The following is a 72,089-nucleotide window of genomic DNA, read 5'->3' as shown; positions in this document are numbered from 1 at the left end:
CTTTATACTTTCCACTTTCACATCAAAATCCTAACCTTATAACATGAATGTCTTTGTACAAATTTCTCCATACTTTTTGCTATTGTTATAATTTTATTTAACTTTTGTATGGAGTATAAACACTCTCTAAATATTATTTTATTTTAAATGGGCAATTGTATTATGAAGAAATTACAAGAGAAAAATAATATTTTTAAACATATATCCATTTATCCATTTTCAGTGCTCTTTGTGAGTTTTGTACATCTAAGTTTTCACCTGATTTGATTTCCTTTAAGCTTAACAAACATTTTTGCAGGTTGTATGGTATGTATCACTGGTCAAAAATTCTCTCAGCTTTTGTTTATCTAAATGTTTTTTAAATTATTCATTCACATTTTTGTAGGGTATTTTTATTGAGTACAGAATTCTGGGCTGAGTTTTTTCCTTTCAATATTTTATAGGTGTTACTCATTTTTTCTCCTGCTTCCACATTATATTATTAGAAATTAGATATAATTTTATTTTAGTTTTTCTGTATGTAATGTGTTACCATGGTCTGTGACCTAGCTGCTTTCAAGATACCCTTATTTTTTTTTCAGCTGTTTGACTATTATTACCTAGGCATGGAATTCTTTAGCTATAGTTTATTGATTATGCTATTATAGTTGTCCCAGTTTTTTTCCCTTTGTCCTCCTCCACCCAGCACCACTCGCACTCCCTCAGGAAATCCTCACACCATTGTTCATGTCAATGGGCCATACATACAAATTCTTTGGCTACTCCATTTCCTATACTGTACTTTATATCCCCATGGTTTTACTGTAACTACCTATTGGTACTTCTTAATCCCCTCACCTCCTCACCCATTTCCCCATAATCTCCTACCATCTGGCAACCATCAAAACACTCTATGATTCTGTCTCTGTTCTTGTTTGCCTAGTTTGTTTTTTAGATTCAATTGTTTATAGATGCATATGCATTGCCATTTTATTGTTTATATTTTTTATTCTCTTCTTCTTCTTAAATAAGTCCTTTTAATATTTCATATAATAAGGGCTTGGTGATGATGAACTTCTTCAGTTCTTTTCTTGTCTAGGAAGTTCTTCATCTGCCCCTTGATTCGAAATGATATCTTTGCTGTATAGAGCAATCTTGGCTGTAGGTCCCTGCTTTTCCTCACTGAATATTTCATGACTTTTTGAGACAGCTAACAATTTTATGGGAACGCCCTTGTAGGTAACTAACTGCTTTTCTCTTGCTGTTTTTAAGATTCTCTCTACCTTTAACATTTGTACCTAGGCATAAAATTCTTGTTCATCTTTTGGGCTAGCTGAACTACTTGGATTTATAAGCTGAAAATTTTCATCAATTAATGTTAAGTATTGTGAGGTCTGGGGAGGGATAGATGGAAGAAATTTATAAATCTAATTCAAGACTATCTTTACCAGATTTTTAAGTCTACATTTTCTCAAAAATTTTCTATAGCACATCAAGATGTTTTAATACATTTTTTAGAAATTTAAAAATGCAAAACTACACAGACTGTATTTTGCATCTATTTTAAAAAAGGATTATTCACACCTTCCATGTCATATTAGAAAAGAACTGACTGCAAGCAGTATCCTATGAAGGTCCCTTTTTGCTTATTATTTAGTAACAAACAGAGATCATTTTTAAAACAAAATAAAAATTTCTAAGCTTGAGGGTTTAAATGTATTTAAAATTTAAGCCCATAGTGTAATACATATTTTGTTCTCAAACCAAACACAATATTATATTTTTAGATTAGTTAATGACTAACCATGCTTTTTATTCATCAGCTTGCAATAAATTTAAAAAGAACTGGTAAATTATTAAAAGGAAAGAGTCAACATTTGCCTCAATACAGCATAAGTATTAACAATTTTAGTAATAAACTCTTTAATATCTTACTGATCTAAAATAAAACCTTTAAACCTAAAACTCCTTCTTCTATACACTATAAATTCTCTCAGAGGGAATATAAGATTATATTATTATAAAGTAGTTCATAAGTTAAACAATACTGGGAATTCTAACATGTGAAACTAAGGGAACTTGGAAGTGACTCTGTAGTTCAGTCAGGGGAGGGGGTTAAGAAAAACTTCCTGGAGGAGGTAAGCACTGTGTTAGTTGGAGTTAGCCAGCACAAGAGGAGAAGAGAAGAGAGAGGGAATGTTATTTCAAGCAGAGATGATAGCATGAAAGAAATTGATAGTGAGGTAATATTTCTAGACCATAAAGAAAACTGATATAATGTGTTTAAAAAAATGGGACAAGAGAGGTTACTGGGAAAATATCATGGCTAGCCTTAAATGCCACACTTGACCTTCACAACATCATGGTAGGAGATTGAAGGACACACATCAGGAAAAGGGTAAAAAAATTCTGAGGTTTTTATGCATAACTCTGGAAATTTTGCAAAAGATGCATTGTGAAGAATGGATCTGAGGACATTATTTCTGGAGGTGGGAAGCTAAGGAGATGAGAGGTGCAGAGGTAGAGCTCATGAAATTCTGAGGTGATACTGTAATGGGGTAGGTCAGAGCATGGGTCCCTGGAAAGCAGGGAATCCCTACCATCCCCCCAAATCCTACAAAAAAGGCAAGAGGGACAGGGAGGAGTGGTTATAGAGCAGAAAGCACAGTGTTTGAGGCACACTGCATAACTAAGGCAGATAAACAGCCTGTGCTTTCCTGAAGGGAGGAGGTACAGAAGAAGCCTGCTGCCCAGGGTGAATTGTGAATATGACTATTAGAATGTGTGCTTGGCAAAGTGGCTTGTGATCTAGCTTGGGGTAGGGGGAGCTCATATAACACCTGTATGAGCTGCAAGGCCAGATGCCCCACTCAGGATGGACCGATTCATGTATGCCTGCAGATGACTGGGAATCTGTTGCCCTGAGTAAAGATGGCAGCCAAAAGAGGATCAAAGACACTGGGGAGCTGACAAAAATGGCAGACATTAATGCACCATGGGAAGACTGGATGTTTGGCCATGCAGGAAGTTCTAGGCCAAGCCTTTAAAATTGGAGCTGAGAAATATGAGATCTGCCTGTAGGGCTGTGTGTAGGTTGGCCTGCCTGTCTATCTGGAGGGTTGGAGGTCAGGAGGTCTGTTAGAAACATTCTCAGTGCCCCTTGCACACAGAAGATGGCAGCAGAGCTGGTGGTGCTGAGGGGCACCTGCCTGACCAAGTGCACAGACACAATCGTGAGCTGGTGGCTGGAGTAAAATCAGCTCTGCAGGAGAGAAACAGATGCTGCAAGAAGGACTCAGGTTGCTGCACGGAGACTCGTGAGAGATGTTTAGAGCTGAACTGTGGCTGGGAATGCTGAGCTACAGACTTCTGTATTTCTGAAGGAAAATACTTTTGAATGGCATGTTCTGAAACTGGTCTGGCTTAGCAGAGGGAGGCTGAGCTCTTCATTTTGGGGTGTTTTTAAAGAGAGCGGGACTTAATGGTAGAAGGATGCTCTCTCTCTCTCATGCACTTGGTACGGAGAAATCGTTCTCTTGATATGGGAGTTTGGAGCTTGGTGCAAACTCTGTCTCTCTGGTCTTTTGGCATTTGGACATTCTAGACCTCCTCCCCTTATGGATGGATGGGAGTGCTCGTGGGGCCAAAAGATGCCTGGCGCACCAGGAGCTTAGATGCTGCAGAGAATGGAAGCCCACTCCTGGAGGTAGGGTCTCACACAGGGACACGTGCCTCCCTGGGCTCCAGCAACTGGGACACCATGATCCAGTGTAGCACAGCTCATGGTTTCTGGACTGCTACATGGAGACTGAGGACAGGGTGCCCCAGACCCTGAAGGAGAGAGAGAGCTGCTATGAGGAAATGGTGACTCGGAAATCCACAAGTGCACATTCCACAGAGGATGGAGATTGTTTGTGTGACCAGCTTAAGATGGATAAGAAAATGGGGAAATTCTGGACATGGTTTTGACTTGTAGCCTTTTGGGAAACAAGGAAAGTTCTTGGTCTCATGGGAGAGAAGGGCTCTGAGCAGGAATGCTCTCATTCCCCCCAAGGTTGGAAACTTGTTAATAAAAACCTATTTCCTTCAACACAAATCTTGGAGTCATGTATAAGGGTGCCAAGAGGCCATTTTGCACATTAGAATACTATCTGCAAGAGTAAATGTTAGGTTAGAGGTGAAGTGATGTGAAAATGAATTAATGGAAGACCCCCTGGTTTCTTGCAACTGAGAAACACTTTTACAATAACTTATTTCTATGTATGTTTAGACCTAGGTCCTGTGGATAGTTAGATGTCACAAAGTGATGGCTAAAAACAGGAGAGTAGATGAGATGAACAGAGAGAACACTTGGGGAGAAGAGGAGAGGCAAATTTTAGGGGGACAGATGGTGGGTGCAGAGCACTGGAAGGAGGCAAAATGGTACTGGTCATGAATGTGAGGAGAACTGGTATGCTGGTGGCACAGAGAAAGGAGAATGACCACCACAATCGCTAATTTATATGGCCAGTGCTCTTGGAAGACATTACACATATTAACTCATTTAGTTTTCATAAGAAATCTAGTCATGCTCCACAGTTGAGAATACTAAGGCCGAGTGTATAAGTAAATTTCCCAGTGTCACACAGCTGCTAAGTAGGGGAGCTAGGATTCAAACTAAAGCAGTCTGGTCCTGGAGTGCTTGTTCTGAGGAAGAAGGGAGGGGTCCACACTAAAAGACAGCAGAGAAGTACGGTAAGAGATGCACTGAAACAGGGCTATTGGATTTTGCAATGAGGAGAAAATCATCAGTAGAGTAATTGTAGGATGAATAGATTAGAAGGGAGGGAGGAGAAAGAGGATATGACAAAATATGGATGAGGTGATGGCAGAGTTCTAAGTATTTATTTCATACGGTTGCAATCACAGCGTACACTTGCATTTGCATTCCACAAATGTTTGAGTGCTTACTATGATATAATGCTAAAGTAGATGATTGTGGCCCCTGACTTCTTAAAGCTTATGTGTTAGCACTCTTAACCTCACAATTTGTATTTCATTTATTTGTTTATTGCCTACTGCTCAAGAGGGAACAAATCATTGGATGTTACAGACATTGTCAAAGAAGGTGACATCTATTTTGAGGTCTGAGGGAGTGAAAGGAGCTTGCTATTTGAAAAGTTAAAAAAAAAAAACAACTTCCAAAATAAGTAAAGGGAAAGTCCCTAAATTCATCCCAAATGAGTTTAGCACTTTAAAAAAAATAGAGGGGGGGAGGAAACCAATACCACTGCAGCAGAGTGATTTAGCAGAAAAGAAAAATCGGAGGAGCCTGGGGAGTCAGAAGAGGAGACAGATTGCATGTGAATCTGCACCATATTCCAACTGCAACCCATGGTGATTAAAATGTGTTAGCACGGGAGTGATTTGATGGGGTTTAAATGTTTAAGGTATTCTTTAGGCTGCTGTATGAAAACTAATTAAGAGAGAGTGAAAATGAGAGGAAGAGATAGCTGAGGCTTGAGAGAATTTGGATCTAGTGTGGCAACAAAGATGGGAAGATAATATTTGAAAAAATGAAAGTTATAAAACTGGCAACATAATATAATAGAAATAAAAGCACATGTGTAAATTATTATACTAAATGTGTTTGGCTAGATTTTCCTTTCAAAGTTAAATAATCTGATGTTTGGGTCAGAAGCCAAATATGTCTCTTGTTCCTAAGACACATGTAATGTAAAGTGACAAAGAGGAACCGAAAACAGAGAGATGGTCAGAGTCACCAGGGTGTAAGAGATCAGAAATGGGGATGGAAATATCAGAGAAGTGGAATTTGAGCACAATGGTGTTCGCTGTGATGGAAGTTATAAGCTGACAGAAATTGTCATCAACAAGGAAAATACAGTTGTTATAACCTTTTTGTGGGGTTCAGACATGCTACCCCAAAGTATGGCACCTTGGCATATTGAATATCTTCAGCAAAGGAGTTTGAGGAAATGGCAGAAGGAGACAGTCACTTTGGCATCCCCACAACTACCTTCCCTGAAAGCAGGAGATAAAGGCCCCAAGTGAAATATTCTCCCTATACTGGGAGGAAGGGAGACATCCAACTACCAGGCACAAGGAATGTAGGGACAAGAAGGCTGTATAAACACACCTTGCTACTTCTTCATCATTTATTTACTATCCACAGACAAATTTGTCAATTTTTCACAAGTGTATTGTTTCTGTGTCTAAAAGGTATAAAAGCTTCCTTCTCTAGTCACTTCTTCAGGTTTTTGTGTCTTTGTGAAGGCTCCATGTTTATGTGAAAATTTAATATATTTTGCATGCTTTTCTTCTGTTAACTTTTGCTGGTTTAATTGTGAAACCCAAGGGTCTTAAGAAGGTCAAGGAAAACATTTTCTTCCCTTATAGCACCACACAGCATAACAATTTCACTGAGGAAAAACTTTGAAAATACAATAGGACCAGAAAAAAGAGCAATAGTCATGCAGCATTTTAGTGTATATTTTCAGAATTTGACAGATTTTTACAGATAAAAATATTTAAAATTAAAACAAACAGTTCTGGGTTATAGTTTCAAACTCTGGATCTTTACACAGTTCTGAAGAACACAGAGATATAAGCCCATGCCTGCTGTGTAACAAAGACACAGGGACTGTTGCATATGTCATTTTACATGTAAATGGGATGTGAATGTTCAAGCTCAGGAGAGCCAGCCGCAGAGGCCCTGGAAGAGCAGGAAGTCTGGTGGAGACCACACAGAGCAGTGGGAACCAGACAGAAATCACCCACAGAGGTAGGCCCCACTCTGAGAAGGGGAATGCAGACAATAGGTGAGGCCCGGACAGAACTGCCACCTGGGCATAGAAAAGAAGAGGTTTGAAAACGTGCAGACCCAAGCAACAGTTATGGGAACAAGTCTCAGAAGAGTGAAATGAATCACAAGACCATCCATGCAGAGAGAAAGCAATGGGAATACAGAGGTCCACATAAATTAAAATATGCCATAAAAAGCAGGAACAATAACAAAACAACCCCCCCAATCCACATGTTGAAGAAACTAAACTTCTGTATGCCAATAGAAGACAGTACTTTTCAACTAAGAAACTTTATAAGCCACCCAAAGTCACTCCCATAAAGGGAAAGAATGGTTTGATTAAAAACCTGAAACCTTTACAAAGAACCAAAAATCAAATAAAGAATGGAAGAAAGCTTTACCACAATGCTCTGTCATGAGTTAAATATTATACCAAATGATATCAGATACAAAAGGCTACTATGAATCAAAACTCAAAAGCTCAGCACAAAAATGAACAGCAACAGAAAAAAAGAAAGATGAGAGGACAGACTGGACTAATTAGAAGAAAAAAAAGGGGAAAAATACATTATCTTATCAGAAAAGAACACATATACAAATATCCAAGGGAGAATATACTCAACTAAAAATATAATGAAGGACATGGAGAAAACTCATAAAAATAGAAACATGAAAAAGAAAAGAAATGAAGAAACAGGTAAACAATATTAAAAGTAAAATGACAGGTATAGCTATAGAAAAAAAGACAATCTACCACAGAGTCCCTGAAGAAGAAAAACCAAACAAGGAACTAAACTAATATTTGAAATTATAATAAAACAATTCTGAGAATAAGAGACCTGAATGAAAATGCAAAAAGGGGCCACAGTGAACATGGAAGAACAAACATAAAACAACTGATTCGGAGACACATCCTAAAAAACAATGATTCAACTTGGAAGATAAAGAAAAATATTCTCTAGATCTTTGGGTAAAAAGATAAAGTCACTTTTTGGTAAGTTTGAAAAAACTATAAAAACAATAAATACACTTCAAAAGGTTTTAGAATTTCTCCCACCCCAAACAGAAGAAGTGGGATAACAATTTCCAAGAACTCAATGTAGAACCCAGTCAAAAACCGAACTGGTCCTGGAACCTGAAACAAAACACTCACTCTGAGGCTGAGTTGATGATGTAATTAAACTAGAAGCGGTCTGGGAGTTTCTAGATCTTTACTGAAATCTTGCTGCAGGCAAAGTACATAACCCCTCTGAGCCTCAGTTTTCATGTTCTTTGAAATGGAAGTAATGACAGGGATGAAAAATATGGATAAGAAGACATGATATTTATACATTGAAATGTCTGGCACATCATACCTGGTCACAAAGATGAAATTCTGCAGCATTAACGAATTTCTATAAAGAGTTATTTTCTTAGCATTCATATTTAAAACAGTATAGCCCATTTAAACAAAATAGAAAGCATCTTTTGTGCCTTAATGGGTTTGATGTAGCCTATAATATTAAAAACAACAACAGTGCCCTGACCGGGTTTCTTAGTGGTTGGAGCGTCATCCCACACACCAAATTGTTACAGATTTGATTCTCAGTCAAGGCACACACCTAGGTTCAATTCCTGGTTGGGACCAGTATGGGAGGCAATCGATCCATGTTTCTCTCTCACATCAATGTTTTTCTTTCTCTCTTCCTTCCTTTCTCTCTCTAAAATCAACAAATATATCATCCAGTGAGGATTAAAATTTAAAGAATTTAAAAAATAAAAAATAAAGAAAACATAAATCAACAAAATTGAGTTTTATTGATTATCATAAAGAATTCTGCAGTAACAAATCATGCCATGAAGATACATTTTATTTTCCATTTATAATATTTTTATCACTAAGCTATTTCCTTGCTTTTATTAATCTCTCCTGTAGCCTTGTTGCAAGTTTAAAATGTGATTTCTTTGAACTACATTTTGTAAAGAATTTTAATGGATTCCCAAAATACCACAATACCTAACATGAATTTGACATCTTACAAATCAAATGTTCAGAAAGATTGAATATTCTGGACTAGCCTTATAACGCCACTTGAAATTTATAATATTTTTCAAGAATGTTACCTTTTGATCCTGTGGCTTTACGTGCAGATTTTCAACTGCTTTCTCCCAAAATGGAGTCATGCCTTTTATCTCAGAAAAGATATAAAATAAGTTTTCTTTTATAAACTAGTTTGTTTCCTCGGAAGCACTTTATATCTGTATCTTTTCATACATAATTTATAATGTGGGATTTTCTTTGTAACAGGCTTTCGAAGCACCTGGAAAATTATTTCAACCTTTTTGACATTTCTGTCTCCTGCAAATAGGAAATGGAATATGATTTCAGGCGTTTCTCTGTTGGCAAGTAAACACAGTATGACTATTTGTTTTGGAAAGATAAGTTAAACAAGCCCCAGGAGAACTAGAAATGTAGTTTAGTTTCTTCCACCAACCATCTGTTGTATTTACTTCCAGAAAAATGCAGAGAGGCAGTATATTTTGGCTATTAAAGGACTGTGGGCCACCTGGTAGTCCATCACTATAAAATCTCAGACCCTCTACTCTATGTTCACTGTCTTCATGAGTGTGGTGAGAGGTAAACGACAGAATAAAAGTCATCTGTACTTTTGTAGTCCACACACTTTTTGTAGACCATTCCCTGAAAGGGGACAGAAAGAAAAATTAGTGCATAGGTTGTTTTCTAGGATAAACACACTTGTAAGAGGACATAGGATTGAGAGAGGGCAGAGTCAAGTCTGTGATGCAGTTACCACAACAGTGAAAGACCTCTGCAGACCTGAGGGGCAGATGATTCAACTGAGCTGCCCCTGTGGGGTGGAGTGCCAGGCCTTTCTTCCCCTTCAGATCTCAGTGGCAGGAAGCCAGCTGCCCTGGTCTGGGTGTGACCTTAGGAGAAGAAACTATCAGCCGTTGAAGGTGAGTGAGGACAGCAGAGGTGGACTCCCAGAAGCTGGGGCAAGAAGTCCCCTATTTCTGAAGGGGATCTGGGTATAGTACCACAGATTCCACCAAAATGCTACAAAGAAGGGTACTACATGCTGAGAAACACGTACTTAGGAGAGATTAGCAAAAAGGCTTTCAATTAAGTCAACACAATTTAATGCAATGTAGTCTGTGCATTATACTGGGGACTCGGGTTATTCAAAAATAATTAAATCTTTTCCTTGTCCTTAGCTAACCACCAACTTGGGGAAGGTGGAGACAGGAATCGATGACTGCACTGCAAAACTGACTTGCTAAGTGGCATTAAAGAACTCAAGTGATCTCAGAATGTTTTAGAGAGAAAGTGGTTAAAAGAGCAGGAACAACAAGGAAGGATGTGGGTGGCATTTGACACAGAATTCACTGGAACAAAGGATGAAAGACTTCCAGGCAGAGGGGTTAAAGCTGGGTTACCAGTGGGCTCTTAGTAACTGCTTATAGATGAGAACCTAAGAAATCCTTTAAAAGATGAACAATGCATGTTTTTATTGTAGAACTAATGTCATAGCCATTGAGGTGGAGGGAAATTTTTCTGCTCTTAAAAATCTATCACTAGTGAAACATAAGAAGCATCTGCCCGCACACCAGAAATCATATATCACAGTCCCTTTCCATCTTTCATGAAAATAAAACACTAACCTAAGTCTTCAATACAGTAGAAGCTTCTGTGGAATTTAGATTTACTAGAATATGAGTAAATAAATGTACAATGTACATTTAGGGATAGCAATGTACTATTCCCACAATGTACATGCGGGGATAGTAACATATCCCCACATTGACACCCCCACCTGCATCAGAACCACAAGAAGAAAAGGATCTATTTCCCGATGTGGGCCTCTGTTTCTCCACTTCCTAGGGGAGCCTCGAGCAATAGTCGGAGGGCAGATTCCTCTGGTAACCTACTTCCCACTTGCAGTGCTCAGAGGCACCAATTCACAGTTGCCTCTGGCTCACCTCCCAACTGCCTGGTCTTGCCTCTATTGTGCAAGCTAATTACACCTTAGGATCTGCAGTGGGCAGGACATTTGTTCTCAGGCTATAGGTTTCACCCTGTGGGCAATGGCACTCTATTGTTATGTTTATTGTGCTGTTCTCCAATAGTTTCTTTTGGACCTTGTTGTGTTACTGAACAAATAGTAAGTTTATGGCCAAAACACCTCTACAATTCTCCCATAGCATTATCTCAGTGCTATGCCTTAGTAGGTTTGGAAGAAAAATCTGTTGATTGTCACTGGGCACCTCCTGCAAATAGAACATTACCAGATGTCTCCACAGGTAGGTATAATAATACAATATACCACATTTAAAATACCAGGATGCAATGTTACTATTCCCTACACACTGGTGGTCACTACCATTTGTTAGATGCCACACTGTCCTCAGAGCTTGAGCCCACCTGGAAAATGATGAAGATATTTAGGCTGCTTGCAGGGTAGTGAGGGTGAGCTGTGGTGGCTGGTACATGAGAAGGTTTTGTGGGAGCAAATATATGTTCTTTTTAAATTTCTTTTCCTGTCAACCTTATTTTCACTCTGTTAAGAGTTTGTGGAAGAACAGCTTAAGATCACTCAGTGGTTGTTCCTACCCACTCAGTGGCCTGCTTAGTGGGGGCTGCAGACCCATCTTCATCTGCGCGCTGCCGGCTTCAGTGGGATAGTGCTAGACAGACTCCGAGAGCACCTGTGCCTTCTGACTAGTCTGCAACCGCAGGTTGCGCAGCAGTGAACTCTGGAACTGCAGCTGTCCATTCCCCCGGAAATGTCTCCTTGGTCACAGCCTTTTTGGCAGCTGCCTGCTCTTCCTTCTCAACCTCTTCAGGATCTCTGCAGAAGTAGAGATAAGGCAGGACCTCCCAGGAGTGTTCGCTGGAGATGGTGCCACGCATGCGCAGAACTTCCCTGGCCAGCATCCACCACATCAGACCCACTGAGTGAGCCCCCTTGTTGCAAGGAATAGCAATGTCCCCATAGCACACAGGACAGTCTGTGTGACACAGTGCAGTGGTAGGCAGGTTGCCATAAGATGGCTCTGAGACAGGCTGGTGGTCAGCCCTGGGATCGGTAACCACTGGAAGCCTCAGCTCCAGGAAGCCTGTCTGGACCTGGGCAGTGAACATTCCAGGAGTGAAGCACTTGGCGGTAGAACAGCTGCAAGGGCATCAGCAAGCTTCAGCACAGCTGGCTGGCCAGTGTTCTTGGATGATGTGACACTGACAGCAGCTGGGTTTTCGATGGCGACAATGGCATGAACTGCCGGTAGAGGCTTCTCCCAGGTTCTCTTCAGGTTTGTGATGCGGATGCCATCACTTTCCCTCTTGTACTGTGCCATGTGGAAGTCAAGCTTGGTGCCTCCTGAGTGGGTTCCTGCTGCAAGGAATTAGAGGACATTCTCCTCCTTCATTTGCGGGACATCAAGGGCTTTGGACATTGTGAGAGTTTCCCTGTAAGTTACATGGGAACGGAGAACACCACCATACTGGCCCCTTTGTAGCTAATGCAGAAAAACAAATGTACTTTTTAAGGAAGACTTTTCTTAAATTGTGCTTATGATTGCAATGTAACTTTTCTCATTTGCCCCACAAAACCTTTAGTAAAATATAAAACACTGAGCTGTTAACGGTGGAGTTTGATTTCCTTTTGGGAGAAGTGAGGAAGAGCTAGGTGCTTTATTGCGGGCATAGGAGAGGTCCTCAGGGAACTAATCATATCTGAGTTGTGTTTTCCAGAATAGTTGCTGCAGGCCTACACCTGGTAATGTGCTGTAAATTTACTTCAGTCCACGCTCTTTGGGCTGTTTCCCCATGAAAGCGGGAGTTTGGGGGTGCAAGCATTGTGATCTAACTTGAGGATGAAAACTAGGCTTCTTTGTACATACATTCTGGGTGCCAGCCTCACATCAGGCTTTTTTGTTATTATTGTTTTCTTCATCTCTGTTTCTATATTTACATTTTTCTCATCAACTTATAATCAGTTGCCTTAAAATCATTCCTGATGGAGTTAGTTAGAAGAAGATAAAAAAAGGAAGAGGAAAAAGAATAAAAGATGCTTCTCAACACAGTGAGCCAGGGTAAAGCTAACGAATTTTTCCTTGGATTTAACCCATGACCTTAGATTTTTTACATCACTCTCTTTCCAAAATAAACATCACTTCCAAAATATCAAATGTTTAAACTATGGGGACACAGAAGAACTTTTCCACCACTGTTGCCACTGCCGTCATTTTGGTCATATTTAATAAGAAACAAATGCACTAAATGTCTGTTTCATAGCTGCGTATGTGCATTTTAAAAAGAAAGAAAGAAAGATGAAGAGATGAGAGATAAAAGAAGAAAGAAAATAAAAAAATGGAATCTGTGAGCTCAGTCAATTTCTCCCAATTTAACTTCCACAAACTCCTCTTAAATATTAAATATTTAATCAGTGATTCATGAAGAGGAGGTCAATCAGAATTAACCTTTGTGTCTGTGTGTCTCTGAGTGCATGTTCCAAGCTTGAGACTCTCTTCCTTCCGCCATTCATCCAGAACATGGAGGCACTTCACCTTGACTGAGCTTCACTGCCTTGGCAGCCCTTGCAGAAGGAAGCCTGTTGCTTCCCACAGGAATGTTAGCACTTAATTAAAATCTAGAACCATTTGTGTCCATCAAGTCAAATCATTCAGCAATAAAGTAGATATAGTTAATTTTTCTGGGTGGAGATCATATACCGAATGGGTTCAAATTGCATGCCTCTAAAAATGCTTTGAATTGCACATGATAGGTCTCCATTAAATATTACCAGCCTGGAGGAATTTGTGTTCTCCCTTTGTGGATGCTTGGGCCAGAAAAATAAAGTGAAACTCCAGTCAAAATGAAGCATGTTGATACGAATTCTCTTCTAAGTTTTCTTTTTCTCCACCTTAACCCTGGGCAAAGATGTAAATAAATCTTTTCTTCTCCCTGTGTCTATAGACTGAATTTTTCCTGTTGTGTTCTTGCACACGATATGGAGCCCTTAATAGGGGCCAGTGAAGGAACAGTCCCAACTCCCCCATCTTTGAGGCGCAGGCCTTGCAGTTAGTCCTTGTGTGACCAGTAAACCTGAACTTTGCCAGGCCTGGGAGGTTGCAAGGACTCACTTCCCGTCTATTGTTTTGATTTTCACCTTTTGGCATATTCCCCTTTTCTCAGTGATGACCAAGGATTTTGAAGGATCTTTAATCCAACAACATTTCTAAGCACTGGAGGAGATTTTAAGTAACCAAGTTTGCCATTTTCCTGGAAATCTTCTAGTGGTGCTGTTAAAATAGCTTTTTGCTGTATCAGTGGATGGATGAGTAAGATGTGACTGTAGAGCTGGCACTGCCTCCATTCACTTAGTCATTTTGGAGGAGCTTTTGCTTCTGAATCAGGAATGAAGCTTTCTAGGGACTAGGACTCTCTTCGCTTCTAAAGAAGACTCTGTCCATATATTGGCCGACTGAAATGTGTGGGAGGTGCCCAGGCTTCTCTTCATTATATCTAAGGAATACCATCGTATAAACATCAGTGATCATCTTACCACACCACTATCAATTAGATTTCCGCTAACTTTTGCGTGTGTTATTCAAATGCTTTAAAAATATAAGAAAAGTTGCTTGATTTGAATCATCTACTTACTATTTAGCAAAATTCATATCTAATATGACAAAAAAGTATAATGCTGAAAATGCAGGATCATGCAATGAAATATGAGAAGAAAGGTGACTTTGTCTAGTGACAGATAGAATGAGACTCCCAGATGCTCCCAGGCTGCTGACGGTCTGGATGCTGATGGAAGCACTGATCTTCATACCATGTGGGTGGGGCCACAGCCTATTCCACACCCCTTGCTTCCATCAGACATTAACTTGACCTCAGATTTTAAGCTTGATCTATAGCATAAATAAATAAATAAATCCCCAAACTGTTACTGTTTTGGGGAACTTTGAATTAAGCAATGGTTTTTGTTATTTTTACTCCTCTGTCTGATTTCTTATTGATGAAACAATGATGTAGTTCAAATTCAGAAAGTCCTTCTGGGAAGAAAATGGTCAGATCAATAATCAGTTGTAGTAGCCTTAGAATTCATTGCTTACTTACATTTTTTTTTTTAAATTTAGTTTTTTGAACTGCAGAGATAAGTGGCATTTCTCTCAATATAAAGTACATTTCAATTAATCTTTTTGGCTCACTCTTATTTGACCACAGGCAAAAGCCAAACTGAATGAAAAACTATCTATCCCCTTTCATTTGAAAATTGAAATATTTGAGATTTAGCACCTAAAATAAAATGCCATGAAAAGCAATGTTAAAGACTGAATTCCTAGATGGTCAGAAGAGTTGTCTACCCATGCCTTGGCTGGCAAAAGGCTAACTTCCCTCAACATCTTCATGGGGAGCCAGGAAGAGGCCCATTGCTTAGAATGGCCCTCGCCACTTACTTTTATTTTCTGATGTTTTAAAAATCAGAAAGTAATATTCTTTCTTCAGACTTCAAGTGCCACATCCTGTCTTTTAGAAACAAATTAAATTTCTTACACCGAGTTGTGCATCCTGGCCTAGCCCTAGTGGTATTCCTGCAGAAATGGACATTTTGTAATAGATCAACATTATTAAACATTATTAAAATGTATCACATTGATTTTTTTGTCAGCAGGCTTTATCAAGTTGTACCTGAATGAACCTATCTTCTGTATTATTTTTAATGAAGTGAGCACATAACTTATACTTTTTGATGACTTCAAACTTCTTTGATATATGGAAATTAATATTATTTAATTATTATTGAAGTTATGATTAAAGTTAGTGACCCACCCTGTCACTAATGGGCTTTGGGTCCCATGCACTGCCCTTAGTGAGGTGGCCGCTGGGTAAGTGCACCTTCTTATGTTGCACAAATATCTCCCACAAATATCTCCCACACTTGCTTTATTCACCAGAATGTGTTTCTCTTCTGAGAGTCAAGGCTGCCCTTTGCTTCAGGAAGCAGAGGGCTTGCTCCTTGCTCTTAAGGGTCTCAGTCATCTAAGTTACTTCAGTTCCCACTTCACCTAGGTTCATGGCTTGAACGGGATCTATTTTAATAAACAACTGCATATTTGTTACTGAAAGTGGCAAAGTGAGGTAACTTTTTTTAATGTTCCTATTTCAGGCAATAGGGAAGCAACTTATAATACCTTGCCAAGTTTCCTTCCCTTCTTTTGGTAACTCTCTCTATGCTAAAAACAAAAATAATTTCCATGCATTATCCCTTTTTGGCACTTTTGTTTTGGAGATGACTGTGCACAAAAAAATAAAGGAATCAGAATGAGAAACTTTATCTTGCATTCCAAAAAAAGTGAAAATTAAAACGATAAAAATCAGTTGACACTTAAAACTCAAATTTAATGGCCTCTGAGCCAATCCATTTAATAGATCTTGTTCATGCCCACACTATGTGAGCAGCACTTGCATATCTTGGACACTTGGCATATGTAATCGAATACAGTCCTCTCCTGTCCCTGCTGGAATCAGCAGACTACGAGGAACAGGATAAGAGGTTAGCTAACTTACCCCTCAGCTTACAGCTTATAAGTGACATTGTAAGCTGTAATGTGAACCCTGGGCTCTGATGTCAGAATGCCTCCTCATGGCATAATGACACATTCTCTCTCCCAATGGCGGACACTAACATTTCTACTGCCCACACCCCCTTTGAAGCATTTGGAACCCAAGGGATCATGTGCCTGTATTTTAAGTTAGTGATTCAAATTGGTTATGATGAGCTCCCTAAAAGAAATTTGAAAAATATATACATTGCATATTTTAGGTTGGCATTTAAAATTCTTCATCATAAATTAACTATGAAGGTACAATTTCTTGAGTATTATAAATATTGATAATTTTAATGAAATTTTCACATTATCACTGAAATGCATGCATTGGGTTTAATTAACATAGTAATTTATATCAATCATCACCCATTTAAAACATACATGAATAAGTTCTTCAACTCTTGAAAATTTTACATTGTTACCTTTGTTCTTTTTTAGGTTAACTACAACTCTGCATATCTCACAGAAACTCTATTCTCATCTAATATATTTCTGTGCTGGAAAGTCTTTTCTTGGTCTTCCTGTCATTCATTTATGTTAAAAATTACATACATCAGTTAATTTTCTTATTTCCTTTGACCATAGGTCACAAAGGATTACATTTGTTCTATGTTGGCTTCTTATTACCATTATTTTATTACCGTAAGTGGTAGTAGTGGGGGGATAGTCATAAATACTAGTAGTAACTGTTGCTTTAAAAAATTAGTTCACATATATATAGATAAAAATTATGTATTGGTACACCAAGACAGGCTTCAGAGTAAATTCTAGTACCTTTAAAAAAGTATACATTGGTCCCAGGATATCTTATTCACATATATAGATAAATGGAGAAATGCATGGAATTATTATAGAAATATCACACTGGTTTTAGATTCCTTCTGGGTTCTATAATTATGTTCAGCAACTATTTTAAGGATTCTATGAGCTGGCAAGGCATTCTCCCCCTATTTATTTCTGTAGTAAAGTAAATATGTGGAAGACGGACTCATGGAGAGCAGGCTGACAGCTCTGGGGAGGGTTGTGGGGGTGGAGTGATGGAGCAAAATTAGGAAGAAAAGAAAATAAACAAATAAAGCAAATATATAGAAACCACATCACACAAAAAGAATGTGGCACCAGTCATTAGCCATCCACTCCCTTGGCCTCTAGGGTCTCTAATAAAAAGGTTCTAGAAGTGCTATTAAAAAGCCCTTACCCATTCCACCTTTCTTTGACTTACACTCTCCTTTTTAAACTGATATTTTCCAGAAATAGGTGGAAAATAATTATATTAATCCCAATACACATTTGTCAATGTTCAAATATATTTATTTGATTTAAAGGTAGTTCCATTGAAACTTGGTGCTACATCATTTATTTAGTTTTTTAAAATACACCATTGAACCAAACCAGAAAAATCCGAATTATGAAGAAAGTCAGATGAATCCTACTCACTTTCCCTCAGAAAGCCTAATTCATTTTAATTCGAATAAATGTGTTAATGTGCCTCTTTGTGACAAGGAAGTCACTTCCAAATCAGAATGTAAAGATAAACATATGTAATTGGGTAGAGAAAGATAGTTGGAGCACAGATCTTGGCCAGGTGCTTGGTGTAAGGCTAGATGTGAAAGCCTCTGGCACCTTCGCAGGCACTGCCCTTCAGTACTTCCCCTCATACTGCTCCCAACACTGCTCTCGGTTTAGTTCATCAGCACTACTCCTGGGTACTGCCAATCATACTTCCTGACAGTGCTGCCCCCTAGTAGTAGCCCTCAGTATTGCTCCTCAGTGCTATCCTTCAGTAATGTGCTTCAGTATGGCTTAACCGACTTTCTCTTTCCTTGGTCATCATGGCTTCTGCCCAGGAGGGATGCAGTCCTTATCAGAGATGATGTTGTTGAACCAGGGTGTTGTCACTCTCACCCCTCATTTTTTAGTATAGCATATCTGAAACTGAAACATTCCAAGACAGGTTAAAATAGTTCCTTTTTAAAGTTAAGCTTTCATTTGATCAGAAATATGTGTAAGTTAGGAAGAAAAGACATTGTTAGAATTGTCAGTTATTTAGAGATTTGATGGTTTGAATGTTTTGAACTGTTCCTTTGCACCCCAGAGAATTTTATACCCCAGGGGCAGTGAACCTTCTTAATCCAGGGCGGGAGTATGCCTTTCTTTTGTAAGTGGGCAGCCAAAAACTGCAAGAGAGAGAGGAACAGACAATGGCCTGCTAGCTCGACTGCAGGCAGACACATTTTAGGAAGGAGTACCCTGACAGGTGGTGCTACCAAAACTGACCACAAAAACTTTGAAAAGTATCTGTGTACCCCCAAGGGTGAATTTATCCCAGTTTGAAGATTGTTTTCCTAGGGTCCACGGTGAAGAAATATATGAATGTAATTCATCAGACAAGAACATTTGTGGAATTTATGAACTTTTAAAATTCATGGGAGGCATCATAACTTCAGGAAATCTGAGATAGCTCACATTAGAATGGAAAAAACTTTCCATAACAGACCTGCATGTATGAGAGCCCGTGCTTACTAAGAAGTATGGTGCAAATATCACAGGCTTTCGTGCTCTGAGAAAAGCCCTTTCTTAACCTTGCTTTTATTTTATTGAAACATCATGAAAGCAAATAACAGAAACATGTTCAATTCAGATATGTACCACAAAGCTTTCTTTTTGAGGATGCTGTTGTGAGGGAAAAAATGTTGTTGATCTTTAAGTGATTCAAACTATCACTGCTCCTCTGTGAAAATTTATTTATCAAATTTCTCTTTGGTAATGCAGCTGGAGGTGGCCTGGACATCCTTACCAGCACCAGGTAATGAGAGAAAAAAATCAAGTTGTTAAACCTTCCTCCAACCTCTAACTTCTCCTCTCTAACCTGTGAGGTTGGATATGAAGACATGCTTTGTGGAGATTTATAAGAATAAAGTCACATTTGCATGGTATTACTAGCCTTTCTGCCTTCGATATGATAAAGAATGCTTTAAAAATTTATTTTTTAATTCATACCAGTAGATGCTAAGGAATGCACTTTACTAAATTGACCTAAAAAAGAGCTACACATGAAATAATAATTCTGCTCACTAGATGGACATTGCATTAAAATTAAGCACAAAGCTATCATGTAGAATGTAGAAAGCACCATATCTATTTCAAGGGCAAGGTATTTTGATAGCTCAAATCATTCAGCAAATATTTATTGTGTACTTATCTAACACTCTGTTTTATATGTGTCATATATTTTAGAATTCAGAAGGACTTTTGAGACAATAATCTTCTGTCAGACAAGATCCCTGCAAATATCCCTGAGAGGTGAATATCCAAGTTCCATTTAGATATTTCTAGGGGTGGAGTGTACACTGACTCACCAGAAGTCTATTCCTGTGGCATCTCTCAATGATTTGTAACCTGTAATTTCCCCCAGAATAAGGTGTCTGTCTAAAACAGGGGTCTCAAACTCATTTTCATCAGGGTCCACATCAGCCTTGTGGTTGCCTTCAAAGGGCTGAAAGTAATTTTAGGACTGTATAAATGTAACTATTCCTTAACAGTTAAGCAAAAGCTTAGCACTGCTGCCTGGTAGAAACAACGTCCCAGGCTAGACGAAACAAGGTGGAGGGCCAGATTTGGCCTCTGGCCTTGTGTTTGCCACCTGTGGTCTAGATTCAATACTTCCTTCCAAACGTGATTTCCATCCATGAAAAATGTGGTGAGGTAATTAGTACTTAAAAAATAACATATTCTTGGCAAGGTGGCTCAGTTTTGGGGGGCATCATCCCATGAGGGAAAAGGTTGTGGGTTGAATCCCTGGTCAAGACATATATGTAGGTTGCAGGTTTGATCCCCAGGGTCAGGGTGTGTACAAGAGGCAACCTATTGATGTTTCTCACATCAACATCTCTCCCTCCCTCTTCCTCTCTCTTTCCCTCTCTCTCTCTCTCGCACACACACATCAGTAAGTATATCCTTGGATGAGGATTTTAAAAAATATAAATACACTTGCTTTTTCTCTCTCATCATCTCTTATTTATTTTCCAACTCATGCAATTTGGTTTTTGTCCCCACAATTTACCTAGAAATTGTAAGATGAGCCGCAGTGATCTGATTACCACATGTCCACATCACAGATCCGACAACTCTGTACAAATACCTTTCCTTAAACTTAAAACTTCCTTTAGCCAGCTGTCTCCCATCTCTTCTCTACTTTCTATAGCCAGGCTTCTTAAATTCTTCTCATCCATACAAATCATTCAATAAACTTACTTGTTTAAACAACAATGGACACTAATTATCTTAGCATGCTTGTGGGTCAGGAATTAGGAACAGTAGAGTCGGGTGGTTCTGTCTGAGGATCCCTCCAAAGTTTGTAGTCAAGCTCTCAGCAGGGCCATCATCATCTAATGGCTTGACAGGGGCTGGAAGATTTAATTCCAAGATGGTGCCTGCTCTTGCTGGCAAGTTGGTGGTGATTCTGTGTGAGGACAGGCCTTGGTTTCCAGCAAATGAAAACCCTGTGGGTTCTCCATAGAGCTGTTTGACTGTCTTTATGCCATGGTGGCTAGCTGCCCCCAGAACATGTGATTCAAGAAATTGGTGTGTTTTTTGAGTTTAAGGCCCCCTTTTATAAACTTATTTTACTTATTTACTTACTTATTTATTTATATTGTATTTTTCCATTCCAATTTATCCCCCTTGTGCCCTCTTCTACCTCCACCCACCCCCTTCCCCATCCCCCCCACAATCACCACCCTGTTGTGCACATCCATAAATCTTTTTCCTTTTTTGCTCCATCCCTCCACCTCCCTCACCAACCCCTCAGAGATGTCAGTGCGCATTCCATCTATGAGTCTGTCTCTACTTTGCTTGTTAGTTCAGTTTGTTCGTTAGATTCCACATATGAGTGAAATCATATGGTATTGTATTTCTATGACCTTTTTCACTTAGCATAATGTTCTCCAGATCTATCCATGCTGTTGCAATGGGTAATATTCTCTTTTGTTACAGCTGAGTAGTATTCTATTGTATAAATGTACCATAGTTGTTTTATCCACTCATCTATTGATGGACACTTGGGCTGGTTCCAAATCTTGGTGATTGTAAATAATGTTTCAATGAGCATAGGGGTGCTTATGTTCTTTCAAGTTAGTGTTTCAGGTTTCTTCAGATAAATTCCCAGAAGTAGAATCTCTGGGTAGGCAGTTCCATTTTTAATTTGTTGAGGTAGTTCCATGCTCTTTTCCACAGTGGCTGCATCAATCTGCATTCTTGCCAACAGTGCAGAAAGGTTCCCCTTTTTCCACATCCTCACCAGCACTTGTTGTTTATTGATTTATTGATGATGGCCATTCTGACCTGTGTGAAGTGATAGCTCATTGTGGTTTTAATTTGCATCTCTCTGATGATTGGTGACATTGTGCATCTTTTCATATGTCTATTGACCATCTGTGTGTCCTCTTTGGAGAAGTGTCTATTGAGGTCCTTTGCCCATTTTTTAATAGGATTGTTTGGGGGATTTTTTGGTATTGAGTTTCAAGGCCCTTTTTAATGTCTCCACAAGTCTTTATATCTCACTGTCTGTTCATTACCCCAGGCAAATTAAAATTTAAAAAATAGGATAACTTTAATTTGAAACAAAGGAAAATCTTTATTTAAAATTTATTAACACACTTAGCACAACTAAGGTAAAAATCCTATGTGTACAATGGGACTTTCTTAATTTTCTTTTGGTCAAATAAATTTCTCACACCTTCCCTCTCCACCCTTGCCAATGATATTGTTAAACTTGTTCTAGTTCATCCTATTTGGTGTTATTTGTTTCTTGGAAACTAATTCTTACAACTAATTCTGAAAACTAACCTGCTTAAATTCAGATTATTGAGTTAAGTGAGCTTACCCCTGGGATTTGTAAAATAATTATGTTGAATCTGAATGTTGCCTATAGTGATGGAAATGTGCTATCTATTAGGGACATTATGCTTAGGCAGGACAAGTACCTGCCTACATGAAGTTATTTCAGATGGGTACAGTCTGAAGAAAATTCCTGAAATCTTCTTAAAATGGAATTCCCTTACCAGCTCTGTGCTGAAAATCCCTGTTCTACTCTTTAGATGTGAAACTTCTCTGTTAATAGTGTTGCCTGAAACATAACACACCAGGTTCTTCATGTCACCTCTGGCTGATTTGTTGAGTTAGTAATTACAACTCAAAGTGTGTGAAGCTGTTGATCTTCTGCACAATGAATAAATGGGTAGGTTTTGATTAGAGGTGGGGGCATTTGAAATGGCTTAGCACTTAAAATGATGCTGAAGCCAAGGCAAACCACTAAAAATGAAGTGCTAAAATCAGAGGATACAAGAGCATTTGGGCAGTAAGAATAAAATAGGACCAAGGGAGGACTGTTGGGGTAGAGAGAATCCTGGGAGTTGTGTGTTTCCTATTGATGGATCCATAAGCAGATGACTTTCTGTTGTGTTTTGGGCACTCCTGACTCTCCTGGTTTTATGTCATAGGGGACAGTTTTGCCCTGACCTCTCTACACCCTTGTCTACTTCCCACAAGACCAAGGTTAGTGAGCAGTCCTGCTTATGAGTCTGGTTAGTATATGGAGAGGATATATTTGTTCTGGGATATATTTGTTCCAGGTAGTTGATTATCATTTTGTTTACTGTAATTTAGAAACAGAAGGAGTTACCATTTTTTAGGAAGAAAGAAATTAAGTGTCAGAAGTTGGCTGTTTTCTCCATATGCAATAGTGCTTTCTCTTTCCCATCTTTGCTCAAGAAATATAACCTGAGATGATGATTTGAGCACAACATAATTCATACCAATTTCCAATCTCACAACTGACTTTAAGAAAATATCTTCAATTATTTCTGGAAAACATTTAGCCCTGAAAGAAGATGATGATAATCTATTGTTCTTTCAGCAGCTAGTGGCTTTTGAATGGCCTCCATCACCAGCAGATATGGCAGGTTTAAATCAGCAATGTAAGCCTGTCTCATGTGATATACTGTCCAATATAAAAGCCAACACAGAAAAGCACCATGACCGCCACAAAAGGATGTTTATTCCAGGGCTGTACGCTCATGATAACTGAACTGACAAAATGTCTCCTCACTTTACATCAACAGACACTTGCTCGTAACTGAATCTCCTCAGATCTACCTGGGAGAATTCATTTTACAGATTCCAGGGCTCCATGTTAGAAGATTTTTAAAAGTAAAATTATTAAAAAGTAAATTAAAATTTTTTTAAAAAAGTAAAAATTATTAAAAATAATTAATAGGCATTCTTCAGTGTCATAGCTTGGTCTTTGAGTCTTTGGAGTGACAGAAGGGTGATTATGAATATGATGGAATTTGAGCTAATCTAAAAGGCAAAACAAACAAAACAGAAACAGACTCATAGAAACAGAGAACAAGCTGATGGTGGCCAGATGGAAGAGGGTAGGAAACCAGATGAAATTGATGAAGATATTAAGACATATAAATTGGTAGTTAAAAAATAGTGATGGGGATATAAAGTGAAGCATAGGGAATGTAGTCAGTAGTATTATAATAACTATGTATGGTGTCAGGTGGGTACGAGACTCACCAGGTGGATCACTTTGTAAGTTATATAGATATCTAACCACGGTGCTGTAGCCCTGAAACTAATATAATTAAATGTCAATTGGAATTAAAAAGTGATTTTTAAAAAATTAAGCTAAATTTTAATTTAGCTTAATTAAAAGGAACAATTATGATATACAAATGAGAGACCAAACTACTCTGAGTGGGGAGGATGACAAGACCAGAACCACAGAAGTGGATGCATGGGGCATGTAGGGAGAGAGCCGTGTCAAGGCCTGTTAGAAGGAACAGGAAGTCCAGTCCATAGCAATGTTGATGTTGGAAGACTCTTTGAGGAAAATCTTGAATGGAAGAATTAAGCTTCTGGGTTAAACTACTGTAATCTGTTACATGTGTTTGAGGAGTCAGAGGCTCCGAGACTTTACTCTGGTACCCTATGATGACTGTACCTGTGGGAGAGCTCTTATATGAGACCAAAAGCTTGGACTGAAACTTAGAGATAATGCACTAGGGCCATGGCCATGGGGAAGGAGGGTAGGGACTTACCACTAATAAATATATTTTCATTTCCCATCACAAAGTTCAAGACATTAATTTATATAGGAAAAAGTTAGTTGGGGGTAACTGCAGAGATGCACGCAAAGAACTGGAGACACCAGCTCAGGCCAGTGTTACCCCTGAGAGCCAACCTCGTGGCCTCTCTTTTGCTGTTTGAAGTTGCCAAGGTTTTACCTGCCTGTGGTTCTCCTAGATGTTCTGTGCATCTTTGCTTGGATGGTTTGTTTTAATCATAGACCTCAACTCGAGTGTCACTTTGTCAGGGAAGAACAGTTCCCCAATCCAAAGATCATGGATTTCCTTCTCCCTCCATTCTATATCCCTGTGGTTTTCAGCTAGGACTAATCTCCATGGTAATGCTTCATGTTATACAGTTTATTTGCTTATTTCTTCCTCTCCCTAATAGAACATGAGATCTAAAAGAATTAGTAATCTTTATTGTCTGTCCAGGACTTCATTTCTAGTACCTACATCAGAGCCTGGTATAAAATAAAAATTCAGTGAATCTTCATTACTGTTATTTTGTTCCTTTCTTATCATTGCCCATCCAGTGCTAAAGACCAAATAAAGAATATGTGAGTGGAGGATTATATGTTAGAGATGATTGTTTTCGAACCTCTCTAATACTGAATACAATGGTCTGTGCTTTTTAAACTAATGCATAGCGATATTGCCCAGTGGTTAAAAATCTTGTCTCAGATCCCACAAGGAAATTAAAATTACTACCCTCAAGTATACTCATTAGAAATTCTTCTACTCACTAAGTATTCAAACAACTGGTCATGCCATCTTGGATAAGTTGTTACTTCTCCTCAAGCCATGTCCTGCATCTTTACTTTTCTTCTGGCTTTAGTCTCCTCCATCCTCCCAGGAGTCCTAGGCAGTTTGCTGAGGGATGGGCTCTGCTATCTGCAGTGCTGGAGAGGGCAGAGCTCCGAGGTGCATGCAGCAAGAGGCTAGCAGGCCAACGTGTGTCCTAGCACAGGTGTTCCCTATCATAGCCACATGCTGAATATTCAGAAAGGTTTATATTATGAATAAAGCCTGCTCATTCCTAGGATAAGATTTTAGCCTATTTTGTTTGATCAGTCCTTTCTTTAATTGCTCATTGCTCATCTCCATAGTCCTAAATATTTCAGGGATTTTTTACCACTCTAAAATTGTGATAATATTGTCCCTTCCTAATGGACTTTCAGTCTTCCAAAAGAAAAACACTAGGGGAGCAGGATTTGTTTAAAGCGAGGTTAAGGAATTGACTTTCATGAGCTGGCTTCCTCCAAAGTTCCTCAAAGGCCAGTGATAAATATTGTTTCAATTAGCAGAAAGAGTTCTCAAGAACATCCAGTGAGTTTTTAAAAACTAGAAAACCTGTTCAAAAGGCCATATCAGACACTGTTGAACATGATTCTTTCTTATTAATGTGCTTCTTAGTGAATAGAGAGCTCAGCAACAGAGATAAAATTGTTGAAAACCAGATCATGTTACAGAGAATGCAAAGTTTGGAAGGAATTACAGAAAGATTCTAGAGTTTCCCCTGAAAGTGTGACATATTCTTTTCTCACACATTTTTTTTAGAAAAAAAATTCTCTAACCTCTATATTATTTCAAATTCTAAAGGTCAGGGTCTGCATATTTAAGGAAATGGAGAAGGAAATGGGTATAGGGGTGTTTATGTTCAATTACTATGCAAAACATGAGCTTTGATTTATTTTTACTTTGTGATGGCTTGCAGATATTCATATATCCTCTTTCATAGGATAAAAATTGTTTTTTCAAGGTCATTTCTTACGCAACGTATGAAGAGGATGTTTGAAGAAGAAAGAATAGGAAGAAATGTTGGAACATTCCTGGGACGGTTGCTAAACTGAATTCCTCACCAAAAATTTATGTCCTTTTTTAGTGGACTATGAACTCTGCAGAAGCGATGGAAAGCAATTTCAGAACACAACAGGAAATCTAAATAAATTAGTTTTTATTACAGATAGTAGGAGCTGTCTCTCCGCTGGGGGCAGATGGTGACTGACAGCCGGGCTTATTAAGCTCTATCAGAGCTTTTCAGTGGGATGTGAAGTCAGGGTTCAGAAAATATTTTCTCTGACAGCAAAGCTCATTTCCAGACCTTTCAAATTTTCTCTCAAATTAATAAAAAAAGAGAAAGTTTTGCTTCTGAGTTGTTTTTACTCTTTTAAATACTTCATTCAGGGCAGTATACCATGCCAGTAGGAACTAAATGAGGTTTGAGTGATGCTTCAGAGTGCTCCTCAGAAATTGTGTTTATCTTTTCTGAGAAGCCACTCTAAGGAGGTGAAACGCATATCCAGAGCATTCTAACATTTAGGCATAAAAAGGTACCAAAGGCTTAATGTTACTCTAAAAAGCATTTACAAACCAGATAATGGCAAATGACAGCCACTCCAACTAGAGCAAGTGGTTAATAATTCTGCTACAGCAAATATGTAATAGGTCATTTCTCTAGAAATCAGCCAGAGAAAAATTGATATTTAAGATTCCTGCTGGAACCCTCTAATGCTGCATTGACACTGAGAAGCAGCTTCCCCCTAGATTTTATCCTACGTAATCCCTCTATAGTTATAGGAAAAGTAATCATTTATACATACCCCATAATGATAGCTTGCTGAAAAACTAATTGTGCTCATTTAGGAGTGTATCGATGGATAATGATGAAATTGCTTTCAATTAAATGAATGTTGATATAGCAATGCTCCAATATGCACAAACCAATTTAGTAATATAATGGTGTTTCTTGACATTTAACATTCTTAAAGGCAGTAATTGTCTGCTCATGGTATCTCTCAACATAAGCAGCTCAATGCTAATTGCCTTTTTGTCCTAATTGATTTTTTCATCTAATAAAATGACAGCTATTACATTTAGAAGTGCGGTTACCTACACCTTATATTATTGACAGGCGTCCTTACCTCTACTATTTCCTATAAATGGCTTTTGCACTTCATACAGCTTTCCACATGCTTTAAGTGAGACTCATTTGCCCAGCAAGTATGCAATTGCTAACTTCCCTTGAAGTTGATGTCTTGATGATAAAATTATACAGATGTGATGTTACTTTTGGAAAGTGTGCCTCTCAAGATAGGCAGCTTTCAACACATTTTTAATGGTTTCAACCCCCAAAACAGCAATATAGAGACAAGAATGAAAATGGTTTTATCGGGAAAAAAATTTGGCAAACAAACAGAATGTGAAATCCTAGAGCCATAGACAAACCTCTGTAAGAAACTTGGGTCTCTTACACTTGACTTTCTACCTTTCTTGGAAATAACTGTGGAGAATTGTCAGAGGAACATCAATGTGGTAAGAGAGAAGAGCGATTTCAACATAAGGGCAATGAATATTAAGAGAGCATGGAACCAACTTGTGCAGATGTTGTAACTCTAATGCAGTAACAGATTGAGTACACAAGCTGTAAAGGAAAAGACCCTTCACCATGGTTTAGGTTCTTCACACAAATAAGTAATGTATTGTTATGCAGCCCTTCCACAATTGTCAGTTTATTTTTTATTATTTTTATTAATTCTCACTTGAGGATGTACTTATTCAGTTTAGAGAGAGAGGAATGTGGGAGAGAGAGGAAGAAAGAGAGATAGAAATAGAGAAACATTAGTGTGAGAGAAACCTTGATTGATTGCTTCCCTACATGTCCCAACTAGGGACTGAACCCACAACCCAGGTATATGCCCTGAATGGAAATCAGACCCATAACCTTTTGGTGTACAGACAATGCTCTAACCAACTGAGCACTCCAGCCAGGGCATCAGTTTAGTTTTGTTGGGGAGGGGGATTGTGTGTGTAGTGTGTCTTCTACCACACTCTCAGATGGAAGGATTAAGTGAAGCAGATTTAACAGTGTAAGGGAACAAGGATGAAATTGACCCTGCAGTATCAAGGGCTTTGATGACCAGTGAGATGCCTCTGGGTATTTACTGTGGTGATCCTGGACTCAACTTTCCAGATCCTTTAAAAAAAGCTGAGTGATGTTACTGATGCATAGACATGAGGTGTCAGCCAGCTAACTGTTAAGACCCTCACCTTTGGCGTTTGACGTGAGAAGGAGTAAAGGAACGTGGTTATATTGGGGAGGGGGTGTTGAGGCACATGTGGTGGGATGATGAGGAGAAAGCACTGTGAGAGGCTACTTAGTGGAGCCATAATGACTCCAACCTCAACACGATATGGCCCTGTCCCTGAGTTCCAGATTACTTAGTGGGCTCTTCCTTTGCTTTAACTTGGATAATTTCAAGAGGCAAAAGATGCAGGTGTCTCAGTTTACACACATGTTTTTGGAAAATGGGAAAGAGATATCACCTCTAAATTACCAAACAGGATTTTCACTAAATTCTCAAAATGCAATGGCAGAACAAAATATTATGTTCAAGCTCAGTCAACATTGTCATGATTAGAGGAGAAACATAATCACCCCTATGGGAAATCCATGTGTTTGTGATTTGGTGGATTTCTTCTAGAATGGAAAATTAGACAGCAATTAAGATTTCCTTGGTGATATTTGGAGGCTGTTTTGGAGGAGAATCTGAAGGCAGGGTGGTGCCATAAGGTCCAAAGTAGAGTCACATAGAGAGATATGGGAGCTAGGGGAGATGATCTGGAGACAGGGAAGGATGTCAGTATCTGGTCACTGAGTGTGGCAGATCAGAGGGTGCAGACATCCAGGGAAAGGGGGAAAGGAAAAGACTTTAATACATAGAAGGCCCCAAAGGAAAGCTATCATGGTGCATGATATCCCAGTCAAGATAATGTCTGAAGTTCAGCAGCACTTGGAATAGCAACATAATCTTAGTGTGATTGAAAAACAACAGATTATATGAAAATAGGGAGATGCTAGCTCTCTTTTCTATGATCTGCTCAAAAACTCCATGAGATGGTGTAACTCTATGTGACTCTTCTTTACAATCCTGTATCATGTCAAAGGCATGTTTTGACAAAAGTCAGCTTTAGCATATTTTTGAGGCTGAAGGCATGAGGAAGAGACTGGTGATGGACTTCTGGATCACCACCACTGAGGAAGGAGAAGAGGAGGTAGAATGAGCTTAACAGAAGCTGAGAAAAGAGCCACAGGAGATGGACAAAACCAGAGTAGAGGGATGTCTGGAAGGAAAAGTGCTCACCTGGGCAAGTGCTGTGAGTGATTAGTTAAACTGTGAATTATAAAGAAACTATGAGTTTAGGTATTTAAAACATCACTAGGGGGAGCAAATAGGTAGCATGTGAGATTATCCCAAAATCCATGTTGAAGTAGAGGAGAAAGCTAGAGTGAAAACCTATTGGTAAAGTTCAGCTGCAGGGACTTGGGGGCAGAAGAGTGGTTAATCATGTGGGTATGCTCTAATGAAACTACCAAGGAGAAGAGACAGAGACTGGTGACCCCAGCGATGACAGCTACAGCTAGTTCCCGGGGAAGTCTTTGCTTCTAAAATGAGCATATTTGTTCCCACAGGTTACAAAACAATAAACACACTTTACAGAAATAAGGAAAATAGTACCAATCTATGCATAACACCCTGAAATATGATTTTACATAACTATTTCATAATAAATGATATTGTTTTGCTTAAACAAACTGTGACACATAAATACAGTGGAATATTATTCAGTGATAAAACCAAATGAGCCATTGAGCCACAGATAGACACAAAAATTTAGGGAATCTTAAGTGCATATCGCTAAGTGGGGAAAAAAAAACAATCTGAAAAGGCTACATACTGCATGATTCCAGCTACATGATATTCTAAAAAAGGCAAAACTACAGCAACACTGAGATGACCAGTGGTTGCCAGGAGTTTATAGCAGCAGTGGGCTTAAGGGGAGGGATGAATAGATGGAGCCCAGGGAAACTATTTTTAGGGAAACCATTCAGTATGATACTGTAATGGTAGTAACTGTAATATACTGTAATAAAACTGTAATACATGTTTGTCAAAACCCAAAGAATGTACAACACAGAGAATGATCCCTGGTTCATCAGCTGTAACAAATGTACACAGTAATATAAGAGTTAATAATAGGAAAACTGTTAGGGGAGAGCATTTATGAGAACTCTCTCTACTTTCTGTGCAATTTTATTATAAATCTAAAATTGATTTAAAGTGTAAAGTATATTAAAATATGTTTTCAAAGTTGTTCTGAATAAATTAAAAATGACATAGTAAAAATTGAGTACCACCTAGGGTCATATAAACCAATTTTTTAAATTGTTATGTGTATGCTAATTTATTAATAAAGGGAAAATAAAAAACACATTTTTAATTTCTTTGAAATTTTAATATTATAGAATTTACTTCAATAAAAACTTTATTCTGATGAAAATCTTTATTTTTTGTTTGTCATGTCACTTTTTATGTTTGTTTGTTATTAAGGTTTTAATTATTATCTTCTGAAGAGAAACAATGAGAGAAAATCAGAGTCTTGCTTGCCTGTGAGGAAACATACTAGTTCACCTGTTAAAGAACTAACACTAGGTGTTTCTCAATTGGATTATGAGAAGAGAGATGTCATGTTAATCGCCTGAAGTAAATGAGCCCTGACAGACAGAGATGTCTTGTAATACGAATACAGAACATCTGAGTCAAATGATCGCTCTACATGCACATTCAAAAAGGGTTATAACTGGAACAGGTATTTCATCGAAGTCCAAGTTGCAATCAAAGCAGCTGCCAACCTATAAACAAAGGTGTCTGTGAAGGATACGTGAATGGCCAGCTTTGTCTCTAGTAAAGGGAAGAGACACAATCAGTGCCCTCCCCGCCAAAAGATCCTGGTATGTCTTCTGTCAAGAGGCAGCAACAACCAGTCCAAGGAAATAACACAAAGTGTATATCATGTTCCAGTGGAGCGATATTTGTTCTAAAATTTGTGGTGTCCAATGCAACTGTATTTTATGAATGGTGAGAAAGTGCAGCACAGTTATCTAATGTGGAATAGTAATGAAAACTGCAGCTTGTTAACCAACACTTCAGTCCCTGTCCTGAATGGCATTATGGCAGGAGAAAAAAGTTAGATTCTGTCAGGTTCTCACAGCACTGCCAGCATGTAGGTCTCAATTATTAGCTCCTTCTGGAGTTCACCATCTTGCCTTGCGAAGGGACACCCTCTCCCAGGACCGAGCCAGTGGAGGGCGCCTTTCCCATCAGCTGCTCTTCATTCAGCAGCCGATGGCTATGTCTTCTGAGGAGCCATCGTGAGCCCTCTGATTTATAAGGCATGTTTATATTTGGTTCTGGAGTTTGCTGTTGGCCAGACTGAGATAGTTTCCTCTAGTTTGTTCTTGTGGCACAGATGGAAATTAAAAAAGATATCATTATATTCATTTAATAAATTTCCTCTTTTTTAAAATGCAAGCTCAGCTTCAGTGGATACATCTCATAGAAATAGAGTAATATAAATATAAACAATATATATTGTGTAAATCACACAAGTTTTCATGAAAACACATGCAATGGAGCTGCTATGCCATCAATGTGTGGTTTGTGCTGAAAAAGCAGAGACCTCCCAGGTTCTTGGATACCTCCAGCATTCCCACATGGTTCTTATAAAGCGTCCTTTGAATGGAACTTTCCTCTGAGGTCCTTAGTTTAGCACATGAAATGCCAGACTGTTCTCTTTAAATCTTCAAAACTGAACAGTGACTGATTTAGAGTAGGAATAGAGCTAAAGACAGATATGCTTTTGAGGAGGACTTTGTCAAGATCTTAAGGCCAGTGGAATTCACAAACTCACACACCCCTTTCACATTAAGAAAATGAAGCTGGCATCCTGCAAAAACAAGAAAACAGAATTGGCATTTTTTAATGAATCACAGTCTATGACTCAGCAGTCGACTGTGGCTCTGTCAGCTCCAAATAGCAGGATTCTAATTTTGCAGCACCTGGGGATGGAATTTAAAAATTCTCTTCTAATTACAGAGTTCCCAGAGCTCTGTGGATAGAATCACCTTTGCTGTGGCACAGTTACACATCTGTGGTTGAGGTTCAAACAGGGCCATTGGGCTGAGGCCCTTCAGTGCCCTCTAAGCAGGGCAAAGGATGTGTAGTTCATTGAAATGCATGAAGGCTGATGCACTGAATAAACCATAGGAAATGCCAGATTACTGTGCAAAGACATCTAAATGTATACTAGCCTTGATCAAAGCTATCATTGATTAATCGGATAAGTGGTTGTAAAAATCCACACCAGTTTTCCAGCCTAATCATAAAACAAATAGTGATTTTGTTTTTCCTGGTGGAGACTGAAGAAAGCAAACATTGTCACAGCAGAAAGTCTACCCGCTTGACTTAAGCACTCTGTACCTGCGTCCATGTGCTCCATAGTACGTACAGAGTGTTATAATTGTTCTCTGTCTTTGATTTTACCACACTTTGAGCTCCTCAAAAGTAGTTACTGATCCAATGTCTATTATAATAATATCATTAATTGAGGACAGACATTTAGCAAATGTATCTCATTTAACCCTGAGTATTATTCACATTTTGCAGCTGGAGACATAAAGACTCAAAGAAGTAAAGTGACTTAAAGTGACATGTCAGGTTTTTAAGCATTAGCATGCTTCACACTCCCCTGAAGGGTCTGTTAAGATTCTGATTGCTGGGCTCCACTCCCAGACTTTCAATTGAGCAGATCTGAGGTAGCACTAGAAAAATTTGCATTTTTAGTAAGTTCCCAAGTAAGCCTGGTCCAGGATCACACTTTGAGGGCCCCTGGCCTAGAAAACATGTGGTCGATGTGATATTCTATCCTGAGTCTGGGTGACTTTCCATGACCCTGTGCTCACCCTCTGTGTGAAAGCAGGCCAATGCCTCAACATTCCTAAATTCTGACCCTCTCGTTTGTACCATATCAATAATGATTTTGAAAAGGTTGTGTTGAGGACTTTTTAAAACAGACCCACATATATGAGAATGATGCTTTACAAACACACTGTCAGCTCCCAAGCCAAGTGGAGCTCACAGTAGATGCTCAATAATTGATGGTTGAGTTGAAACAGATTTGGCTTTTTTTAATAGGGTAAATTTTATACTTTCGGTGGAACTATTTTTCATAGTTATTCATTTTGGAACATCAAATATCTCTGTTGTTATTTTGCATGTATGTATTGAAGGGCTTGAAAGAACACAACGAGTGCTTTCGCAGTCACTAATACTTTCTCCTGAATCAACTTTTAAGTGGGGCAGAATCACCTGCTATCTGCCTTTAAAAATGATGTGATAGGACTTGATTTTCCAACTGTAGTTCTCACAAAGCTCTGAAGTGGATTGAATTGTGACATTAGAGTCTTCTTCCAATGGCTTTCCAGACCTATTAGCTAGAAGTGTGAACAAACAGGTAGCCCATTCATAAACCTCATCTTCTTCATACAAACATGGCAGAAGCAGTCAGAAAACAGATTAATTAAACCATAGTAGAGCCCTCCCTTTATCATACACTGAACCATTTATTATTTCAAGTTTACAAACACCCACTCTTAATAGCTAGCATATATCAAATTAGTTACATGTCAATGGTACACAGTTATCACCAATTCATTTTATGTCTTTTCCATATTTATGACCTATGTCATCGCCTATGTCATGTTTCATTTATAAGGAAGGACCCATCTGGAAGGTGAGTGACCCATGGCTCCCCCTCTGCAGAGTTTAAACAGCTGCCTGCTAATATCCTCCACTAAGCAATTTGCTCAAAGGGTAGAAACGTCATTTCCATAAACATTTCTCCCAATGGAGCCATGGTATATATGAAGCCCAGGACAGAATCTTTCAGCCTTACCTTTTCAAAGCTCACCATTTATAAAATAGCAGAGATACCCTTAAGAAGAAGCAGATTGATCCTGGATAGCATACTTCTTGAGACTGCCAAAAGGGAAAGACTATTCCATTTCCCACTCAAATACGTGGACTTGGAAATAATGCTGATGAGTGAGTCCACTTAACATTTTTTTTTGTCTAAGAAGCCCAACCTCATATTTCTGATGCCAGTTGCAAGGAAACCATTGGCTCAGACTAATGGGAATGTAGGCACTTGTTCAAACATTTGGGCCTGGAGAAATAGAAATATTGAAAGATATATTCATGTGACATACATTATGTATTCTTCTCTTGTGTACAGTTTACAAAGTTAACTGTCAGGTGACTGAGCAAGGAATGCTATATTGTAGGCTGTGATAACATCTCTTTGAATTAGAACATGGCTTAACTCCTGAGCTACAAATTGTTGCTGGTTTTTTAATCCAAGAATGAATAGAACAAATGTGTGTGAAGAAAGACTGCCTTACAAGAGTAAGAGCAATGTTCAAGAATCTGCTCTAACATATAGGTACAAATCATTGAATTTCTGAATCAACCCAGGATGAGTAGCTTAGCTGACTTAGAGGATGTCTTGGAAGAGCTCTTGCGGCATCTTGGAAGTGAACTGTCTTCCATTCTAAAGAGGCAAAAACAGGAACCCAAGCAGCCTAGTACCTTCCCTGAGGTCCCAGAAGAGGTCAGTGCCTGAGCCATGAGTAAAACCTTGGCTCTCTAATTTAGGGACATTTCTCACAAAATCTTGCCATTCTGATGAGTGAAGACAGGAAAACTTCAGAAACAGAGGTGCCCCCCAAGGCAACAAAGCAAGCCTAGAAAAAATCCCAGCCCCTGCAGTGAAGAAGAAGCTGAGTTCAGCTTTTCACTGTTGCTGATGCAGGAAAAGAGCTAAAATGCAAACAGTGCCTTGCAGACCCTTTCCTGCTGAGTCAGGAAGTTCTTAGCTCAGCTGCCTCCAATTGCCTTCCCTCAGGTTCTCTGCGTGTTGCAACAAGACTCTCAAGTAGCACCACTGACTCTCTTTCCACTTCCATCCGGGAGGTCTTTAAGAATTGTCAAATAGAATCTGAAGAATGAAGGGCTGGGCATTAACAAGTGTCCTTTAGCACCCATGTTAGTAGCTCCCACTGCAGGAGGCTGCAAATCCCCTTGGAAGGGGCCATGAAATATATTGGTACAAACATTTTGCTCATTAAACGCCAGTGCACAAAGCCACATTCGAAGCTAAAGTGGGCCCAGGTGCTGGAGTGAGGACCAGGTGCTGGAGTGAGGACAAGGTGCTGGAGTGGGGACCAGATGCTGGAGTGGAGAGCACTTGCTGGAATGAGGAGTTATACTGTGGAGAGTCAGACATCATGCTTCTTCCCAGGGACATGCACACGCAGGCCAGTATTTTATCTCCTTGGTCCTAGCTCTGTGCACTCTCCTTGTTTTGTCCCTAGCTGACCTTTCATTTCCTCTTCCCTAGACCCCTCCCCTCCTCTTTTCCCACTTCCCCCTACCCTGTGTTTAGGGCCGCATCTCCGGGATGTTCCTTTACCCCTTTCCATAAACCCATCCTGCTTGTCCCTTGTGAGCTCCCGCTGGGTGCTCCCAGAGCTCCACTTACTAAATTGGCTGTAGGATTTGAAACAAATATGAACACATGTGATATGGACAGAAAAGTGCATTGAATGTAATATATAACCATGTGTTATCAGTGGTCATCTCTGGATTATTTGTTTTCTCTTTTCTGGTTTTCAACAATATTCAATTAAAAATTAAAAGAGCAATATTCTCAGCTACTTCTCTGAAACATTTCAGAAGACAAACACATAATTCTTGAAATTATTTTATCAGAATTTTATTGTTTCTCAGAAAAGAATATGACATTTTATCTGAAGGCTACTGCCCAATAGAGACATGTAAAATGTGAAGTCCCAGTCATTCAAAATGTTCTTTGGCAATATATTAGGAAAACTCAGTTTTTCTCTCCTGTTTAGGGAAAAACTCAGTCCTTCCTCCTTGTTTCTCCTGCTGTCTCCTTTTCCCTCACTCAGAACACTTCCCTTCAGACACTTCTGGTCACCGAATGTGTGGAAGTTTCTGCCCCACAATAAACAATTCTCTGAGACACCAGCTGGCTGTCGCACAACTGTAACTCACTTCTGACACTATCTACTCGACATTGCTCCCACCCCATTTCAGATGCTAATCTCAAGTGCTCAGTCCCGAGGTCACCCACAAATTGTTTGATTTGGCTACAAATCCAAAGTTTCCTTGAGCTTCTTGGGGCTCCATTAATTCACTACAGCAGCTCAGAGAAGTCAGAGAGATGTTTACTTGCTTCTACCAGTTTATTAAAGATATGATAAAAGTTGCAGATGAATAGCCAGAAAAGAGCTCCACAAGGCAAGTTTGGGGAGGGTCCCCAGCAAGTGCAGGAGCTCTGTCCCAGTGGAGTTGGGTGGGCTAAGTCACCCAGCTCAGTCACGCTCCAGGTGTGGATGTGCTCACCAACCTGGGAGCTCTCTGAACCCCAACTTTTGGGATTTTTATAGGAGCTTCTCCATGTAGAGATGATCAATCATTAACTCCATTTTCAGCCCTTCTACCTTCTCAAGTGAGTGGGAAGCAAGGCTGAAAATTCCAGGCTTCTAGTCATGGCTGTGACCAGCCCCCACCCACAAGCCATCCAGAAGATCACCCAGAGTCACCTCATTAGAACAAAAGGCACTCTCATCACCCAGGGGATTACAAAGGTTTCAGAAACTCTGTGCCAGGAAACAGGGGCAGACACAAATACATATTTTCTATTTTCTCAAAAGGTAAATATACCAAAAAATATTTAGCATATTGGGCAAATTTCAATTAAACTAGGTGTTTACACTAAATGTGCCTGAGACACAACACACTTTGCATTGAGTTTGACAGCTTCTGCTACATTTTCTAGAGTATGATAATTATTCAGCATATGATTTCCCCAATATTTTATTATGAAAAACTACAGAAAAATAAAAGAATTGTGTGAGAAACAACAATATATCTAAAGCCTAGAAAATTCTATATTTGCTTTATAAAATACCTTTGTACCTATATTTATCCATATTCCACTTTTTTAAAAATACAGTGTTTTTAAACTCCTTTATAACTTACAGTGATAAGTGTAAATCATGAGCCACAAGGCAAATGATTTGATAAATATGGACGATCAGGCAGGATAAGTTGGCTAGTAACATGCCTGAAAATATTAATCATTTCCTTTGTCTAATTGATGTCAACTGCTCAGTTTTTAATGCCTTCCCTTAACTTTCTCCTGATGTGTTTGATTTTTCCAAATCATCTTGAAATAAACACCTCTTCTTGCTTTGTCTGATCACAAGTAATGATTTATAAAAATAGCAGGTTTATGAAAACATGATTTATAAATTAAAATATGGAAAGATTTGCTTTCTGATTAAAAAGGAAAGGTTTATAAAATATAGAAAATTAATATTAATAGGTAATAGTTTATATGTAATTTAAGAAAAAAGTTTTTATTAAAACATAGCCATTGTTTTTGGTATCAGAACTTTTCTTTAAATAATAAACTTGAAAACTACACATGAACATATGAATTCGAGCCCTGATCCCTTTCTTGCCTCTAAACCATTCTCCATTCATTCTTCTTAAATATAGGTCGTTTTGTGTCATTTCCAGCTTGAAACTCATCCAGGTCTTTCCCTTGCAATTAGAATAAAATCCCAACCTGTTACCATGGCTGGGAATGTCCTCAGCAATCAGACACACATCCACTTCTGGTACTTCCTGGCCTCTTGTTTCTGTGCTCTGCTTCACACTCTCACTTGATTTCTTCAAATGCTCCCTTCTTGTCCACCTGCAGGACGTGTGCATGTGCTGTTTGCACTGCCTGGACACTTAGGTGTTGACTCTTTCCTGCCATCTATTTAAATATTGAAACTTTTCTGATAACATTATCCAAAGCATTGTCCCATGCCTTTTGTTCCCTTTATAACACATCTTTCATGTGAACTTGCAGTTATTTTGTTTTATGTCTGTTTCCCTGTGTAAAGGGGCAGAGGTGATGTTTGCCTTAATTCAAGTAATATCCACACTTGGAAGAGTGTTTGGCACATAACTGACATAGCACTTGTTGAGTAAACAAATAAGTTGCAATAGTCATTAACTTTTGAATATGAATCATGTGGCCATTATTAAAATAAACAACAATTTGGTGTATGTGTCCTTTCCAGAGATTTCCAAATGCTAATCTGGATTCAGGTGAACAACTTTATAAAAATCATCTAGGTTGTTCTTGAAAATGCAGGTTCCTAGGAATTTGGAAAGAAAGAGGAAGGGGGAGAGAGAGTGAAAGAAAGAGGAAGGAAGGGGGAGAGTGAAAATGAGAGAGGAAGGGGGAGAGGGACAGGGAGAGAGGGGGAGAGAGATGGGGAGAGAAACAGCAATGTGAGACACAAACATCATTTGGTTATCTCCCATGCATGTCCCTAATGAGGACTGAACCTGCAACCTAGATATGCGCCCTGACTGGGAATCAAAACCACAACCTTTGGTGTAGGGGACAACACTCCAACCAACTTAGCCACCCAACCAGTGCTGAATCTGAATTTTTAATCAGCTCCCCAAGCAATTTTGATATGCAGCTAAGTTGGTGACTAAACCATCTTAACAACTCCCGATTGTGCAATTTTGGAAAACAGAACTCATGAAGTAATCAATCCCTCCACCATTTTTTTAAAAAGTCAACACTTTGGATAACTGATACCCCATCTTAATTTTTGCCCTGAATGCAAAAAAATAGAAGAAACAACACAAAGATTATGTTTTTACGTATCTACTTTGTCAATGATTATTTACTCTACGTCCTCACTGAAGCAAGATGATTTGAAATCTTTATATTTTATCCTTTCCAGTCAGAAATAATCCTGGTGGTAAAGAGATAAAAACTATTTCTCCTGAGTAGGAACTAGCATTATTTTAAGTATAAATGTAGTCTGAAGTATTGGGCCAAACATAATTTTGTATTATCCACACAATTAAAAGAAAGTTGTTGTGCCCATTATTCAAACCATTCATAAGCATTAAAAATACTTTAGACATTATATTATTTGCATTCTAATACATTTTGCTTGGTTTGGGTTAATATACAAAGCAGTTATTGTCTGAATAAGTAATAAATATTTGTTGGGTTCACGGTTGATCATTCAGTACCAAAAGGAAGATATTCTGGATCAAGAATTAAATATTAGACAGACACTTAGGACTAATTCTTGTCTAGTCTAATTTCTCCATTTCAAAAATAAGGAAGCTGAGGCTAAGAATCAGCAATGCCTTGATATGTGGGGTCAGTCACAGGCTTGCAGCAGCATGCAGCACCTACTTCAGTCACCAAGCCATGTACAGGCAGTACACACTAATGCTGCACTGGCTCCTGAGATAGAAGAGGGGACTATAGATTTTTAATTTGTCTGGGTGTGCACTGGCATTTCAACTTTCCATGGGCATTCTTGTTTTTCAATTCTTAATACTGCTTGATATTTTTTAATGCTCTGTAAATTGTTTTCTTTGGTTCTATCTTAAATTCCATAGTTGGAAGAAAATATTCTCCCACTCATTTCATTGGAAAGGTCCACAACATGTATGAAAAGAGATCGAATTTTGTCCTTAGTTACAATCTCACTGTCTGCCGCTTGCCTTTTTAAACACTTGAGTAATTTAACCTCTCTACAAAACATAAATGACTACGTCAAGTCCATCCTTTTTCTCTGCTCTGTCATCCCAGTCTACAAGTCCAATCTACCATGATTTAACTTGTAATATCCAAGGAAGATCTGTATTTAACCTAAAGCCACAGAACTGCAACATAGTCAGAGACTGTATACTAATCACATGATAATCATCATTATGATTTACTAAGTATCTAAGTATTTATGGTGTACAGGGGGCACACACCATGTCCCCCACATATGACCAATGGGATGCTGAGACCTCATTGATGACATTTTAAATTAGGAAATGAGTTTTAATTTTCCACACTGTGTCTAAGATGCCAAAATATAATTCCAACACAAATGTTCTGAACTTGTGTAGCCATTTGCTTTAGGAAATAGCATGGCAGACTGCAACTCAAGGTGAACTGCAACAAATAAATGACAAATTATTGTAAAATGGAAGATATACCAAGAACAAGGATGATGAGGCTTCATGTGTCTCTTTTTTCTTAAGGTTTTATTTATTTATTTTTATAGAGGGAAGGGAGGGAGAAGGAGAGAGAGAGAGAAACATCAATGTGCAGTTGCTGGGGGCAGTGGCCTGCAACCTAGGCATGTACCCTGACTGGGAACCGAACCTGCGATGCTTTGAGCCCGCGCTCAATCCACTGAGCTACACCAACCAGGGCTATGTGTCTCTTGTTACACTTTAAATACCTTCCTGTTATGTCTTTGCCCTCTAATTATTCTTTCACATATTACCAGATGCCACTCTTAGCACTTTTGTTGAGTTATAAGAAGACAAAGTATTGAGTTGGCCAAAAAGTCCATTTAGTTTTTCTGCAAAATAAAAGACACATTTTTCATTTTCATCAATAACTTTATTGATTTGGGCATTTTGAGTATGTCAGCTTTCTCCCACGTGGTATAACATTGATTGTTCTCAATTAATATCTCTATTTGATTGCTATCAACTTCGACTGGTCCACTTGATCATGGAGCATTGTCCAACCAGAAATCTCCAGCATGAAACTTCACGAACCACTTTTGACACATTTGGTCGGTCACAGCACCTTCTCCATACACTGCACAAATCCATTTTTTGTATTTCAGTTTTGTCTTTGCCTTTCTTAAAATAATAAAGCATAATATGCTGAAAATGTTGTGTATTTTCTTCCATCTTCAATATTAAAATGATTACACAATTTTGATAAGTTTTTTTATAAAATGCAAGCTGATATGACAGCCATCACAATGCAATTTAACAAAATTGTTTCAAATGAAGTTAAATACAAGTAACCACTACTAGAGCCATTTTATAGGAAAAAAAAGAATTTTTTATGGAAAAACTCCCTAAGGCAGCAATTCCTTTTGTTACTAACAATAGATAATGTTAAAGAACAGGTGGGTTTGTAATTATATTAGTTCTCTCTGGTCAACCAAAGGCCTGAGTCATCAAAGCACTTATATTTTCAATAGGTGAAATCTATCAGGAAATAGCTTTAAGAGTCAGATTACCCCCATGTATAGAGGTTTGTAAAATAATAAGCAAAATTTTCTTGTGGCCTCTGGAAAGTTCTTTTATCAATAGTTAAACTTTATCCTTCTACTGAAAAAAAAGGCTCACTGGGCATTTAGAGGAGGTTACATAGTTTCAAAATGGGCAGCATGTTTAGGATTTTGCTAAGATATTAGTGGTTTGATTGTCCATAATCTTCTGAAGACCATAGTCTAACAATGGCTCACATTGGTGCACTTCTCCAGACATCTTGGCATACCTGAACTTTCTCTAGAGATTTTGGTTGAAGGAAAATATGAAAATGGCATCACTTAAATTGTAAAGAGTAAATTGCTCTCTAGGCCTTTTGAAATGTAAATAAAATCAATATGAATATGGAAAAATTGATTAGGCAAAATTGGTTGTTAATTTCCAATGGTATTCTAGAATAACAGTCTTGTTTGAATATATTATTTGCCAATGTAGAGGGAAAACACATTGTTAAGGAAAGAATATGGAAGCTCTCTGATCCAGAAATCAAAACTTCAGCAATGCAGTATGTGGGTGGAATGGCTTAGGAACGTATGTAAACCAACCCAAGGAGGACTTCAGAGTACCTTTCTCAGCCCATGTACCTGTCCCTGTCTCACTCACTCTTCAGTGAGCTCAGGTGTCATCTTTCTGAAGCTGTTTTAGAATATTCACTTCACTCTCCACAGAAAAGGTAGTTAGTTGCTCACATAACTCATTAGTGGAGCATTTAATTACAGTTGATTGTAATGATGTTTTTACCAGTTAATCTCTGCCTAGATTATAAGGCAATGAAGGGCAGGAAACAATACTCAACACATTTATGTTCAAAGTAGAAGGGATAGAGCTGAGGGCAAACATAGGAAACAGAGAAGGAAAGGAGGAAAAATTATAAAAAGATGAATGGTGGCTGGTTTCCATGAAAGGCCAAGGCTACTGGTTGCCATTACTAAGGTTTTGATGTGAGCAAGACAGATAAAGATGTAGAAAGGGAAATGTCACATTTTCAGTGACCTAGTAATGTTGATGAAGGAATTATGGCCCATCGCCAAGGTGAAAACAAGATCAGCTGTTTGGATGACTTTGGTTCTAGGAAAGAATTTTATATAATCATAATCTTTCAAAATAAACCGATTTTGCAAGTCTATTCTTGAACTTGGTGATTATAGAATTTCCAATGATGATTATAGAATTTCCATCTTAAATCAGAGTATTTTTCTATTCACCTATCATTATGTTAAATATACATTAGCATTTTATCATATGCATGAATTCAGCAATCTGAAGATATTTTTTAAAAAGGAGTGCAGCTCAAATCATAAGAGAATAAAATATAAGTGTAGTTATAACTAAAAATCTAATTTTTCTTTAAAAATCACATCTGTAAATAGCATATCTTTCTCCCATTTTTCCCAACCTTCTTTTCTTAAAATTCCAACATTTTAATGTGTGTCTGATCATCAATTCAATCATAATGCTCACCTGTGAGAGAGACCACATTATGTCCAATGGGTCTTTGCTCCTTGGTTCCATTCTGGCCTTACTCACACCCGGCTTACTCACCTCTAAATTTATTCAGAGATTATTTTCTCTAGAATTAAATTTTTATCAAAATGATTATTTTCAAAGAAATTTTAAGTAATTTTACATTTTAAGAACAGATTGCTATATTTGATTGTTACTAAAATATCCATTTTTGTCCTTAGTTAATGAGTCTCCTAGTTCTCTCTGATATCCCTTTTAATGTTCACCTGCCATATTTCACTTTTCACCTACTATGATCTTCTAAGAAGAATAAAATACTTCTGCATAAATACTGACTGGGTGTAAATATCCTGTAGCTCTTGTGCTTGACTTGGAATTCTGAAAGATGTTTAGAAATGGGAGGTATGGAAGGTCATATCAACAGGTGTGAGCTACCAGAAGGGATGTCTCTTCTGGATAGACAGCTGGAGGTCTAGTTACTGGAACAAAAGCCACAGAGAGGTCCTGGAGGTAAGGAGGTTTGTCTAGAAAATGCAACAAGTTTCATCACTAGGGTTTTCCTTTTTATTGTAGTTGACAAATGGACCCCTTTTCCCTACTCCAGATCACATTCTTTGATCAGTCCCCCTGCTCCCCACCTGCTAACCTTATCTGTCCACATATCACCTTAGACATCTAAGCAAACCACATGCCTTTCTGCATCTAAGCATGTGGGAGTCACTGCATTATTTAGGTGGACTGTGCTTTCCTCTTTGGACTTCCAATGACTATTGACATTTGGCTCCTTTAAGGTATAGATCAAATGCCCTCTTTCAGGGAGTCTTCTCCACATACAGGTCTGGTTGCTGGCCCTATTTTCTGCTCAATGGCTGTGTCAGCCTGGCAGATTAGGCCAGGATTCCCATGGGAGAATATACATACCATGAGAGGGGTTTACCCAATTTCTGGGTGTGTTTAGTTAGCTTGAAAAGTCCACAATTTATTGGGGTTTTCTCATCATAACTACTCAGCTTAAATAAAAATAATAAATTCTCTCTTTGCTCCAATAAAACTTGTATCTTCAAGGGAAATAATTTTTTTCATTGCTTAATATTTATTGAAAAAGTACATTTGCATAATATTACAGAAAATTTAGCAAACAGGAATAGAAAGATTACCCATAATACCATCAACCAAGTATAGTTATCACTGTAGTTTCCTTCAGTGATTCTTGGAAATGCCTTTTTTATGTAGTTGCAAACATATTGCACACACAACTTTCCCTGCTTTTGTTCTGTTAACACTCTATAGCACAGTAATTACCTTTTGTTAAAAATAATGAAACATTTTTAAAATAAGACTTTCTACATAATATCTTTATCAGTTCCTTAGGATTGGGTAGAGAAGTATAAAACTAGATTTCTCCCCTTGTATCCCACACCATATTTATGCATCTGTTGTGTCACAGCAATGCAAAACCCAGAAAGAGTCCATGAAAGCTGGGCTGTCTGCTGGCCCAGGGTCTGCCTGGCTACCCTCCTTCTGCTCCAATACACACTCTGTCTCTCCAGGTCTTCATTCTGACTCCCTTCAGGAGTCATCTCTGTTTCTCTTGTCCAATATCAACAATAGGCAAATCTCATTTGGATGACTTCTCCCCACTACATCTTTCTTTGAACTTTTCAAAACTACAGGACAAAGTTGTATGATTTTATACTGAGTGCCAATTTATCCATCACCTAGATTCCCATGTTAACATCTCACTGCACATGCTTTGCCTGGACTCTTTCCATGGTTGTGAGGACATTGATGTCTGTCTTGAAAAGGAATTTCCCTGTGGCCTCTGGCTCTGTGTCCTGTCTGGCTCTTTCTAGGACCCATTCCAGCTGGACTTGACCCCGCAGGCTTGACCCACAGAAGAGTATTGGACAGTAAAACACTTCTCCTGCCCATGATATTGCCAAACAAATTCTTCCAAAAAGCGTGCATCATTTGTAATGGCATCAATAATCTATGAGAATGCTATATTAATTCTGAGTATCATTTGAGTTTGGAGAGATAATTTAGGTTAATAACATTTTTAACTATAATAAGGTTGAAAGCCCTTATTACACTCTAAGTTGTTATGTAGTTATTTCTGCCATATTTCATTTTTCTTTACACTCTTAACTTTAAGGCAAAAGCTTGTTCAACCCTTCAATGTTAGTTGTTATTTTTTCCCCATAGTATCTAGCACAGAGACTCACATAAGATGAGGTTTGTCCAGAAAGTACTCAGTTATGTGATATGAAAAATAGAGACATTTATTGAAGATACATGATATAAGAAACATTGTACATAGGACAATGACACCTCCATTCCCTTCACAGTAGGCACCTTGGGACCTCACATAGTTCTCCCAATACCTCTTCCACTATTCAAAACACTCTGCAAAATCCCTTGTTGGAATTTTAGTCAGCTGCCCTGTCGTATTTTTCTGAATCTCATCAATAGTCTCAAATCTCCTCCTTTTCAAAAGTGATTTTAATTTTGGGAAAAGCCAGAAGTTGCAGGGTGGCAAATTTAGGCTATAGGGGGAATAAGTCAGCTGGGTGATATGATGTTTTGCCAAAAACTCTGTATGAGATATGATGCATGAGCAGGTGCTTTGTCATGTTGAAGCTACCAATCACCAGTTGCCCATAGCTGCAGCCTTTTGATTGTATTGCATCTCTCAACCAACGGATAACACTGAGGTAGTACCCCTTATTGTTTGGCCTGGAGGGGCATACTCATGATGGACAACACCTTCCCAATCAAAAAACACAGTTAACATGGTCTTGATCTTGCTGCGACTTTGCGGTATCATCCTTGGGTATGGAGAACTAGGTAACTTCCATTGGGAAGAATGTTCAAGTTTATCCCAAAATTTGATGCAGATTTGTTGCTCTACTCACTCAGTCATTTTGAATGCAGTGGCCACACATTACAAATGCTCACTCAGTGGTGTCTACTGACTTCACTGACTAGTACAGTGAAGTCATCGTTGTTCATGTATGCACATTCCAGTCCACTCTCCTTGGCTGCCACATTACATCGATGTTATTCAAACCATTCTCATTATATTAACAATGGCTGGAATTTTCTAGATATAAATGTTGAGTGAGAAAAAAAGAACCTGCATATGTCACTTTTGATCAGCTAATTAGTAAAGAAAACAACTTTCAAGATATTTAAAAAAACTCAAGTAGGGGTTAGGGCCTTATGATGTACATTAGGGTACATTGTATTGTCTATGGTTTTGATTTCTCTTTAGTTAAATGGCCTGCTAGCTTCTGGTCAAGATGGAGGCATAAGTAAACATGCTTTGCCTCCATGCACAACTAAAGCAAAAATTATGACTAGACTACAAACAAATATCACCCAGATTCATCAAAAAATCAAGCTGTATGGAAGTCTGACAACCAAGGATTTAAAGAAGCTACATTCATCTACATGGGTAGGAAAGGCAGAGACATGGAGAGGCATGGAAATGTGGAGTGGTATGAAGAGGCAGTGGAATGGGTGGTCCCACATTCATGTATGGTGGATACAAATTCAGAGGGATACAGTTGGGAGTGAGTGATTCCTGACCAGATTACCCAGGCCAGGGTTCTAGTGTCAGGAAAATAAGTCCTCATAAATTTTGGATGTAAAAATCAGTTGGGGGTTGTAGCGGTGGAAGAAACTGCAGGATTCTTAAGGAACTCCTCTTAAAGGGCCTGCAGTGGACTTAGGACTCATGTAGACCCACCCTCTCTGGGAATCAGCACCAGAGCAACAGCCAAAGGGTACAAGTGACATATGGGAAAAAGGGGAGAAAGTGAAGCGACTGGCTACAGGGTGAGTCCCAGGAAAGAGATTCCTGCCAGGCAATTGCCAGAGACCAGCCAGTGGCCTTGTCCCCTCTCTGAGCCCATACAGAGCCATAAAGCAGTGAAACAAATTGTCTTGCAAAGGGGATTACCTCAGGCTCTGTCCCACACAATTTATAGGTGCCTTTTGTATAATAGGCCATGCTACTAAGATAGGGAGTCAAAGCAGCCCTGCCTAATACACAGAAACAAACCTGGGGAGGCTGTCACATTGTTGAGACAAAGAAATATGGCCCAAATGAAAGAACAGAAAAAAACTCTAGGAAAAGAACAAAACGAAATGGAGATAAGCAACCTATCAGATGCACAGTTCAAAACACATGTTATCAGGGTGCCCAAAGAAATCATTGGATATTGTAACAGTATAAAAAAGACACAGGCAGAAATGAAGATTGCATTAAGAGAAATAAGGAAAAATCTGCAGGGAAACAACAGTGGAGGGGATAAAGCCAAGGATCAAATCAATGATTTGGGACATAAGAAAGAAAAAAGCAAAAAAACAGTAAGAAGAAAAAAGAATTCAAAATAATGAGGATATTCTAAGGAGCCCCTAGGACATCTCCAAATTTACCAACATCTGAATCATAGGAGTGCCAGAAAAAGAAGAGAAAGAGCAAGAAACAGAAAACTTATTTGAAAAAATAATGAAGTAAATCTTCCCTAATTTGGTGAAGAAAATAGACATATAAGTCCAGGAAGAACAGAGAATCCCAAACAAGTTGGACCCAAAGAGAACCACACCAAAACACATCATAATTAAAATGCCAAAGGTTAAAAATAAAGAGAGAATCTTAAAAACAGCAAGAGAAAAGCAAAGAACTACAAGGGAGTTTCCATAAATCTGTGAGTTGATTTCTCAAAAGACACTTTGCAGACTAGAAGGGACTGGCAAGAAGTATTCGAAGTGACCAAGAACAGGGACCTACAACTTAGATTACTCTGTCCAGCAAAGCTATCATTTAGAATTGAAAGGCAGGCAAAGTGCTTCCCAGACGAGGTAAAACTAAAGGAGTTCATAATCACCAAGCCATTATTATATAAAATGTTAAAGGGAACTGTATAAAAAAGAGAAAATCAAAACTATGAACACTAAAATGGCAACAAACTCACAACTATAAACTACTGAATGTAAAAAGCAAACTAAGCAAACAATCAGAACAGGAACACAATCATAGACATGGAGATCATTTGGAAGGCTATCAGCTGAGAGAGGGAAGGGGGAGAATGAGGGAAAAGGTAAGGGATTAAGAAATACAAATTGGTAGGTACAAAATAGATAGGGGGATGTTAAGAACTGTGTAGGAAATAGAGAAACCAAAAAAATTATATGTATGACCCATGGACATGAACTAAAGGAGTGAATTACTTAAGGGAATGGGGTACAAGGCAGAGGGGAGCAAAGGGGGAATATTGGGACAACTATAATAGCACAATCAGTAAAATATATTTAAAAATAAATAAAAAGGAATAAACTTAAAAATAAAAATAAAAGGTCTGCTGACTGCTCCAGTTTGCTCTATGTCCATTAAAAGACTCATCAGGGCATATTAGCCAAGTATTTAACAAGATGAGTCTGGGATTCTGTACACTTGAGTCTGTCTTGGATGTACTAAGAAGATTCTGTATCTACCACAGTGAGTAGAACATCATTATATGCATACACACCTATGATCCTCACCTTAAAAAAAGAGCATTTTAACAAAACTCTAGAATGATCACAAAAACTACAGTTGTCCCTACAAAAAAATCAGCTAAGTGCTACTGGGTAACTTGAGTAGACTCCACCTGGGCAATGTGGAAGAATCCTATATGCTCTGTATGATATCCTTCACAGTGATCTGTTTCACCATTTTTCAGATAAATAATAGTTCATTACCAAGAAGACCTATCCAAAGCTGCTTCATGTCTATAACTCTAAAGGCCTTACTATCTCACACTACACTTCACTTATTCTGTGTCATGGTCACTGTCTGCATCTTATTCCTCCAAATTGCTCACCTCTGTTATTTTACACAGACATACACCAATCTCTGAGCAGCACATCTATAATTTTTTAGGTCTCTGGTTTTCTTTGTCCATGGTAGGGGATGCTAGACTAGGCTTCGTGGACACAACAGCAGGGACCCTGGCTTCACAGCACCCACCAGCCAGCCACATTGGGCTAATGGTGCCACCCAATGGCTGATGTTGGCCAGACTTTGTGCTTCTCCTTATTACTCATACCTTTCCTTCCAACCTGATCTCATTCTACCTGCTTTTCTTTTCTTTCTATTTTCTCAACATGTTCCACCTTTATCATTTTACTTCCTTTTCTACCCAGCCTCTACCCCAAACACCATGTTCCTTGTGCTCTCAATATCTATACTCATTTCTTTGCAGCATGGTTTCCCTGAAATCTCCCAAACTTGAATCTCTCCCATCATTTCCTTGCTCCACTATTACCCCATGAACTTCTGAATGCTGCCAGAGGAACATTCATGACCCCACAAGCCATTCCCCTCACCATCATGCCCATTACAATAAGCCCTGCCTCACCTCTCTTGGAAGAAGAACTTGCTCCCACCTCACAGAGTCATTTGAAACCACCTGCAAATAACCTTTATCCCTCAACCTCCTGTTCTTCACAAGGATAAACTCAGTTATATCTGCATCTGTCCTTATATCCTTTGACCCATGTGACCCTTCTTCTGTTCCTGATCTTTGATTCACTATATTTTAGCACCTTATATTTTCTGTGTCTTTTCTTGATTTTTTTCCCATGTTCCCTATAGTAATATGGTCAAGTTTCTTCCATTATAAAGAACATTCCTTCCCTCAACCCTGACATCTCCAATTAGCTCTGTTTCTCACCTCTCCCTCACCTGTTAAATTAATTTTACACATAGTAATAGGTTTAATGTAACGTGGATTTCTGGTCAAGAGGGCAGAGTAGGTACACTTTGTGCTCACTTCCTCCCACATCAAAATTACAACTAAATTATAGTACAACCATCATTGAGAACCACCTGAAGACTAGCTGAACAGAATTCCCATTACTAAGGATATAAAGAAGCCATGCTGAGTCTAGTAGGAAAAGTAATAACCATACTCTCAGAACTAGACTAAAGGATTAGAAGACCCTAGTACACCTGCAGCCACAGATGCAATCCTTCCCAACCATATCTTCTGTTTACCTGAGAGTCAACACAATCCTGAGTGTTGTGCACAAATTTTCCCTTTAATAAAGATTATACACATGGCCCAGGGCTATGTTTAACTCTCCAAGCCTCTGTTTTATTACAGGCCAGAGTTTTAGACCATCTGGACATACTAAAGAAGGTTATATTTGTCCATTATGTCAATGATTTTCTGTTTATTGGACTGGAGAAATAGACACAGCACATTTTTGGAAGCCTTGGCAAAATACCTAGGGAAGATAAAACCTACAATGATTTAGGGTCTACCAAGTCATAATATTTTAGAAATTTGGTATTCCATGTTTGCCAGAACATCCCCTCTCAAGTAAACGAAAACATAATGTACTTAATATTTAAAACTTCAAAGAAGGAAACACACTCCTAATAGACTTCTTTGGTGTATGTACCACACCTGGGATTATTTCTCTGGATCATGCACCAAGTTCTATGAAAGGCTGCCAGCTTTCCAATGTAGGGAAGCCCTTTGCAATACATCCAGGCTACACTACAAGGGTTCCTGCTGTTTGAGCCATTTGTCCTGGCAGCCATCATATGTTAGAGATATATATGATGAGAAAAGATGCCTGTAAGGGTTAATGGCAAGCCACAAGAGGAAAATCACAATGAAGAGTTCCTAGAGTTTTGAAGCAAGGCTATGCCATCCGCAGCAAAGAATTGGACAACTGCAAGAGTGCCACTGGGCCCTGATGAAAATGGAGTTTTTCATCACGGGTCACCAAGTGACCCTGCAACAAGAAACGTCCATTATGTACTGAGTCTGACAGTCAGTCAGAAGGTTGGCTGGTGCCAGTAGCAGTTTGTCATAAGGTTGGTACAAGACCCTAGTATGCTGACCTTTTTAAAGGAGACAAAAAGACACTTGGTGGCAAGTTTGCTATACTAGAACTTATCCACTTTTGAAAGGACAATTTATTTTTTTGAGAATAGACACATACTCTAAGGACTCATACCTTTCCTGCCCACAGAACCTTAGTCAGTTCCATTGAGTTGTAAATGGATGTCTCATTTGAATATCAAACTAGAGTTAGAATCTAAATAGTTTTAAGTAGGTTTGACAAGCAACTGAGAGATTTAGATATGAATATGAATTTATAAACTATCATATGATGGATGACCACTGAAGCCATAGGAATGGGCGTAATTGCCCAGAGATGGAGCATAGACTAAAAAAAAAAAAAGTAGACATAAACCTGAATGAAGGAACCTCCAATAAGTACCAAATAGACAGAAAATAATGAATTAACTTCTCTCTCATTTTACTTGCACTCAAACCTCTCTTCAAGTAATACCTTCTTCTTAAAAGCACTCCTCTCTATAACAATACCCCTCTTTCAAACCAAGTCTTACCTTTGTGTGCCTATGTTATCATATTTGGATTCCAGGAGCAGCATTAATTTGTATAGGTAACAGCTTTAGAACTCAACCATTCATTCACTTATTCATGCATGTATCAGTTTATTCTATAATTACAACCTATACTAAGTGCAAACACTATGATAGATGATGGGAAAACAAAAACTAACGGAATAGATTTCACCCTTGGATGATGTGGGAAAGACTGATACGCTTACCAATTTCATTTTCTCTTTCTGGACAAAAAGGGAGACCACCTTTCTCAGCTGCCTGTGGAATCATTTTAAAGCCTATTATACGTTTTGGCCAATGAAATGTGAACAGAAGAATATCAAATTTTGATTATAATACTACACATCCTCTTTCTTCCTCTTCCACGTATGTCTAAGGTGACAGCATTGCCAAGTAGAAGGAAACTTGAGTTTCTGAATCACCACTTGGCCATGAGCTGCCTAAGAGAACCACAGACCTTCACTGTGTTAAGTTATTAAATCTGGGAGTTGTTTGTACCAGTTAACATCAACTACTTTGAATTCCACAATGTACAGTCTAAGAGCAGTAATACAATGTCACTCTGGCAGAGGAAACAGTGTGTGTGAATTATGGAGGCCTCACTACTCACATGTGCACCAAACCGTGAGCAGTCTGGAGAGCTGGAGCTTAGTGCCAGTGAGAATGGGCAGAAAATAAAGGAGAAAATGGCCTGACTGTGAGACCAATTATACCTAAAAATTTGGTAATAATCAGTGGGAAAACGTTCAAGAGTTTGAGGAGAATTATATTTACATGTTAGAAAAATCACTCATCATCAAAGTGAAGGTCAGAGTGAAATTATTTTGGAGCCAGGGAGACTAGTGTGGAAAAACGTGTATTGTCCAGCCAAGAGATGTTCAGAGCCTATACGAAGCCAGAGGGAGTGGAGGTGGAGAGGAGAGAACAGAACAGGGCCTCAGAACACAGGGACTGGTTGGATTGGATTGAAGGAGATTCAAATTACTCTTGGACTCCAGGCTTGGAAAAATAGGTACATAGAGATTACAATTTGAAATGTGTAATGAAAACAGTCCAATGTATAATAGAGACAAGAAATGAAAATATGCTTAGGAATAAACATGCTGAAGCCAAATAAAAAAAGAAATAAATTACAGAGAGATGTAAAAGAAGATTTGAACAAATAGAGAGGCAGATAATAATGTTGGCTGGATAAAACTTCATCATTGAGATGGCAATACTGCCTCAATTAATTTCTATAATGCGGTTCTAATAGAAATAAGAATGGACAAAACCTTATGATTTTAGCCCTGGCTAGGTGGCTCAGTTAATTGGAAAGTTGTCCATGTACCAAAAGGTTGCTGGTTAAATTTCCAGTCTGGGCACATACCTAGGTTGAGGGTTGTTTCCCAGGTCGGGGCGTGTATGGGAGGTAACAGATCAATGTGTGTCTCTGTCTCTCTAGTCAATAAAACATATCCTCAAGTGAGGAAAAAATGGTTCTAAAGTTCATCTGTACAACAAATTAAGAACACTTAAAAATAAAAATAAAACGAGGAAACTCGCACTGCTGTGCATTATAAGTCATTTAAATGAAATCCTGTGATGTTGGTGAAGTGGTCTACAATGAGACTGGTGCAACACAATGAAAATATAGATATAGACCCTAGTAAATAGAAGAATTGAACATATAATTAAAGTAGTGTTTCACATAAAAGAGTATTTAATCTATTGACTATTTGAAAAACTAAGTATATATAATTATGTCTCTATTAGAAATTTCAGATCAGTTAGAATCAAATTTTCTTTTAAAAATTAACATTGCCTCAAAGATACAGCTAATGAGGCAGTTCTTTTGATAAAGAAAATACAAAATTACAACAGAAATATTATATATGAGGTTAAGTTACAATAAATATTCTGAATTAAGACAAAATCCCATCAAATAAAAGTGAAGAAAACAACAAACCAAGGAAAATCTATAACATGCATGACAAAGGATTTATCTTTTTTTTGCTTATTTGTTTTTTAAAAATTTTATTTATTTATTTTCAGATAGAAGGGAAGGAAGAAAGAGAGGGAGAGAAATATCACTGTGTGTTTGCATTCATGTGCCCCCACTGGGGATCTGGCCTGCAACCCAGGCATGTGCCCTGACTGGGAATGGAACCAGTGACCCTTTGGTCCACAGGCTGGTGCTCAGTCCACTGAGCCACACCAGCCAGGGCAGATTTTATAAACTTTATGTTACAAGAATTCTTGCCAATCAATAAGAAAAAATTAACACTACCAGTAAGAGCTGTGGTAAAGAAATGAAAGAGAAAATTCACAAAGGAAGAAATTTAATAGCCTGTAAACATGTGAAAAATGAATACTATTGGTGGAAAAACACTAAACAAAGAATTAAATGATGTTAGAGTCAGGAGATGTTAACTGTGTAGAGAAATAGTCACTCTAATATACTTTTCCTAGGATATAAATCAATACCAACTTTCTATGGGGCAATTTGGCAATAGGTATCAATAATCTAAGGAACATTTATTCTATTTGGTTCAATAACTTGATTTCCATAAATTTATTCTACATAAAAAGATTCAAAACATGAACACAAGATTATGCATAAATTATTTTCATCAAAGTTATAATGCTATAAATTTAAAACATATAGTCCAATAAGGTAGAATATAAATTACAATATACATATACAAAAATAATACAGTGAAGACATTTACATGCATGTTTTAGAAATATATTTTCTCACCTGAAAATAGGGTATAGTCACATAAAACCTGAGGGGAAATCTGGTTATATACAACACAATCCATAAATATACATCTATGCCAAAGGTGTGCCAGCTGCAACCCAAAGGCCAAATGGCCCATGCCTATTTTTGTACATAAAGTTATGCTGGCACAGTCGCACCCATTGGCTTATGTATTGTCTATGGCTGTTTTCCAGCTACAATGGCAGAGTTGATTAGTTGTGACCAAAACCATCTGCCTGGAAAGCATAGAATATTATCTGGCCCTTGACAAAAAAAGTGTGCCAATTTCTAACCTATCCATATAAAAATACTGGAAAGAAAGAAATAATACCTGAAAGTAATTATTTCTAGTAAATAATTGTTAGAAATTTTAAATATTTTTCTTCCTTATATATTTGATACAAAAATTTTTATGATACATCCTGTTGCAAAAATCTGGCCACACAACAGTAGATCAGCATCATGGTGAACATATTTCAAATATAAAAATTATTTTCTCTGAATGGAATTATGGGTGATATACATGTCTTTATGACTTTTTCCTTGCATATTTAATTTACTACAATGTCCATATGTTGCTTGTGTAGTCAGAAAATATTTAAACATACAGTCAAAGGAAGATCCAGAAATTCCTAATTTTTGTTTTCTCCCTGATTTCTAAGGCATTTTGGTATTATGTTATTATGTTTAACATCTTTTCACTTTTTACAATATGAGAGAAAACTTTCTAGAAGACTTTGATGATAGGGATTTTCAATGTTACTAACTTTCATTCAAGTCATTAATTAATGCAAACATCTGGCATCAGTTATCTGCAGTTTAAATCATACTTCAAAAGATAAATCCAAGCATGAAAATATATTTTAAAAAGACCAGTGGTTATTTATCTTGTGTGCTGTGTTCTGTTTTTCGGAGCCAAATGGATTTATCCATGAGCACTTTATACCCTCTTATAATTGCCTATTCCAACATCACATATTCTGATTCAGATCATACAGTTTTAGAATCAGATGAAAAACACCCTTTGTGATCTCACAAGACTTGCCAGGCATAATTTCATAATTCAATAAAAATAGCTCAAAACAAAAATACCCACCCACGTTGCACATATATATGAAAGAAAGCCTTGTATAAATGACTAGCTATGGATATCAGCAATATATTATAAGTTAGAAAGTTGAAGAGGGAGAACAAAATGAGAACACCAGACCCACAGGGAAATGGGATGTTACAGCAAGGACCTGTGTCTCATCACCTGCTCCAGCCCAAAGCCCAGAATGTAGCCTCTACCTCAACCCTCACTGTCTGTGTTTGAGAAAGAATGCCTGTGGTAGCTGGGTTCATCCCCACCCCATGGTGACCCCATTTACAAGTTTAATACACTGCTGTGCCAAGGCCTGGACACCTTTCCCTGAGACCTTCCCCAAACTGTGGAATTTGCATGGATTTCAAAGCTGGCATGGAATTTTAAGAGAAACCTGAATCTATCAGTGACCAGATTATAGTCTTAGATTCTCTGGGATGAGCTTCTTCTGTCTGGAAAGTCAAGTGCTCCTTCTTCAGCTCATGGCACTCCCAAAGTCCAGTGTGGATGCTGACTCTGAGCTGGCTCATCTGCACCACTGGACAATCATGTTGGGTATATTTTATCCCTATTCTCCTTGTCCCCTGGTAGTTCTTTGATGGGATATACCTTATGTTCTTAATTTCTAAGACATTGATTTAATGATAACTCTTCAGAAAAAAGTGAAACTAAGAAAGAAACATAACCACATTTAATGTTCTCATCAACTGAAATGTATTTCTTAGAGATCAAGGAAATAAGATGAAGGTGGCTCATAGTGTCAATTTCTTCTTAGTTTAAATTAGAGACTGGGACTGTTAGACAATCTCTGGCATTGGTTCCTGACAGCTTAGAGCAGTTTCGTCAGCTTATCTGGACTGGGATTTCTAATGTCACTGGTATTCCTATCTGATCATTATTATTCTCTTCTATGACACAGTCACAGTCAAAGACCAATACTCTTTGGGACGTAAGTGGCCTTGAAAATTACTCACAATTCTCTCTGGAACAGCAGGAAAAGTCTGTGAGGAAATCTGGGAGCTGGCTGGAGAAGATTCTCCATTGTCCTTGACAGCCATCCAGTATTTTGCAGGCTTCTTCCTGCTTCAGAGTCCTAGCATGCCCCTGTAGGCACTAAGAATGTGACCATGGAAATGAGCTTGGCCATTTGGCACCTTTGATTCACATGACTCAACAGTTTGTGTTGAGGGAAATGGGTTTTTATCAACAGGGTTCCTAGCACTGAGGTGGGCACTGAGAGCACTCCTGCTCAGAGCCCTCTCTCCCACTAAACCCAGCACTTTCCTTGCTTCCCAAAAGGCTACAAGCCAAAACCAAGCCCAGAAGTTCCCCATATCCTTATAAGCCCATCAGACAGTCATGCAAACAGATCTCCATCCTCTATATAATGTGCGCTTGTGGGTTTCAGAGTCACCATCCTCTTGCAGCAGCTCTCTTTCAAGGTCTAGGGTGTGTTGTTCTCAGTCTTCATGTAGCAGTCCAGGAGACTGTGTGCCATGTTACATTATCCTAGGGGGTGGGGCCCAGGGATGCAAGTGTCTCTGCAGGGAACCCTGCCTCTAGGAATGGGCTCCCATCCATGCAGGGAGCAGGGCCAGAAGCCCAAAATGTCCAAGTGCCAAAAGCCCAGAGGGGAGAGCTTTCACCAAGCTCCAAAGCCCCGTGCCAGGAGTCCCCATACCAAGAGAGTGACTTATCTGTATGTCCTTCAGGAAAGCATAATTCTGCAGCTCAACATTCCTGGTCAAAGTTCAGTTCTAAGTACCTCTCATGAGTCTGGGTGGCCAGGAAAGTCCCTGCAGTTCCATCAGCTCTGTATCCATCTTCTTGAGGCAGACTTCCAGGCAGACCTCCTGACCTTGTGGCAGCCTAACCTTCAGACCTTCCATTCCAATTTTAAATGCTCAGCTCAGAGCTTCCTGCATGATCTAACATTGGGCTCTTCCTATAGTGCACTAGTATCTGCCACCCCCTCAGCTATGTCTTGAATCACTGCAGGTTCTCACAGTCACGTACACAGTTCTGCAGCTTCATATATATATTTTCCTTCAGGAAAGCATGGGCTGCTAACCTGCCTTTGTTATGTAATAAGGTACCTCTAAGCTGTAGTCTTCACTCTGTGGGCATTCCCTACCATGCCCCCCTCCTGTCTCCCTGCAGGGTTTGGGGCAATGGTGGGCTCGCCCCCTCAGGGGACCCATGTTTTACACCTGAACAAGAAGACCTTTCCTGCTGGCTCCCGACAAGCTCTGGAGCCACTTTATCCACAGACAAGGACAGAGAGAGTGAAGTAAGAAAAAAGAAGCCAGAGCACACTGTCTCATCAGCCCACACCTGAAAGTAGAGAGTGCAGCACAAAAATATGCACATCCCAAGCCTTTTGGCCAGGCAGAGTGGGAACAGTCCTGGCCATGCTTGGTGTCCAGTCATTGCTTAGCCTCTGAAATCCAGAAGGAGCAGAGCCACTCACCACAGCTCCCCACTCTCTATGCAAGCCTGGAGCTCAATTTTTTGCCTGTGAGACAGGAGTGCTCTTTCACAATAATTCTAAAGGAGGCTATTTCAAAGACAATGAAATGCAAACTGCAAAGGGCTAATTCCTTGCATTAACACATTCCCAAGTTGATAGATCATCCTATGAGTGCACTGAAAGCATGAGTCATAAATGAAGAAATGCATAATAAAAGAGTTAGTTCCTGCATTTAAAAATGAAGTCACCTTGAATTCTATGTCAAGGTAAACAGGAGGACTTTCAATCTCAATTAGTAAGTATTCAGATTCTAGTCATTAATCCGGTATCTCCAGTCTGACTGGATATAGATAAACTAAAGAGCAAAAGCATGCCAGACCAAAAGCATGTCAGCAGGTCTATTAATACTTTTCATTATACAAGTCATTCATTCAGTGAAACTATTTTCAATTTCTTAAACTAAAATATACACAATGCAACCTGATTATTACCTGTTTTTCTTTATTTTCTGATATAGGATAGGTTTGAAAAGCAAAACAGAGTAATTTATTTTATAAAATCAGAGATTGAACAGTTTCTCTAACATTGTAGGGTGATACAGGAATTTATAAGTAATTCTATTTTAATAACTCTTTCCTGTTTGTATTGATATCTTTTTTGTCATCAACCTGTCTTAATTCCTCACATCTGCCTGAAATATTTGATTTTCACATGCCATTGCAATAAACTTGACTGGAGGAAAGGGGGAGAGAGAGGAGAAGAAAGAGAAGGAGGAGACCAAGAAAGGAATGCACACTGTGTTTTCAAAGAGAATAACTTTTTCCCATCCTGTTTCATCCAGGTTAAGTAAAGGATAATGTCCAAAAATAATACGAATAGAACAGATATTCTGCATCCAAATCTGTAAACAGATCTAATATAGTCCCAGCCAGCTCTAGATCATAGATGATCTAAAAACAATATTTTAAATTGGCACTTAAAAATACTGTTAGAAAGAAAAATGTCTTGGCTCCTTCATCCTTCCTTCTTTCCTTCCTTCCTGCCTGCCCTTCTTCTTTGATTTCTTGCTCTCAAGATTTTTTTTTTCTTATAAAAATGCAGTGCAGAAGTGGTAAATCTTCACTTTTCTCCTCAGTGAAGTAGACTGAATCCTGTCTCCTGGACATGAACCCGGGGTGGACACAGACATGATAATAGAACCCTGATGGGAGTTTTCCACTGTAACAGCTAAAATTTTCTCATGACCCTTACTCTTACTGAGAATCAATAGTTTAATGGATATAAACCATCCGTTGCATTGAGTCTCACAGAAATAACTGTATTAGGAATTATTTGTTCCTAAAATCTAACAGTCAGTATTCAAATATACCTGCTGAAAATAAATTAGCCATAGATTCAAACAAGAAATAAGCATTTATTCCTGATCATCCTTTCTTCCTTTTTTATTATTATTTTTATAAATTTGTAATATCCTAAAGAACCATAAATATTTATAAGTATGTCTTTATTATCAGGTCCAGTGGAATTAACAACAATCTTATTATATTATCTGCTTATGATTTTTTTCTGGGATATATAAAGAACATCAAAGAAAAAATGATCAATACCCAATGTTTCACAGTCTAAATATCTTAGAAGTCTAGAAACACTCTATTATGAGATATTATCTTTTAAAAAATTACTTCTCTAGACTCTTATCAAAGTAAAATGTTTTATAAACTCAGTATAAATTTCCTGAGAATCAATATATTTTAGCTGTTTTAAAATGTTCATTTTGCTGTTTAAAACATTTAAGTTCTTTCAAAGTAGCTATGAAATAAAGGAAATATTTACCAAACCTTTTAATTAAATAAAAGTTGCCATGCATTGGAAAACATTTCTTGCCAAGTTACATATTCTTGCAACTAAGAAATTCTTAGATCAAAATTTTTAAAGAATAGCTGTGTCCCTCTTGATGAATTAAATACATAAAAAGAAAAGCCTTTGTTATGATTTGAAAAAATTTCTAAGATGTTGAGATAGTATGGGTTTTTTAAAAAGTCTACAAAAATGTTGTGGACCATTTTCAATATTTGAATTCTAAAAGACAGTGCTAAGGATGGACTGCCATTTGCTTAGGGTTTTAATTTAAAGAAGAGTTATTGGATTGGTTTTGTTTTTTAAACCAACCTCCTTGTGAGTCAGCATAACAATGTTTTCCTCCTGTTTACATTTAATCACAGATGCTGCACAAATTTAATTTTCCCAAGAAGTACTAACTTGGCAGAATTCCGTCCCAGTTACAGGTTTGTAGTAATTCTTGTAGATCATAGTCTATGTTAACTCAAAATGCCACTTGCATCCTCAAACAAAAAATAAGGTGCTTTTAACTGAATTCCTTCCCAAACTGGCATTCCTGCTGCTCTTGGTCCCAGTTATTCACCTCCTGTGGGAATCAATCGAAGTGTCACACAGCACAGAGAATGATATGGCTCAGAGGATATTCTGGTCAGAGCCTTGCCTATAATCTGAAATGAGACATGGAGAAAACAGCTTTTAATTGTCTAGAAGTATATAGTTAGAAGGACTTCAGGGCATAGAAACTGGCAACACTTAGGTGGGAAATGTGAAAATTTCGGAAGCCCAGTTCCAATTCAACATGTCTAAAAATCACCTCAGCCCCTATTGTGTTCTGGGCCCTGTGGCTAGGGGATAATCCTGCTCAAAGAACTTAAATTCTGATGATAAAATCTGACAATTGTGAGGTTAAGTTGGAGAAATTTCAGACCAGGCTTTAACAAAGCAATAATGTGATATATGGGGACCATGAATGGGAATATAGAAAGCCATCCTGACTAGAGGCAGTGGTGGGGGAGGCAAAGAGGAGAGTGTAGTGTTGGCCCTGGGTCTGGAGTGGGATCTGACCTACAGGAAGTAGTGGAGCCCCACCGAGGCCCAGTGTGGGGCTGTTCAGACACGGATGTTTACCGAGTGGATCAGAGTAAAACAGAGATAAGAGAGGAAAATAGATTGGCACCAGATTAAAGAAGACCTGTCATTTTAAGAAGTACGAATTTGGTAAAAGATGAGAAAACATTTAGTATTTTTTTCTGCAGAGAAGAGATAGTTGCTTCAATGCCCCAGACACTGTATCAAGTATCTTATGTACAATATTAATTTGAACCTTATGAAAATCCAATCAGGCAGAGATATATTTTACTGACAAGAAATCTGAGTCTCAAATTCAATAGCATAGCTGGGGCAGACACTGTTGGTTGCCTGTTTTCATGTGGATTTCCAAATCTTCTCCTTGCTCATCTCCATTACAGGAGCTTCCAAAACTAGAAATTCTTTTGCCCACCTGCCTTGAAGGCTAGAGGTGCCCATGGGACAGTGTTCTAGCCAGTGAAACATAAGGAGAAGTCTGCTAGAAGCTTTCACTAAAGCTTAGAATTGCTTATTTTAAAAAAAAAACAATCCAGGCCCTACTGGCACTGCTTCTACCTCTTTGTTCTCACCTGCCATGTGGGGATCATGCTTCTAGATGAGAAAACACTGTGATCCCACATGACCTCTAAGTGCACTACCAGTGAGGCAGGAGACACGTCTCAGCCAGCATCCAGTGTCCTGGTTACCAAGAAATGCCTTGTAGCACCTAGCAAGGGGCCACATGAGCACACCCTAGCTGCAGTTGACCAGTGTTTCACCTTTGCTTTATTATCATGCTATTATAATAAATTAGCATTGCATGTTGACCCTTGGGTGAGCAGTCAAGGAGGATTGTGGGAAATCACATGAACAGAAGTTTAAAAGTTAGATAATCACTTACGTATGCTCGATAAAAAGCCTGCTGAATGAAATAAAGGAATTTAGCAAAAACCAAACCCCTATAAAGCCTGCACCATTTTGGCAAAAAGGGGCCATTCTCTGATCAGAAGTAGCCCACTCCTATATCTTAAGAAGTGTGATTTTCTTAATAAATCCAGCTTTGCTTCACTTACTCTGTGTAGTCTGTTCAATTCTTTGTCCACGACCAATACATTACAAAGAAATGCCTTGTAGCACCTAGCAAGGGGCCACATGAGCACACCAATACATTACCAATACATTGTCCATTACCAATACATTGCACCAATACATTACCAAGAACCTGGACCACATCTCCATCTGTAGCACCAGGAAGGATATCCCTAAGGTCATGGGGCAGGAGGATTTACAGACCAAACTAACATGCTTGAAATGCATAAGAGTTAAATAAGCCTAAAACCAACAGCGAGTAGCAAGAGGAAAGTGAAAAGGTAGAGAGGGATTTCCTAGGTTCTGTGTTAGGGTGCTATACTCACCTAGCCCCTGTCTCTGCTACAGCAGGCTTCCTGCTGAACTGGTGTGTTATAGAACCAGAGTTTAAGGTAAGCAAGGGTTATCTACAGACAGGGTGTCTGGAGCCAACGCATGCTGCTCAATTACAGTGATGCAGTGGCACCCCTAACTACAGCATCACTCATGGGCATCAATCCATGGACAAAAGGGATGTGGGATCAGGATGAATCACCAGTGGTATAGCTTTCAAACCAGAAGTGATGTTATCCATACCTTGCATATTTAAGATTTACGTGGTTGGTCTCTCTCTCTCTTTCTATAGGTGACATTGTTCTATGTTTTGCACCAATACATTAAGGTTCCATTTATTCTATATCAAATGGATCTTAGGGATTAGTAACTTAAAATCTATACAGCTTATGATTTCTGCCTGTGACTCAAAAGTTACTTGCTTGAAATCTATACTTGAGATTTCTTACAAATAACATCTAACCATTTGCTTTTTTGTCCTTTGTAGAATTAAATATACTATATTAACTCAGTACATATTCTTCACTGGCACCAAGTAACAAGGCAGTTTTCCAGCAACCATAAAGGTACAGGTATTACAAGTAGAGAAAAACCTCTTAGGATATAGTGGCTAGATAGAGACTGTGTGTGTCCTTCACACTCTGCAATTGAACCAAAGCCAGGAATTATGTACCTCCAGATTTTTAACAAGGTGCAAAACAAAGGCTCCTATTCAGTTAAGCCACTAGTCATATGGAATTTTATGTGCATTTAAATACTTTCTGATTAAACTCTTTCTTATCACTCATTCAACAAATATTTGAGGGCCTGTTGTACATCTGATACTACCTAAGAAACTTGGGATGGAACAATAGAAGTAGTCTCTGTTGCCATGAATCTTACTTTCCAGTAAAAGGAGAAATACAATTTAAAGGAAGTTTAATTTTAGATTTCTGATTTTGGCCATGATGAAACAACTGCTTCTCAGTCTGCTGCCTTCCTATAGTGAACTAGAAAACTAAAAAAAAAAAACCATATAAAATTTAGGGTTCCGCCATGAGAAAAAAAGTCTGTGCAAGACTGTCATCCCTAAGGGAAGGAATATAAATGACAGAGGCTGACAATCAATGCTGCTTTCTAGCTGGAAACACCTTTCATACCGTAGCGCAAGAGAAGGAAGTCAAGATGAGCCCAGTTGAATGGCTAAGCTCAGAAAATAGGCATAAAAATTTGGGGAGGCTGGGTCAGGTTAAACTTGCTTGGCAGTGTACCAGAAATGAGAGATCTATACAAGCAAAAAGTAAAAAGAGTTCTAGAGTTCTTTAAATGGCTCTCTGAGGTGAATGCAGTGATATTCAACAAAGCCAGGGGAAGAATAACCACCAAGGAAGGATAACTGCAGGATAACTTTAAATTGAACCACCGCTAGATCTTGCACAGGGTAGGGAATTAATTGTTGGTGTTCCAGTCAACAAGCAAGAACAGACCTCTTTGATTCACCAGGGCATTCATTACAGACCTAAAAATGGTTATATCTTTGTAGCAAAGATAAACTAGTACAAGTTTAAAATTTGTTCTAAACCTACCTAGACAAAACTTAAAACTGGCTTTGAAAATACTTTTTTTGGCATGTAAATTAACTGCTTGCTGAAAGAAAGCCCAACAGTGTTTAAAAGAAAACATCATAATCTTGATACTCAACAATGCAACAACATTCACAAAGTTCAGCAACCAATCAAATACTAGCAGTCATGAAAAGATGCAGAAAAATGTGACTCATCATCCAAAGAAAAAAACTGTCAATAGAAACACATCTACAATTGACAGAAATAATCAATTTTATAAATAAGAAATTTAAAAGGCATTATAAATATATTTGAGGATTTAAATGAGATAATAAAGATAAGTCAAAAATTTTAAAAAATAAAAAGAATCAAATGAAATATCTAAGGCTAAAAATTATAATATCTGAAATTAAAATTCACTGAATGAGTTTAACAAGAGATGAAGCACAAAGTCAGTAACATTAGAAACTTTCTAAATAGAACAGAGAAAAATAGCTAAAAAAATGAACACAGTCTCAATGATAGATGGCACAGTACCAAGCCTTCTAATATAAATATAAGAAGAGTTAGAGAAATGGAAGGAGCAGATAAAAATATTTAAATAAACATTCACTGATTATTTTCCATATTTGGTTAAAAATACCCATCTACAAATTCAAGAAACTTAACAAACACTAACTAGAATAAAAAAATTAAATCACACCAAGACACATTTTAATCAATTTACTAAAAATGGTAAAAAATAAAATCTTAAGCATTTCATATTGATGTTTAAAAATAAAAATCATCCCTGATTTTTTATCAAAAACATTGCAATCTGGAATATATTGGAACAACTTTAAAACAAGTTCTTCATGATGAAAGAAAATAACAGATGGAAACTCAGATGTCTATAAGGGAATAAATAGCCACAGAGGTGGTAACATTTTTCAGTTCTGAAAATCTATTGCCACAAGGACTTTTCATAAGGAGCCAATACAGATGGTAATCCTGACACTGTTAGAACCAATGGGGAAATTCTGTTCATTAGTCACCACATGACTACACATGCCATTATTTACTACTACATTTAGGAGGTGAGAATACACCTTATCATCATTCATAAAAACCAACGCACTATTTCTAATATCCACAGAAATTCGTGATGTGGCATTTGTCTAGTAATCAAGCTGACTGGGTGGTCACTATTTTTTAATTTATTTTATTGATTATGCTATTACAGTTGTCCTATCTTTCCTCCCTTTTATTCCCTCCACCCAGCACTCCTCTTCCCACCAGGATCCCCCCACTTAGTTCGTGACTATGGGTCATACATATAAGTTCTTTGGCTTCTCAATTTCCTATACTATTCTTAATCTCCCCCTGTCTATTTTGTATCTACCATTTATGCTTCTTATTCCCTGTAACTTTTCCCCCATTCTACCCTTTTCCCCTCCCTGCTGATAACCTTTCATGTGATCTCCATTTCTGTGGTTCTGTCCCTGTTCTAGTTGTTTGCTTAGTTCATTTTTGTTTAGGTTTAGTTGTTGATAGTTGTGAGTTTGTTGTCATTTTTGTTCATATTTCTGATCACCTTTTTCCTAGATAAGTCCCTATAACATTGCATATAATAAGGGCTTGGTGATGATGAACTCTTTTCACTTGACCTTATCTGGGAAGCACTTTATCTGTCCTTCCATTCAAAATGAAAGCTTTGCTAAATAGAGTAATCTTGGATGGAGGTCCTTGCCTTTCATGACTTGGAATACTTCTTTTCAGCCCTTCTGGCCTGTAAGATCTCTTTTGAGAAATCAGCTGATAGTTTAATGGGAATCCCTTTGTAGGTAACTGTCTCCTTTTCTGTTGCTGCTTTTAAGATTTTCTCCTTATCTTTAATCTTGGATAATGCAATTATGATGTGCCTTGGTGTGTGCTTTCATCCGTCCAACTTCTCTGGGACTCTCAGAGCTTCCTGGACTTCCTGGAAGTCTATTTCCTTTGCCAGATTGGGGAAGTTCTCCTTCATTATTTTTTGAATAAGTTTTCACTTTCTTGCTCTACCTCTGCTCCTTCTGGCACCCCTATGATCTGGCCCTACCTCTAGATGTTGGAATGTTTAAAGTTGTCCCAGAGGTTCCCAAGCCCCTCCTCAATTTTTTGAATTACTGTTTTGTTTTGTTTTTTTCATTCTGTTCTGGTTCTATGTTTATTTCTTCCTTCTGCTCCAAACCTTTGATTCAAGTCCTGGTTTCCTTCCCCTCACTGTTAGTTTCCTGTATATTTCCCTTTATTTCACTTTGCATAGCCTTCACTTTTTCCTGTATTTTGCAACCATACTCAACCATTTCTGTGAGCATCCTGATTACCAGTGTTTTCAACCCTGCATCTGATAGGTTAGCTATCTCATTGCTTAGTTTTATTTTTGGAGCTTTGATCTGTTCTTTCATTTGGGCCATATTTTTTTTTTGTCTAGGCATGCCTGTTATATCCTAAGAGGTGGAGCCTTAGGTATTCACCAGGGCAGAGCAATCCACGTCACTGTGTTGTGGCACTGTATGTGGGGGAAGGGGCCAAAAGAGAATAATACTGCTTGTTCAGCTGTTGGTTGGCTTTCAGTCACTTCTCTACTTCCTACAAGCAAATTGGGCCATTCTAGTGCTGATTACCAGGTGGGTGGGTTTGTGTACATTTTAGGACCCTGTGGGTCTCTCCAAAGAATTCTCCTGTGAGTCTGGGAGTTTCTCCTACTGCCTCAATTCCCATAGCCAGAGGTATTGAGGTTTTATTTCCCCATGCTGGAACCCTAGGTTATATAGCCTGCCTTGCTACCAAGTTTTTCCTCTCAGTTTATCCACACAAAAATGTGGGACCATCCAGTCCACTAGCAGCTGCCTTGCTGTGTGTCCTCTCCACCCTGGCTGCCCGCCTCTATCCTTCCTACCAGTCTGGATGAATATTTCTTCTCTAACTCCTTGGTTGTCAGACTTACATACAGTTCAATTTTCTAGCAGTTCTGGTTGTTTTTTGTTGTTAACTTTGTTGTTGTCCTTCTTTTGGTTGTGAGAGGAGGCATAGTTTATCTACCTACACCTTCCTATTGGTCAGAAGTCTGGACAGTCAATATTTTAAGAGTGTAATAATCTGAGAGGATGTGGCTACAAGGAGAAACATGAGCTAAAGTTACTTGGTTCATGTGCTCAATTGTTTTAACTGTTTTCCCTTGTGTTAAGCAGCATTTTCCATTCTTACCAAGCTTAACTCAAAGGATACTTTGCAGTCCCCCACACTGTATTGTTTACTCCTCCTCACCTCAAATAACTGTTAATTCAGAGAAAATTACTTGGGCACACAATTCTTGTCTTAAATAAGGTGAAATCATATTTCCTCATTACAGTAATTTAAGTTAGAAATCCATTAAATCTCAATTTACTGTGCAAAAAGCATTTGTTTCACTGATGCAAATCAACTATCAGAACAACTTTTTTTTAACCTGTTTACTGGACTAAGAATAAAATATCATATATTGACATAATACATTAAACCAACTCTGGTATGTTTGCTTCTGAATGAAAGAAACCACGACTTTGCAATGGATTTTACTCAACCAGAAACAGTGATAGAAACTTCTAGAAAAAATTGTAGTCTGCAGTGAATAGATACAATCTCAGAAAAATGGATTTCTATGGTTTTCATTAATGAAAATCTTCTGAGGAAAGACCTTCCTATCAGAAAAGTCTGTGAAATTTAAGATTAATATGATATGTTCACCAATGTTTAAACATTTAAAAGAAAAATAGAAGACTATTTTTCTATTAAGGGTAAGGTCTAAGCTTAAACATTTTGTTTTTGAAAAAGATATTATCTCACCAGAAAAAAATTCTATTCAGGTAATAAAAAAATAAACTTCACCACGGAAGTTTTCAGTATATCTTTCAGGGCATAACAATTTGGATGAATTAAGTATTCTCTTCATCTCACTATATTGCAAGTGTTCCATTATTCTGTTGCTTATTCCAGAGAAAATGTGTGCCATGCCTCTACTATGAAAAACATATCTCCATTGTGTATGTAAAAGTCTTAGCAACATCTCTTTCTTTCTTGGAACATGATTAAGCTGGTAACAGTTCACAGGAATTAGTGAATTTAATTTAAAAACACTCTGTTTTGTTTTAAGAGTATGTTCTTGCCTTGCAGAGAAAATACATCAGGAAAACATAGGATCTGGGAAGCTTCCCCTGTTTTCTTCACCTTGTCCTCTCTCATTTGAAGCAAGCAGCAGGAGAGTGTTAAAAGACAGGGCCCACAGAGGTTGATGCTTAAAAATAGCTCTGACATGTTTTTTTTTTTTTTAAACAGAGCACTTATTTTACCTAGAAGACCTCTGACTGTACTATAAAAATTCCTGTTCCAGAAAAATCTCTGAACCTCAGCCACATATTTTTCTGAACTTCAGAGCCACTCTTCTAACCCTTTTTTTCTCCTTTGGCATTTACCTACCCTCATCATTTACAAAAAAAAAAAAGTGAGTCAACAGAAAGAAGTACTATTTCAGAATGTAATTGGGGTAGGGGAATCAACACCTATAGTAGTTGAGTACTCAGGGATTACTTTTAGAAAAAATTTTATTCTAAGTATTTCTAGTTGCATAGAAGAAAGGCAGGGGGTGGCAGCTATAAGAAAAGTGAGTTTCAGGAAGGGAAAAACTGTTTTTCTCTAACAGTGAAGTACTCGACTCAGAAAGAAAATCCTGTGGGAGGAAAGTTTCATTCTTTAAACCATTTGCTTCTATAGCAATGAATTGTAGCAGTATTGAGCAGAAACAACCTAAGAGTTTTAAAAACCTAGTTAAATACACTGAAAATTAAATATTAAGTAATGGGATTTTTTTTTCCTTTGGTATAATCCTTAACCACTAAAATAAAAAACAAAAACAGAAACAAAAAAACATCTTTTTTTCTTAACTTTCTTTTATTTGTTTTTTCCAAACATACAGTTTAAAAATTTATAAATTTTTAAAAATTTAATCCAGTATTTATAAAAGTATTCTGAATATTTTGTGTGCAAAGAGCTAATCTTTCATATAAGTAGAAATAATTTATTAACTTATTCTTCTTTACACTGGATTTGAAATAAAACATACTCAGGGTAGCCCAGAAGTATTAAGGGAAAGATATTTTCACTTATCAAAGGTAGTAGGAGGCATTTTCTGGAGTTCTACCTTTTTATATGTGGCTCTAAAACAAGAGAGATGAAAGGTCTAGCTAATTACCAAAATTTCTTCCAGTGCTCTGGTTTTATGGTTAATGGCATTTAATTCATTCATTATTAATTGGCACAGATGAAGTATTCTGTTATTGTCCTGGGTACTCTATGTGTGCTTGCTTTTGTAGCTACACCATTTCCTTAATAGGTAACCATGGGGAATTCCAGTAACTTCTTCAAGCCCTGGTATTATCTATAAATTGGAATGGATATGTTAACAACAATGCCTCCCTTATAGGGTTGGTGTAATGATGATGTAATGGTGTAATGAAATAATGCACATTCCTGGGCATGTAAAGTGTTTGCTCCATTACTTACTAGTGAGAGAAGATCTCCTAGTTGAGTGTTTTTTTAAAGAGTATGAAGAATTTTTTAATAGTGATACTCAAAATGAGTGAGGTTTTAGTGACTATGAAAATGATATAGTGGGTTAATAAGTAAAGTAGAATAATGGGAAAGAGGAGAAAGATGAAAAAAGTAAATTAGCAAACCTTATGTGAGTCCCTAAAGCTTTCCTCCATAAGTTGACCAGTTTATTGCAAGGCACAAATATGGGAGTCAGAGTTGTTTGATACTATTTGATACTGGTTATAGAGGAAAGTACTGGTGTTTAAATGTTCTTTGTAATCATGGAAATTATCAACAGCCTTTCTAGTTCTTGTAAATCTCCTCTGCAGCTACAGCTTTCTCTAAAGTCACAGAAAGCATATATTGCTTTTGTTTATGTAAAAGGACTCAATTCATTAAGCGGAAATACCTGCATGTACACTTGAGTATATACTTGTGAATCTATACACATCCTCAGAATATAACGCCCAAGTGGTAATAACAGCTGCACACACAGAGCTGAGAGCCCTGGTTCAGTCATGAGGGTGTAGCTCAAGGTTAAAGCAATATATGACCCTTCTAGACATTTAGTCATTCGTAGTCAAAGAAAATGCCAAAGAGTAAGAAAGAATAGAATAATAGTTTGAAGGATTTTGTTCAAATAGATGCTGATTTATATTCATTTAAACGGACAATTAGTAGTACCCAGGAAATGACCATGCCAAAGGATCTACCTGTAATTTTTAACCTGAGAACAAAGATAATTTTCAAAAATGTCATACTGTACCTCCATAAAATGGACCACATCTCTTGGTAATTGGATAGCACATGATATCTTTGAAGAATCTCCTCAAAAGCATGTCACAGCACATTTCAACTAGCCCTTGTAATCTGCTGCTGGTTAGTTTCTAAAATGGGTGCATCCAAGTGAGAGTAAGTCTGCAACAGGAAGAAAGCTAATTAAACACTTTCAAGTCACATTATGGAAAATGAAGCCATCTGGTTGATTGTCACAGTGGGCATTACAGAGTACTCAGCATCTCTGAAAATGTAGTAAGGGAAACATAGGATAAAAAAATGGCAGAATTAACATCCAAATATCTTTCTGTCCATTTGACATGTAAGGGGGAAGTTTATTACCTGAACTGAACATCATTTTTAAAAAAGTAATCCATAGCTTTGAATAAATCTGTGGTTTGTATATAATTAAGGTCAACTTTGTAACAGATGGGAAGCTCTTTTTTATGAAGAATACTGTTCTTTGAAAGAGGCTTGATTTAGAGCACTCAATACACAAAATGCTCCTTTTGCGTGTGGATCTTGCAGTTAAAATGTTCAGCTGAGATATCTTATCAACTCAAATTTTCAAATTTTCTTATATCTTAGCCAAACTCCTTAGTTTCTTAGCTAATCAAGCATAAAAGAGGTTATTAAAAGATATTAAATAGAACATAGAGTTATGAAGGAGGCAGGGGAAAATTTTTGAGGCTAAGCTACCAAGACTGTGCCTAAATTTTGCAGTACCAGCCCAATGAGGACACTCCCACAGCTGTGCTCTTCTGGTTCCTAAGCTGCTGCAGTTAACAGCATCCCACAAGTAACTTTGCACTCCTAGCCCCCCAAAACTGGTGCTCCAGCTGCAAAAGGATTCCTCAGAAGACCTTTTCATCAGATTGTTCATTTCAAAATGGAAATCTCAGGAAGGAACTCTGATTGGCCAAGCTCAGGTTATGCACCAGCACCAGAAGTGGTAGCTATACACATGGGTGCCTACATTGGGGGACCGAGTCATCTAAGTCTGGAAATTTCCCAGAGACAGTCTAAAAGATGCTGCAGACAGAAAAATATGAGCCTATGGTTAAAGGAATCACATGATTTATCATGCAAGTTGGAACACTTCTGAGAATAAAAGAGAAGGTGTTATTGAATACCATATATTTTGCTGTGTATAATGGACTCTCACATTTTTGTGCACGTTATACATGGAATATTATACCCATGGTATGTAATAATTATATCCATGAATAATGTGCATCTTATTTTTTCCTAAAAAATTTGGGCAAGAAAGTGTATTATACACAGCAAAATGTGGGTAATTGCTCTAGGAAAAGAGGTGTAAACAGAGATATAAACTGCATCACTCTAAATAGATGTCATCTTGTTATGGTGACAAAGTTTTCAGGCCTGAACTATGTTCTCCTGCCATGAGATTTTACTATCTGTCATCTGGGCTAAGCTGCTCCCGGGTAAGAGGCAACGTCTCTGTAGGCTGCTGTGAGAAGCCAGTAGAACTTCTGGCTACCACCAGGTATGGTGCCAAAAAGCCTCACACAATGATCCAGGCTGTCACTGGGATAGTAGACCTGGCTCTGTCATATCTGCTGAACTTATTTGCCAAGCTCTCCAAAATAATGAAAAGTATATTAATTAAATACCCTTCCACAGATGCAAGGTAAAGCTATTTTTCTGTCTAAATTAAATTATAGAGCTAATCCAACATATAGTTCATCCAAAAGTGAAAGTATTTATATTTCTATATTAATTGATTATCTTCTATCTGGATAAGTAAGTCGGTTATAAATGGAACAGATTTGGGAGTAACCATGACTAGTGGTCAACAGATGAAGTCTTCTTGTAACCACGAACAACACCACAGCATCAACACAAGCTGGTGTGAGAAGCAGATTTCTGCAGTGTTAGAAAGTTCTTCAGATAACTTGGATGTTTTAAACACAATACAGAATCTCTTTTTAAAATTTTATTTTATGAATTTTATGTAAATTTGTCTTACTTTCTAACTTATTCTGCTTCAAAAATTACTGTGTAAAT

General features: G+C 38.1%; 1 long non-coding RNA gene and 1 pseudogene across 1 annotated transcript; one reads left to right on the top strand and one right to left on the bottom strand.

Moving 5' to 3' along the window:
- Positions 1-11,320: 11,320 nt before the first annotated feature.
- On the bottom strand, positions 11,321-12,250 carry LOC114514760 (annotated as a pseudogene).
- A 12,280-nt stretch (positions 12,251-24,530) lies between these two features.
- Positions 24,531-46,531, top strand: LOC118501879. The gene is made up of 3 exons (XR_004904541.1): positions 24,531-24,541; positions 30,962-30,972; positions 46,379-46,531. It is a non-coding gene; the product is annotated as an uncharacterized LOC118501879 (long non-coding RNA).
- The last annotated feature ends 25,558 nt before the right edge of the window (positions 46,532-72,089 follow it).

This window comes from Phyllostomus discolor, chromosome 7 (genome assembly GCF_004126475.2).
Source record: "Phyllostomus discolor isolate MPI-MPIP mPhyDis1 chromosome 7, mPhyDis1.pri.v3, whole genome shotgun sequence".
NCBI lineage: Eukaryota > Metazoa > Chordata > Mammalia > Chiroptera > Phyllostomidae > Phyllostomus > Phyllostomus discolor.
This window is presented reverse-complemented; position numbering and strand designations above follow the sequence as displayed.